Genomic DNA, 72,089 nt, shown 5'->3' on the forward strand with positions numbered 1-72,089 from the left:
TGACACTGCAACAAAACCACAACAGCTTACCTGCCTCTCTCATGGAATAAGAGATCTCTGCATTTGGGTTTTTATTCCCCTCCCCAGGGACGGCTTCAGCCTGTGAAGCAAGCTGAACATGTGGGCCTAAGGAAGAGAGATATCTACTGGGTGAGTCTGATGGTCAGAATATTGCTAGGGCCAAAAAGCAATACTTAAAAAGCCATTTATCCAAACACCGATCAGTAGCTCATAGCTCTCCTCCTTCAGCTTGCATGCCCTGACATAAAGCTAAGTGTTACTGTCATCCTGTAAATGGTATTCACATTGTATCTTTACACACAGTTTACTAGGCTTTACCCTTTGAAAACAAATGCAGTGAAAAGGGTTTATCTTTGTTACTTATTAATACACCACACATGAAGGAGTGATTTATAATTTATGATTATGTCAGAAGCTGACTAATTTAATTAAATATTTGTGTGATGAGCTATAAACTTTCAGATTCAGAAGACCCCACTCCCTTCCTGTTTTACATATACTGCTGTGTTTTAATGTACAGCAATCAAGCTTGAAAGAAATAGTTGCCATGTTGTAAAGAAAACAGGAACTGTTATAACTCACCGTTAATCATATCACCCATTCTTTCCAAAGCACGTGCAATAATTAATCTATAATATATTCTGGTGATTTCTCTAACTCCTCCCTTTTCAACAATGACACAAACCAAATGAAGGAATCTTTTTGTACAGAATTTCATTTTATGTTGGTTGGCAAGATACTTGATAACCCAAACAAGATTTTAAGGATCCTGGGCCTTCTGAAGCAGCAGGTGAACAGGTTGAAGAGGCTAGTATGAAGTCAGAATAGGATATTCACAAGTTCATAGCTCCCATTGCAACCCAAATTTCAACACCACAAATGAATATACATTATAATTTGCTTTTCTTTTGTTCCACTCTTGAATTTTAGTATATTCTGTCACTCAAAAAATCCGAAAAGAGCCTACAAACTTATTCTATTAAATAGAAATGTTTTTAACTCTCTTTAGTCTGCGTTTTGTGCCCTGTAATTAGTAATGAAGAATGATGCCACGTGAACAATTTACAGTTGTGCTTTTGTGATTTTAAAGAGAAACATGGAGTCTGATGGCAAAAAGACTGACTGACCCCTCCAGGCCTGTTCAGTTCTCTAGCTAATGGATACATTTTTGATCTTACTTAACCTAAGCCACCTGCTTTTTTTCTTTCCTTTTCCCATTTTCTCATTTGAAATTATTATATGTCTCATGCCTTCTTCAATGCTGATGCTGCTTTTGACTCCGACATCTTATTAGGAAGTTACGAAGCACCATATATCTGTCTAGTTTTTAACTTCACCTTGCATTTTCTTATAACCGTTTTTCTTTTTTCTTTCTTTTTTGTTTTTGCTTTATGTTTTTTTTTTTTGAAATATGTTACACACTTGAAATTTATAGTTTCTTGTAAGTAAAGTGCATTCTCTATCTTGCACCCCCCTTCTCTTTCTTAAGAGTATGCATTAAAATTCTACTGCCTCTTTTTATGCCTTGCTGTGCAGACACCCTGCCGTTTGCTACCCTTGTCTGAAATGCCTCTGTCCTGTGTTGATACAAAGATGTTTCTAAAACAGCATACAGCATTTCACAAAGGATCATACAAATAGCCCATACATTTGGAAAAAAGCTTCTTATTTTCTATTTGTGATACATCATTTTTGGTATCCAGTATTATAGATGTCTTCCTTGCTGCCTTCTTATGTACTTGATTTACCTTTAGATCATCAGTTATGGTGACACAAATGCCTCTTGCCTCTTTCTTAATTGTTCTTTCCCATATAATTATATGTTCTTTTCCCAGGATTTTCATTCACAGAAGCCTTAATCTGCATCCGTGTGCTGAATTTAACTTGCCATCTCTTATATCTTTCCTCCAGTCTTGACGAGTCTTTCCACATTGCTTCTGTACCCAGAGCCAAATCATGATCAAATAGGACTTCCTACCCACCCACAACCATACCAATATTCCTTTTCTTGGCTAACTCTCCTGAAATACCATAAAATAATGTTCAATTTTCTCAAGACACAGACTATTTTGTTCTTTATATTTACAGTAATTACAAGCATTTGGTTTTAATTTAAGATTCTTATTTCAGATTTTATACCTTAAGTCCTATGCTGCATCATCTACAAATTACTTGCCTGCACATGGAATCTGCATGCTCACCAAGCAACATTGTCTGCAGTGATACTCAGATTCGAGGGACCTGAGTAATTCTAAAATGTTGTACTTAGCCTATGTTTCTAGTAGACACAGTCCTATACACAGTATAATGTTCATAGGCAAATACTGCTTTTGTTTTCTCTTTTTTGAACGATGTTACCCACTTGAGCTTTATAGTTTCTTGCAAGTAAAGTGCATTTTCTGTCTTGCACCTGTCTAACAACCTGTTAGTATACCCTTTGCTTCCTAAGTCTGCCTACACCAGTACTAAACAGGAACATTAATATTCATGATAATAATATACATCTGCAGGCTGCAGAAGGAGTCCTTACTTTTGAAATTGTTAACTCAAGCAGCCAGCCCATCCATTTATCCAGACGGAGTCCTGTAGGCTGTGGGAAGAGCCAGCAGAATGCAACAGCAGCAGCAGTGCAGGTAACATTTCTGGCTTCTGGTGATGCTGGAATATATTTTAAACAGTTTATCACTTTGATTCCCCACTCAGGCTTGTTGCAGCATCAGATGTGGTACCTGCATTAAGTGCAACACAATTACAATAAACTTGCTATCTGACAGATTAAGCTATTGTCAAGTGTAGGTGGAGCAGCTGAACAGACTAACAGGTGGGAAGAGGGTGAAGGGGACAAGATGAGAAGAAGAGAGTAAAATCTGAAGTAAGCAGTCATGACAAATGGTCTAATAAAATGCATCAATAAAATAAATAAATAATGAAAATTTACACAACTAGAAAAAAAATGAAAAAAATGGAAAATGCCCAACCCAGCTACCTCAATGGAAGAAGCCATTGCCAAAATCAGTAAGTAGATAAGCTCCATTACTGGATTTCCTGGAGTGTTGTGACTGGCAAAAGAAAACATAATTAGTTAAGAGAGAAGATTATAATTTAAAGGAAGTGGATGGGCTGGAATTCAAATAGGGTAAACTGTATATTTTTTTTTGAAATTTTTCAGGCCCCCTAGCCAGCACCGGGCCCAGGCAGCTGTCTAGGTCACCTTGTGTTAGATCTGTCCCTGTCACTACCTTCTTGTTCATCAAACTTGTTGTTTAACTTTGTGCTATTAGGTAACAGAAACGTTACCTACCAGACCAAATATAATGTTACTCTTATGGAGGGTATGACCTTGTTCATTCTGCTGTACAGCCAATATTTTTCTAGTCTTACAATATAAGACTCAGCCCACCTTTATTTCTAATTTGCACAATAACTTATTGTATGACTCTGTACAAATTACTTTAAAAATGATAACAAAGTTTCACCCAGATATTCTATTGACCTAATACAATGGTTACATGATCAGACTATTCTGGCACAAAATTCCTACTATCCATATCCGTTTTCTTGGATCTGGTGCCCTGCTGATTTTAACATGGTTTTAAATGCTCCTCCTTCATGGTGAGTCCATGATTTTGTTAGCAATAGAGATCAAATTGTTAGTTTAACAGGTGAAGCCAGTGTCTTGCTTCACTATGTTGAAAGGAAATTACAGCTGCCATCTTCACTCTTTTTGAACCTTTCATGAATCTTTTGTCTTGGTATATTTTTAATGTAGTTAGTGGTAGTATCAATTCTACCCTCATTTCTAGAAGAATTTTTAGGTGAACCCCAGTCAGTACCCACTTATGTCTGAAACCTTTGTGATTGATGAGGGATGAATCATTTTAATCCTGGGCTAATTTAGGTCTAACTATTATGTCATAAATCACACCTTGATTTCTTCATGAATAAATGAATAACTGAATAAAAGTATCAATTTACTAACCCTACTTCTTTTTGGTCTTTTGTGCCTATCTACATCCAGTCTATTTAATTTTAATAGCCATCCCTTTCTCATTCCTTGTTTTACAAGCCTCTTAATGGTGTAATGACATTTTTGATGTAATTGACTATTAAATCAAAAAATGTTTTTCCAGCGTATTTCTCTTTTAATAGGTATTGCTCTCTGCCCTCCTCCTTCCCTGTTTTCTTGTATTTCTTAAATAAATTTTACCAAATGCTGTATTTTTTCATATCTTTGCTTCCACCTTAGTCAAGAACCTTAGTGCTTTTGTGTTTCTGGTTTGTGTGTTTCATTTATTCCTTTATTTTCTAATGTAGTGCTTTAACCTATTCAAGGCTGTAATTGTGATGGATGTGAATGCACAGACAAACACTGGCAAATACTTGCGCGCGCGCGCTTGCACACACACACACACACACACACACACACACACACACACACACACACACACACACACACACACACACACACACACACTTGAACAGTTTAGAGGTCTTCCAATTTGCTTACCAACACTTATGATCCTTGGAAGGCAGCCTGGTAAGAAGCTGAACATGAACATTCAGTACTATTTGGCAGGAATGCTAAGTGCTGCATAATTATTACTTCCTAATTTGCATACTTAATTCTAAGAAATGCTTGTCACTTCCGAAGTGGCAGTTTTGATGTTTCTTAATTATTCCACCACATGGGTTTCAAAGTAGTTTGCTGGAGATTTTCTGAGGTACTGTTTGATCTGTAAAATATAGCATTATAAAGTTAAAATTCTCACTTTTGACTGATTGGATGCCATATTTTGGCTGATAATAAACAGCATAGCTTACCATTCATCATGCAAATGGCTACCCAGTTGCATATCTGACAGCCTGTCTGCCAGTCCCCATTTAAGAACACCCAGTCCAAGTCTATTGTTTCTTGAGCCGGTACTATTATAGTCTTACAGGACATCATCCAGGTTAACATAGTTCTCATATCAGCAGTGCTGTAACACAATGTTCATAAAGATGCTTGCAAGTGACTAAGTTTCAGACATAAGTGGGTCCATGTTGTCATTGCTGTGACTACTTACTGATGAAAGAGAGACCATATGACAAAGCTCTAACTAAGGAGGTACAAACGGAGTAGCTGCCCCAGCTGCCAACTATTAGGGGGCTCAATTGGCAGCTGGTGATCGGATATAAGTGCAGTGCTGGGATTCATATAAGAAACCACAGGTAATATTATGGCTTCCTTAATGAATTACAGTACTACCTTTGTGAGGTCACCCTGTTATTAAATTATAGAAAGGAGATTGCTATTACATTTCAGAGAGGGCAACTCTTATTCTGGTCTTCAATATTGGGTTGAGGGGTAGTGCCAGTCTGTGGAAATGCTCAAGACTCCAAATGACCAAGTTATGACTCTGTGTCACATGACATGTAAATCATTAGCTTCAACACCAGACTCACCAGACTCTTAACAAGATACTACAATATATTACACATTCTTTTTTAAATAAAATTAAGTATGATATATCTGTGATCAGGTCATGCACAGCCACATATTAACCATATTGATAATTACGTATACATGTACTTTAGCTTGTTGTTGGCTTATCTTATATTACAATGTCTAAAATAGTTCAAACTCATTTGCAAATTTTCAGTCTTTAGTGACAATACATACTCATGTAGAACTGTATGAATTTGTCATGAATCTGGAAGTTATTTTACAGGTTTCCTGTCATTCAGCATTTGATTGGACTGTTTAGATTTAGTGCAATATATTCTAAAATCTCTTTCTGAGGCAGTTATATTTGCACTTCCATTTGTTGAATCTTCTATAGGAGTGACTCATTCTTGCAGATGTGTACTTTTATGAGTCACTTGTATATCTTTATACTCTTGAGCTCTGTATTACTATACAGTTTTTCTTGCTGCTTAGCTATATTAGATATATTTGTCTTGAATAGATGCATTTTATTTTTTTCTGTGTACACTTTCATTTTTTTCTCTCTGTGAATTACTACTGCGTCTTACTATTGATTTTCCCATGACTACTGAATTCTGGAATTCAGAATCATTCCACTCTCTGTAGATCTGATAATCTCCATTAGAGGTTATCATAGTAAAAGTTCTGTCTCTGTTGATACTTTTCCAAACTTTATTTAACTCTGCTATAATTCTCTTGCATCGGCAACAATACTGGCAAGAAATTAAGACCCCACAATAGTATATTCCTATTTTCTGAAATTGTGAGATGACAGTCTGCACAGCTACTACTGCCTTGTATCACATTCCTTCTTGTCTAAATAGTTCTCTCTACCCATCAATTTGAATGAGGCTAAAGTGGACTTCTAGTTCTCTATGTAAATTCTAGTTATTGCTTATATCTTCTGAATTTGTGGCTCAAATGCAGACCCGACAAAACATCATAAGGTATGTCTTGTCTTGCAAATATGGAATTTAATTCACTTCCTCTATCAATACTTGTAGAATCTTTCAGTTGACCACATCATAGTATTTGTATAATGACCTTCGATCTTTAATTGCATTCATTATTTTCCACATTTTCTAAATCACCTGCCTTGGTAAGGCAAGTTTAAATATATTAGTTCTTTGGAATTAATGCACCCTCATTCTGCTCCATGGGCCTTCTGGACTTGTATAGTACAAAACACATCTTCTCTAGGACTCTTTATGGTAAGAATGGCATATATTCTAGCAGTCTTATCACTTGTTTTATTTGTATTGACATCTTGATCTACTACTGCATATATAGTTCTTATTTTGCTTTTCAATTTTTCAACATTAACCCTTTTAGAAATAATTTATTTCTTCACCTGAGCAAAAAGTAAGACTGGATTTCAATTTTCTCACTGACTTCTCACCAAAGCTACATTTTTAAGCCAGTGAAAATGTACCTCTAAAATACTTTTGCTTTTCTTTTTTGTCACTTCAGATGGTGTTATTACTAAAAAAATCTTTATTTCTTCAAAAATATCTTCAGTCTTTTCTGGTAAGTATTAAGTACCTATTATAGTTTCATAGTTTCATAGTAGTGTACTAGGCTATCTGCCCGGGGGCATTTACAAGCCTAGCCAACAGTGATGTGGCTTTACGCCACCCCATACTATGTAGTTGCGCCTCTCTAGTAGTGACACATGTGGAACCCCATTATTTAGTAAACTATACCTCTGTCTAGTAGTGACACTGAGGTCACTCCCGGGGTAAACTTGCGATCTCCCATCCATGCATCGAGATTTTTCTTGAACAGTGCCAATGAAGGGCTCTGTCTCACGTGAACTGGGATTTTGTTCCAGAGTATGGGTAACCTCTGTGTTATGAATCTATCCCTCCAGCATGTTCTATTCATATTTGTGCAGAGGTTGAAATCTTTAGCTCGTGTGGCTCTGGTGGATTTGGATTTTTTGAGATGAAGCATGTCCATCAATTCCTGGTTGGACATGGCCCTGTATGTTAGGCACAAATCACCTCTGAGCAGGCGGTATGCTACTGAATAGAGCTGGAGTTTCTTTAATCTAGCTGGATAAGGCACATGTTTTAGACCTATGATCCTCTTGGTGAGGTACTTCTGGGGTCTTTCCAGTTGCTGCATGTGCCGGGTGAGATACATCCCAAATGGAGCATTATATTCGATCATGGGCCTGATGAGGGAGGAATACAGAGGTACAATGACCTCCTTTGATCTGGATGAGAATCCCTTCATGATGAGATGGGCTAGGTAGAAAGTCTTTCTGACCACTTTGGCAACATGGTTGTCAAAGGAGAGGTCACTATCGACTTGAGTCCCCAGGTCTCTGATTACATCTTCTGTATTCAGTGGGTTATTGTCTACGTGATAGTTTGTGGGTACTTTGTTTTTCCCAAAGGGGATGACTATACATTTTTGGCGTTAAGTTTGAGGCCATGATTCCGGCACCAGTTGTCCGTTTCAGTGAGACCTTTCTGTAGGATGTGTGTGTCAGCAGGTGAATCCACTATGGCTCCCAGTTTGCAGTCATCTGCAAACTTTGTCAGCCATAATCCTTCCATGTTTGCTTTCACATCTGAAAAATAAATGCCGAATAGGAGTGGACCCAAGACTGAGCCCTGTGGGACACCACTTGTGACGGGTTTTGAGTCTGACATGGCTCCAGCAATTTTAACCTTATGGGTTCTGTTTTTTAGCCAATTTGCTACCCATCTTGTGACATATGGATTTACATTTAGGCTGCTGAGCTTGTCGATGATGCCAGAGTGTGGTATTGTGTCAAAGGCCTTAGCCAAGTCCAAATAGGCAGTGTGGACAGCCTTGCCCTCATCGATGGCACTAGTGACTGTCTCAAAGATGTTACATATAGTTTGTCACCTGGCCAATATTTAGCTTCATATTTCTGCACATTAAGAAACATTACAATCTCAGGGTTGCCTTGTACAAAGACTTTCTAAATGTGCTTTGCAGTGTTTTTCTACTTTTACTTTACTGCCATACACATATTAATGGAATTTCTCACATCCATACACTGCTGCTAATGAATATTTCTGTTTCAGTATACCTTTTTATACACTTCTATAAATGTTGCTGGCCCATGGGTAACTGAACTATTGTTCTGTATGGTCATAGCCTGCATATTGCTTGTATTGACAACTACATAACATACAAATAGCTTATTTACATGACAGTGTCTCTCAAAGAAGACATCATTCCATTACTAACTTGATGTTCATAGCTTCAGTAACAAGCTAATTTTCTCTGCAAAAACTTTTCAACAGACATAGTTATCTTGGATTATTGGACAAATTAGTTGCAAACTATGAAGAAACTGAATCATTCTCAGAAAATGTAGTATTTATTTCTGCTTGTTTTCTGGTTTTAGTATATATACCACTGCTCTGACTTTTCTTGAATCTGGGCTCAATCCCTCTGAGTTTAGATTATGATCCATACATTTTAGGCATGGCACCTCTATCTAACACGTCTGCTTCTACTTTATTTAGGTGTTTTTACACAAAATATATTTAACATTAAATTAAATAACAATCACAAATAACATTCAAAGCGTGCATACAAACAAATCATAACTTGCCAACCAGATATACCAGATGTACAGTGTCATCCCACCTTGTTGACGATTATTTCAAATGGGTAGGTTTTGAGTGTCCTTCAGAAAACAGCCAACAGCTGGCAACCTCAAAGCCATGAAGTATCAGATTCCACAGATATGAAGCTTGATAAGAAAGTGATTGAAATTCTGAGATCTAAAGGCACACCTGCAGCACTATCAGCAGACCCTGGGCTGAGAACAAACCCCAAGGAGGGCAATAAGGCACAATCAGCTCCTTCAGAGAGGAACTACTCAAGTAGTGAATGAACAGACAAACTAGCACCAAGATTTTCAAACATAATCCAGCAATGAGTAGGAATGAGCAGAAAATCAATGTAAGCAGTACAGAATAGGCATAATATGCTGATAATAAGCCATACCAGTTATTAAAATAGCTGCAGAGTTCTGCACCAAGTGCAAATGATCCATCCTGGTTCTACGAAGTCTAAGGTATAGGGCATTGCACTAGTTCAGCCTAGAAGAACCCATCACATAAATGGCAACTAAGAAGTTAGCCCCCAAGTTTAGTCCTTGAAATGTCTCATAAATAGAATCATGAAGATTTCACAACAGTGAAGTCAACATCTGGTCCAGAAGTGTCACCCTACAGACTACAATTACATACCTAAACTCAAGCTTATTGCCTCCATAAAGGATAAAATCAGTCAAGGGGCAGAGGAATTCCTCAGGGTTGCATGAACTGTCCTTGCTTTAGTTTTGAAAGTAAGCCTCAAAGGATTATGAATTAGTAGAAGTAGACAGCCCAAAGGTCATCTGCTAAGGAATTCATATTCACATCTTCATCGTCTTGTGAGAAGGAGAAGTAGATCTGGGTGTCTAGCATAACTATGGTATGCTAGACCACTCTCCCTTAAAAGATCCCTTAATAGCAACATGTTGGCTGTTTACAGCAAATGAGTCAATATAGAACCTTGTTGTACTCCACACTCAATAGTGTAGCAAGAGGAAGAATTAATCAATAACCAGACTTTCTGAGTATGGCCAAAGAGAGAGAGATAAAATATGAACTACTATACGACTGTAGAGGTGACATCCCATTAAGTATGTAAACGCTTTATCAAAATACTATGAACAATAATATCAACTTCTGCTGGAAGATCAAGAAAGCTAGTACAGAAGAGTACCATTTTCTCTAGGCAAGAGGAGACCTTTAACAAGTCTTGAGTATAAAACCCTGATTAAAATGGGACCATAAGCCCACTGATTGAAAGGTGAGTCCCTCATTGCTTACAGATAACTTTGTCAATGAACTTTCCCAAAAACGAAAGGTTGGTGATTGTGTTATACTTATCAAAGATGTTTGGAACCAAAGATGTTTTTTTTTTTTTTTTTTGAGAGTAGAGATAATAAATGTCCCTTTCTAGGCTGAGGAAAACACCCCATATCTCTATAACAGAGTCAGGGTTGGTAAAATTGCTGGTTCAAGAACATCAAGACTAGCTAATGCCATTTTCAAAGGACAGGAATCCAGACCATATGCTGTGGAATGCAAATCTGAAATTACACTAATGTGCTCATCATAAGTGGGAACATGAAACACCATCAAAGAGAAGGAAAGCAAAGGGGCTAACCACATTGCAATATTCATGGAGTGATATTGTGGAAGAGCAGAGCTAACTGCAACAAGCAAATAAGCAGCAGATTCACATTGTGGAGCAAATAATGCATATTTATTTATTGCATTTTTGTTAACTGGGAGAGAGTGTCTGGACAAAGTTCCTTTTCAGTGGAAACACAGAGAGAAAAACTCTATAGTACACATGTAGCAATGCATTTGAAACAGAATAAAACATCAAGATACAAGTAAGCATAAAACTGAGATACAAATAAGCACAAAATACAATAATAAGTCAGAATGCACTAATACCACATATGATAGATAATGGCAGTCATGAGCTATATTTACAGAGATAAATACTCACTTTATGAGTAACAAAAATAAACAGAAAGTATATGTGCCTACACTAATCAAGTTGTGTTAATTTAAACAGTGTTAAGAGAAGAAATTCATAAAGACTTGATAATTCAGAGCATTAGCAGCTGTGGATAGTAAGAAATATTAATGAGGAAGTATCTTGTGACAGATCAGAGTGAGATAAGGTTTACAGGAGAGCTGAAGCAAAGAGAATAGTGCTTTAGGAAAGAAAGAAAATTTAAACAGATATTGGAGGGTAGCAATATCTGTTTACATTTTCTTTCTTTCCTAAAGCACTATTCTCTTTGCAGCTGTGGTGGTGTTGCTGCGGTAGCGTTGTCGCCTCATAGGAAGACACTGTCCCATTCGATTATCAGCTAGAGCATCTTCTGTGTGGAGGCATACGTGAATGGGGCATGCCTTTGTTGAAGGTTGTGCGTCAGGGCTGGTAACCCGGTACATAAAAATCTACTACCAGTCATTAGCGGACTGGAGTTCTGCTGTGGCGACCCCTAACCGGGAAAAGCCGAGAGACACAATTGGAGGGTAGCAATAAGCAAGGCTTCTTCATGGTTGCAGAGATGCCAACAGAAGAGAGACAGTGCATCTGTAAATTCTGTTTTTTAAGAGATGTGACTTTACATGTTTTGCAAAGAGTTTTGGGTGGCTTATAAGTTTTAGATCTGGGATATTTTGTTCCATGATTTGCAGGCATTATTCAGAATAACAAGTTACCTGATGGGTTGTGTGCTTTTGATGTAATAGTCATGCCTTTATCTTATCTAATTCTTATACAGGCTGGCCTGCACAGTCTTACCACCGCTGGAACACCATAGATGGTCACTTCATTGCTGATGACATCTCTCTCTAGACAGGAATGCTGTCTTCTTGCGATAGGTCTCAGCAGGGCTGTTGCAACCATTTTGGGGGCTCCCAGCTAGTTTCAAGTTGGGAGCCTAACAGAGGGGATGTGAGGTGTCACCATGTTGCTGCCTTGCCCCATCTCTGTAAAAACCCTTACACCCACAAACTCCCTTTTAATAATCAGTGTATACCACATGGCATAAAAATAAAGTTAGTACACACAGTCCATTACAGACAGACTTGTAGTGCCACTAGTTGTATCATATCAAGTTATGCAAATACATACTGGCATTTAGTAGCAATGTTATATTACAGCAGGTCCCTGTACCACAACAAGGTAGTCAGTCCACAGAGGTACACAAAGACACCCACACAAACTCCCACAACAACAGAGACAGTGGCAGCCAACACATAAGAAAGAGATGGTGACTCCTGCAAATAAGAGACAGAGACAGCCTGTACATAACAGAAAGAGAGGCAGAGACAGCCCATGCATAGGGACAGAGACAGCAACATCCCACACAATAGAAAATGGGCAGCAACAGCCTACACAGAGACAGCCCAACAGCAAGACTGCAATATGCAGGCACAGAATGGATGAAACTGACATGCACAACATAGTGCTATAGCAAGACTGACGCATACAGGGCACTGAGGCAGTGATGCCCACATTAGACAGCAACAGATTCAGTGATAGACCCACGAGAGAGAAAGTGACCCCACAATACAAGTACTTCACTACAGCAAGACTGAAATAGCAGATCTCACAAGACGGATACAACACTATAGTGAAACTGAGACATACACAAGTCAGTGCTATGTCAAGGATGACACATATAAGGCACTGAGCCAGACAATACAGGGGGACAGAAGAAACAAATAGAGTGACACACAAAAGTCCAAGACACAGCTGAAGAGACACTGACCAGCAGACTTACAGACACTCAAAACACCCACAGTACAGACAGGTACACTCAGCAACTACAGCAAACAATCCAAAAACAGCCACGGAAATGCAGAACAGCCAGACTTCAGAGGTACATGAGACGCCCATGGGACAGATATGTGGATGACTACAGACACAAGACATACATGAAAAAGCCATGGTGATTACTTTGACATACTGAACACAAACCTAAATAAAAACAGGTGAAGACAAAAGCACACACATGATGCCCCACCGAGTGCAGTTAGCTCCTCAGCTTATGAGATTGTTTCCACTTTTATTGTGCCTGATGAGAAATATTCCCGCCTCATGTGCTTCAAGCTGTCCTTGCCTCCTGATGAATCGTGTTGCTCTTAGCTGTTCCTGCCTCTTAATGAACCGTGCTGTCCCTAGCTGTCTGTGCCTTAGGAAATCCAGCCACTTCTAGCTGTCCCTGCCTCACAACAAATGTTGCTGCTTTTTATCCTCCTTGTCTTACCTGGTGGTCATACCTACTGGAGTAAACAACAAACTGGAGTGACAGGTACACTCAGCAACACATTATTTAAAGCCAGACTAACAGGCAACCTGAAATTTACTGCCCTACAGCTTTTTAAAATAGACTACTGGAAAGGAAAGATTTTTACATACTATATTTTTATCTGGTATCCTGTGAATTTTCTTCTGGATGAAGTTTTCATTTAGGGTACTGTACGATAAACCTTGTCTTACTTCATGCTCAGCTGAAAACACAGTTAAGCCTGAAAGTCTCTCCTTACTCATTAATGACCACAGGTATGTCTTTATGGGGTCTATATTAAAATTGCGAAGAGGCGTTACATTGAAAGCCTCTTCAGCGACACTTAAAGACCGAATGCACTAAACCGCAAATGGTCAAAACAGCGATTTATTTCCCTGGGAAATAAATCGCTAGTAGCAAACAAACACAGACACACACTATTTAAAACATAACTAAGTGGGGGGGCTTCACCCCCCACACTGCCCAACATGGGGGGGCTGTGCCCCCCACATATCCCCTAACTAAATATACCAACTCCGAGATCGCACTACAGTGGGGTAAAGAGCAATGCTATGGCTCAGGCCAAGTGATTTTTTCCCCTGGGAAAAAAATCACTGGCCTTCGCCGTCACCATTTTTAGACTTCAGTCTTTAAGTGTTGCTGAAGAGATGTTTGATATAATTCCTCAATGCAATTTTAATATAGACCCATCTTTATGAGTCTGATTTTAGAAAAGCTGCATTCTACAGTAGCCACTATAACAAGTACAGTCAAACAGATGCACAATGCAACACAAGTATTTATGCAGATAACTTGTAAATGGGTCTGAAGAAGGAAATGTAACACAGTCATTGATGAAGCTTTATTATCAAGTATTCAAGAATGGCTTTTCAGTTCATGCCCAAGGTCACGGTTATCAGTGTCACAGTAGTCACTTGTCCTATAAGTCAATTGCCCTTTTAGAGGCTTGCACTGTTGGATCAAGGTATCTTCAGAAATGTCACTTAAAGGCTTTAATATTTGTTAAAAATCCAAAGGCATTACCAGACTTTGAAAGTTGCTCAAATGAATTGGAAAAAATGACAGCATTGTCATTTCTACCTATAGTTTTTATTTTCAGGTCCTGTACAGTTTCATCTTCTCCTTCACAATCAAATAAATACTTTACTTTCCTCTGCCTCTTTTCCTGAAATGTGGTGTCAGCATCCCGTTCTGCTAGCTGGGAGGCTTCATCCAAGACGCATTGAAGTCCTTTCTCTCTGGAGTTCTTCAGTATGTCCATAGTTGATTGCAGCACTTTCACACATACACAAATATTAGCTGATTGGCTCTCAGCACTTTGCGTGCAAGAACTCCTACCCACCATGCCTACTGCATAGCTATGTGCTCTCTCCACAACTGCAATTAAACTAATTATGATTATTCAACACATACAAATGCAGAATTATTAAATTTCCAGCTTCTACATGTGCAGAGCAATATTAAAAATGGTATCTTGTCAAAGAAAAAATTTCAGTACATAACTTTAAGAACTGACGATATTATTCATCTACTTATCTGGTTTTCCTGCTCCACCACTGGATGGCCACAGCATTAGGAAACAGTATCTGGTTGTTCCACCTACTGCCTCAGTTTGTTCTACATTACTAAAATGCAACATTGCTGATTTTCTGTGCTTTAAAAATTAAAAAAAAAAGAATATCAGAAAGCAATTTCAGGAATCAGAGCAAGTACAGATGTCCATTTACATTGTTGACAGACAGTCAGCTAAAGGAATGGACGGCTGTACTACTGTTTGCTTCCTGTTTTTGGTATTTATTCGTGATGATTATGGGTAGGCAGCAATAACAGGCATAAGCATTTCATATCTTTTATTAACTGAAAATGTTATGTTATTGTGAAGTCTATGTTCTGGCAACATTTTACATGAATAACGCTTAAAATTTTGGTATTATATTATAATGTCATTGTCTGAATTTCAGACATCATGTCCTTCTGGAATGCATGCTAATACATCAGTTACAGGCTTGCTGTTTCCTGAACTGTTTGTAAGTTTCTGTGAGGCCATTTTTGCTTGGGCTAAAGGAAAGTCTCTCTGTTGATCAGTGGCAGTGAATAACATTGAGCAGCTTCCCTGCCCCCGTAGGAGTGGTTACTGACTTGAAACTGTAGTTTTATTGGCCAACAGGGGTCATTTCCAAAACTCCTTCATCTTCCTCTCTTAAAACCTAGTTGCCTCATGGTTTTGGCATCTTTTCAGGCTTGTTGGCTGTTGGTGAAGCACCCACCAAGAGGAGAAAACGCTGAGAGAAGAAGGGAGCCACTTTTGAGATTTTAAGTATTTTTTCTCTGTTTATTTGCTATGTTTTTCTGCTTAGCTGCCTAGTTTGAGCATTTTCTGGCTTGTTAAACTTGATTTCTGCATTAGTAGCTGTATTTAGAGCACAACCAAAAGTTGTTTACTGAATTTCCTGTTTGCACTTAAATCGTTTTTTTCTCAAAACTTGCATATTTTCTGTCCTTGACCTAGCACTCTTGTGTGGGGTCATTTACTGCACTGTTATAACTTGATATTACCTGTGAACCTCTGCTATCTCTGAAAAAACAAAAACAAAAAAATCTTGCTTTTTCCCACTTTTCTGAGATTTAAAAAAGTTCAGTTACAGGCTTGCTGTTTCCTGAACTGTTTGTAAGTTTCTGTGAGGCCATTTTTGCTTGGGCTAAAGGAAAGTCTCTCTGTTGATCAATGGCAGTGAATAACATTGAGCAGCTTCCCTGCCCCCCATAGGAGTGGTTACTGACTTGAAACTGTAGTTTTATTGTCCGTTTTGGGTCTATTCCTGCTTCTTTTCAGCCCCTGCTATAAAGCACGCCTTAACGTGCTTTAGCGCGATTTAGCGCAGAGTTGCCACTAGAGCAGCTTAACAAGGTTAAACTTTTTCTGGCTCCATAAAGTCTGTTCTTCAATTTTTCCCTTAGAACTGCTCTGTTAGGAACCTAAACAGTTTACACCTTCACTAAAAAGTGCAGCACTTGTTCCTAATTGCTTTTTCTTCTCAGAAAGCTCAGCACTTGTCTTAAAAGCATATCCCTTGTCTTATAAGCATTTTCCTTGCAGGTCAAGCACTCCTATATTATACAAATCCCTCACTTGCAAAACCCCCCAGGAGTGCCCACTTCCCTGCTAAGCCCTCTACTTTTCTGTCTCATACCAACTCATAATTCTTTCTAGCATGTCGAAGGGTCAGATGCTGGCGTCCTCTCCTGCCCAGTTGGTGAATCTAGAATTCTGAGGCAATGTTACAATTGCCTCATGTACACGGACAACCCTCTCCTCCTCCCACATAACACTAACACTTGCGAGAGATGCAGCTATTTAGCCAAACTGGAGGCTGAGCTCTCTCAACTCAGGACTGGCAAGACCAGGCAGGAGGAGAAGGCAACTACACACACCACAATACAAGTCTCACATAACTCAACCACACCACTGAATCAAACACATAAACACACTAAGACATACTCGGAGGCTCTGAGTAAAAATTTACCTAAACAGCAAAGGCCTCCAAAGCAGACACCCAAGCAACTGCAAACTGAAGACACCACATAAACAACACATAAAAAACAAAATCAGTGTGCAAAGCAGTCACTGCCCTTAAGGCCAAATACAACACCAAACATACTTGTCATAGGTGACTCCATAGTCAGACACACTGACGTCCCACTCACCAGGCTGAACAAGGAGAAGGTCGGTAAGCTGCCTATTGGGTGCTAGAATCCGCCACATAACACAAGCACTCAGGTCACTCCATGGCAAGTACAAGTATGACACAGTCATTGTCCATGCTGGTGTGAACAACCTGAGACGTACCTCCCTGGACTACATGAAAAGAGACATAGAGGAGCTCTCTGATTATGTAGCCCAGGCAGGTATGACCCTGACCCTGAGCAGTATCCTTCCTTCACCACGAATGATGCCACAATATAGTGACAAGATGATCAGCTTTAACAATTGGCTTAATTTCTGGTGTCATTCAAAGGGGATCCAGTGTCTGTCTGCTTGGGATGACATGCTTGACAAGCCACGCTGCTTCGCAAGGGACGGCTTGCACCTGTCATCCCTGGGATTCCGGATATTGGCTAAGGCTCTTGCCACCCCCATAGTGCCTTTTTTAGGCAAGGCTCAAATTCTAAACCTACCACCCTAGAAAACAAAAACAGGAAGAAACTAAGGGTAATGCTGCTCAATGCCAGAAGTCTAAATCTCAAAATGCACGCACTTGAGGCCCTTCTCAGTATGGAGAACATCAATGTCTGTGATGTGACTGAAACCTGGTTCAAGGCTTCTGAGAGCACCCCGGCACTATCAGGTTTTACCTCATATCATGCATTCCAGCCCCAAAACCCGGACCATACCACAAAAGGAGGGGGTGTATCCATATTCATCAAGGATACCCACACCTCCAGGTTGGTGGCTACGCACGAAGCATCGGAAACCATCCAGGTGCAATTAACCATAGGCAAAACTGCTCTACAATTTGTAGCATGCTACAGGCCACCCTCTCAAACTCAGGAAACCCACACAGCCTTCCTGAAGACACTGGAGGGTATAAATGTATCACCAAACACCATCATATTGGGTGACTTCAACTACCCGAATATAGACTGGGAACATTACTCAAGCCCCAACTTTCTAGCCCAACGGTTCCTGGAGTTCATAAATTCAAATGCCATGGAACAACTAGTCACCGTCCCCACAAGAGGAGAAAATATACTAGATCTCATCATCACTAACATGGGGACAAAATGCTCCACACCGGAAGTATATCCCTCTTTGGTGAGATCAGATCATAAACTAATCTCACTAGAAATCCACATCCCGCCCCTACCCCAAACAAAAAAGACCACAGTGAAGAACTTCTCTAAAGCAAACTTCACACTACTCAAGACAGGTGTGGTATCCTTCAAGGCCCCCGAGCCAATGGAAACCACAACCCAAGTGGCGGAAGCCCTTACAAATGCCTTCTATGAACACCTTCAGGACTGCATGGATCAGGCAATCCCAAATAAAACCAAGACTCTTTCCACCAAGGGCAAACATCCAGTCTGGTGGACCCCAGCCATAAACAAACTTTACAATAAGAGGAGAAAGCTATTACATGATAGAGCAAAATCCCAAAAAGGGAAGGCATCTTTGATCAGTACTAGCAAGAAACTATGATCCCTCATAAAATCATCAAAGGCCAACTTTGAGAAAAAAATTGCCATAGATTCAAAAGGCAATCATAAGGCCTTCTTCAGCTATGTCAGAAACCTGGGTGGAAACTCCCAGATATGCTCAGAATTAGTCCAAAATGATACAAAAATCACTGAGCCCACAGACATTGCCAACATACTGGCAGACAGGTTCAGCGCAAACTTCACCCCCTCTCCCCCCCAAAAGGAGAGATAACTATCCCAACAGAGTGTAGCCTCCCAGACATCTCAAATGCGCAGGTGAAAGCTGCTCTCTCTAAAGCTAAAAACACAGCATCAATGGGACCGGATGGTGTCCCCGGCTGTGTGCTACATGAACTCAATGAAGAACTAAACCCGCACATAAGGCAGCTGTTTAATCTTAGCCTTACCACAGGATATGTGCCCAAGGAGTGGCGTACGGCAACTGTGGTCCCACTCCACAAAGGTGGTGCCTCTACGGACCCTGGTAATTACCGCCCCATAAGCTTAACAAGCCTGGTCTGCAAAGCTATGGAGAGGATCATAATGGAACTCATAAACAAGGACATAAGGGACATGCAGACCTTGGACCCAACTCAGTTTGGCTTTGTCAAGGGCAGATCTTGCCTTTTGAACCTGGTCGACTTTTTCGAAACAGTTACCAAGGCCATTGATGAGGGAAAGGCAGTCCATACAGCCTACCTTGACCTTGCAAAAGCTTTCAACACAATACCCCACTCGGGTATCATAGAGAAACTTACCAGCTTAAATGTAAACCCATATGTCACAAGATGGGTTGCAAACTGGCTAAAGGACAGAACCCACAGGGTTAGAGTTGCTGGAGCCATGTCAGACTCCAAGCCGGTTACAAGTGGTGTCCCACAGGGCTCAGTCCTTGGCCCCTATTGTTCGGCATCTACTTCTCAGAAGTACAGGCAAACATAGGAGGACTATGGCTGACAAAGTTTGCGGATGACTGCAAACTGGGTGCCATAGTGGATAGTACATCGGACACAGACATCCTTCAGAGGGTCTCACGGAAACTGATAGCTGGTGCCAGAGCCATGGCCTGAAGTTAAACGCAAAAAAGTGTATAGTCATACCCTTCGGGAAAAACAAGGTAACCCCAAGCTACCATATAGGTGGCAACCCACTAAGCACAGAAGAGGTTATCAGGGACCTGGGTACCCAGGTTGACAGTGGCCTCTCGCTTGACACTCACATTGCTAAAGTGGTTCGAAAGACCTTCTACATTGCCCATCTGATCATGAAGGGATTCACATCCAGATCAAGTGAGGTTATTGTTCCCCTGTACTCTTCACTTATCAGACCAATGATCGAGTACAATGCCCCATTCAGGATGTATCTCACCCGACACCTTCAGCAATTGGAGAGACCCCAAAAGTTCCTCACCAAAAGGATAAAGGGACTCCAAAACCTGTCATATACTGCCAGACTGAAGAAACTCCAACTCTATTCAGTTGCATACCGTCTGCTCAGAGGTGACCTGTGCCTGACATACAAGGCCATGACCAACCCGGAATTAATGGACATGCTCCACCTCAAAAAATCCAAATCCACCAGAACCACTAGAGCAAGTGACTTAAACCTTAGCACGGATATAAATAGGATGTGCTGGAGGGATAGATTTATCACCCAGAGACTCCCCATGCTGTAGAATAAAATCCCAGTCCATGTGAGGCAGAGCACCTCGCTGGCTCTGTTCAAGAGAAATCTTGACCGGTGGATGGGAGATCGTAGGTTTACCCCAGGAATCATCTCTGTGTCACTGCTGGACAGAGGCACAACAAACTAATGGGCACATTATTTCTAACATAAGGGGTGGCGTAAGCCACATAACTTTGGGCTAGGCTTATAAATGCCTTAGGGCAGATAGTCTAGTATAAACCTATGAACCTATGAACCTAATCACCTACTACTCAGTAACTGTGTTGAGATTTGAGTTTCAGACGTCATATCTTTCAGGAAATCCTTATATTCTAGTAAATTTCTAACAGTATAAATTAGCCTTTTCTGTGTTTGATTTTGATCCTTTTCATCCATTATTTTTTGGCTTTGACCCTGAGTCTTCAGCTAAGGATGTTCTGCCCATCAACAAAATAAACAGCCATACAGGTCTCGAACCCAAGACCATATATACCACAGTCCCAGTAGTAATCCACCAAGCCATCACAGAAGCACAGAAGATGAGGTAGTATCAAACAAGTCCTCATCATAGTATAACCAAACTGAACCTGTAAAAGGCATCATTATACAGTCATATGTACCATAACTGACTACATAACATAAATATGTGAACTGGAGTACAGCAGTTAGCCGAGAAGTGAGGTGTAATTGTAAGAGAGTGTTGAAGTCCCCAATAAAACACAAGGACCCCACAGAGTGTACGTACACATCAATCAGGGATACCAGGCATACATATAAGGTGTAATGAATAATAACACAATGCCAAAAAGGCATTTTAATGAAAGTCTAATGTAAGCAATGCTAAGCATTGCACAGGCCAGCTTAGGAGGTGTGAGCAACCAGCTAACTCAGTGTGCCCAGTGGTATACCCCTTTAAACAATGCCAGCCTTAGGTAAGCAGGTTAGCCCAAAGCTTAGCCTTTTCAAAACCGGCTGATTACGGAAATGTGTGAGAAATCGGCCCTACTTAAACCCAAGAGGTGGGAATACATCTCATAACTGGTTGTAGCTTCCTCTTGCAGGCTGTATGACAGTAAGGGGAGAAGGAGTGCACTTTTGGGCTCAGCACTAGTGCATCCAGGAGTCCAAGGTCATGGCAGGACTCCTAGTTAAAGACCATGCACAGAGACTGCTGCAGGGCCAGTACCAGGGCTCCCAATATAAGGTGGAGGCCTGGGACCGTCTCACCCGTGGCCTCATCAGAGCCACTGGCATACCCCAAACTGGTGAGCAGGTCAGGTACCACTATGTTGACCTGAAGCAGTGAAAAGGGGACCTCTTGGAGGAGTGGCTCCAAGAGGCTAGAGCATCAGGGGATGTGCCAGACATGTAAATCACCCCAATATGTGTGTAATAATTCCTAGCTTAGGTATATCATGGGTAGGTATGGCTAAATATTCCTCTTATGTCCCCCACAGCTGCAATGGAGCGGGCCGCGAACCAGGAGGCCCACATCAGCTGCCTGGGGAGGTCGGAATGCAAGGCAGGTCAGTAATAATCGTGCTCTTACTGTCATAGGAAATAAAAATAAAAGTAGTAGTAAATTAATTGCTAGTATGAAACCTGTATTGCTAAAGGCAAGTACTGCATACACTAGAGAATATGGTAGGAAGAGTCTCATATTGTTTGTATATCAATAAAAGTGTAATATCCTGACAAAACAGATCTAACTGCTGGACTGCATGTGTATATTCTGGTATAATATAGTAATGTAGATTTGCAATCATGTAATAGTACTGTTGTATTAAGCACTGTTACCAACACCATGCACCATAAATTGAATGTGTAGGAATACCTGTATATGACAGGTGTAATCCCCAGACGCCATTTTGTACAACTGAGAAACACATAGACAGTAAACAGGGAAAATGCAAACAAGAGAAAACAAATAGCACATGCAACTGAGATGTAAACTGTTGTTTATTTAGCACACAGTCATGGTTCGAATCCTGCCAGTGGTAGTAGTCTGCATACAGAATCATACCCCACAACTGTACAGATATGTCCAGAATGTCTATTAAAGTGGCCCATATCTATTTCCTATCAACTTGTCCCCCTGGGGAATCAGTGGGATGATGCCAGACGTATAGGCAGCAAACAGGAAATACAACTGATTGACACACATCTATGACAACAAACCTGGCACACTAGCAGCTCCCCAATACCTTATGTGACTAAGAAGCCACGTATGTCCCATTTACAACCCAACTTGTTAAGCTGTGGTCTGAGTGTGTACAGTAACAGAGTGAGATGTATGTGCATAATAGTAATGTGGAACCTGGTACTGTGTGTGGGAACATTCAGGTAGTGCTAATAAACATTCCTCCCCCAAGTCAATCAGATACCAACCCTGTGCCCAGAAATACAAGAATGATATGCAGTTGCTCTGAATAATGAGGTGTTACACATCACTGTCACCCACACTGTCCTACAACATATAACTCTCTAGGAAATCTGTATAAGAGTGTTGTTATACAAGGTTAGAATGCATAAGCACAGGGAATTAATAAGACAGAAAGCAGATTGGAGATGTACAGCAATATCAATATAGCAGGCACAACTGTGATGGACAGTGTTTAAGTTGTAACAGACACAGCCATGATCTGAATCCTAGGAGTGGAATTAGACTGCATACAGATTTATACCCCTCAACTGTACACATGAGGCCAGAATGTCCAGTATATGTGCCCATATCTGCTGTCTGTCCCCCTGGTAAGTCTGTGGGATGATCCCAGATGTGTAGCCAGCAATCAGGGAATACAAGTGATTGTCAACCTTCATGAGAACACACCTGTCACTGTAGCAACCCCCGAAACTGTTAGGAGATTAATATTACAAGTATGTTCTATCTACACTCCCATGTTGTCAAGCTGTGACCAGAGTGTGTACAGTAACAGAGTGAGATGTATGTGCATAATACTAATGTGTAATCTGGAACTTTGTGCGGCAATAATCAGGTAGTGCTAACAAACATTGCTCCCACAGGTACGTTGGATACGAACACTGTGCTGAGAAATATAAACCAATATAACCTGTACTGGTACTGTCCACCCTGATATTGTAGGGGATTGTGAGTGTTGCAGTTTCTCTGAATAATAAAGTATCACTGGTCACTGTCGCCCACACTGTGCTACATAATATAACTGTGTAGGAAAGCATGTATATGTGTGTGTCAGGTCACTAAAGGTGGAAGAGGGCAATATTCTAGATATGTCCAGGCACACCAGCATGTGGTCAATACATGGCCAGAGTCTGTGCAAAAAGAGTTGGATAGCATAGTGCAAAACAGCAACCCGGAATCCGGGTGTATGTGTGCAGACAGTTAGTCAGTGTTAACAAACATTCCCTCCACAGGTATACCAGATAAAAGGTGTATACTGCAGGTAAAACCAGTTCATGTATAATGATGATGACAACCATATGACTGTCCACAATAAGGCTATAGGGTAGTGTAGTAAGACTTGTAAGGTACAGATAACAGCACTGACTAGGAAAGTAATGTGGACTACAGGAATATACTACTTGTTAATTGACATCTTTTTCTCCTCCCCACCTTATCTCCAACAATAATCAGCATACCTACTCCAACTGGTATGTACTAACTCTGATAATGTCCAATTGTTTGATAAATATTTTAATGGTTCCCATGCATGTGTCATATTGATTTATTCCAACATTGTTGCCATGGTGCCATCAACGTACCTGCATGCTGTTCTTATTACCACTGTGGTCCCATATATGCATGTGTTTTGTTTGCTATGCAACTGTTCCGTATCTGGTGTCTGGGTTAATGGGAATATCTATGTGTGCTATTATACCTAACCCTGGAATGTGTTGACTATTACTAACCCATATATGATGACGAAATCTAAACACTATAGCATGCTTGGGAAGGCCGGTCCCAGCAGACCCACCTGTCCCACCTCAGCTGGCCATGGCACCGGGCACCAGCATGTCTGGGGCCCAATCCCAGACCTCCCTGTCCATTGATCCTGCACCACCTTCGAGTGGAACCACCTCAGGGGATGGGGCTTGCCCCTCCTGGGAGTGGAGGCAGACAGGCACCTGTCACCCATTGCCAGGTCAGGGTCATGGTGCATAGAACGATCAACAAGCAGTTTGGTGATCTTCTACGCCAGCTTGAGGACCGTGTGTCACAATTAGAGAGTCAGCCTGGCTCTGCGGCTCTGCCCCCAGCACAGCGACCTTCAGGGCTGTGAAGTTCCAGTGGTGACTGCCCATGGATGGGGACCTCAGTCCCACTGTTACCCACTAGGAGGCTTGTGGGCTTCTGATATCCCAACACCACTCCCCAACAAGGTGTTTACCCCACACACATGTCATATATCACCCCTGTATGCATCTTGTGTGTCTTGTCTGTTAACCTACCCAACCTACCTCCCCAAATACACCTACTACCCCTCCCCAACATCCCACTCTCACCTGAAAAAAAAAGGGCAATCTGTTCCCACAAAAAAATCTCGCCCCATACATAGCTGTCCATTTCACACATGTGTGCACTGGACACATGTAATCTGGTCTAATTGGCATCACAACTTATTATTGTTGTCTTCACCCCTCTCCCAGGGGTTTGAGTGTCCATATCTACCTCCCAATTTAGTGTATATGCACAGCTGTTGCTGTAGACGAAATGGGCAGCTATGGACCTTCCCTACACCCTTCCTGCACATCCCTAGCTATTTTCCCTACTGCCTTTCCCTCTTTGTGCCCTTTTTTCTCCACTTTCCTATAAACCCTTTTTTCTATTCTTTTAAAGAAATTAGCATGGGGGTAAGCGGGAGTAAGCACTTTTTGCCAGCAGTAAGCGGGTCTAAGCCTGTTTGTGCCGGGGTAAGCCCTGCCTACACAGATTAAGCAATTTAGAAGCTAACTGAGTATAAGAAACTGTAACCAGACGTTAGCAGTGCTTACCTCCACGCAAACATGTGCAAACTCACTTACAACTGCTTTAAAGTGCCTTAATCATTCTGTATCCAACGGCCCGTGTCCTGCCCAGCAACAAAATAAACAACCTCTGCAAGGCTCAAACCCAGGACCCTGGGTACCATAGACAAAGTGATTTACCACTAAGCCATGCCAGATATACATAAATCTCATGTTTTCAGAAACATATCATCCAGCCCAGTCATGCAACAGTACAGAGAATGTCTATCAACATTTAGATGTATGTGTGTGTGTTTAAATATATTAATATCTAAATAGATACAACATATCAATATATGTGTAGATATATATATATATATATATATATATGTAGAAATGTATACATATATATATATATATATATATATATATGTAGAAATGTATACATATATATATATATATATATATATATATATATATACATATATATGAACATATATACATGCAAATGCCTACATCGACACATATATATGTCTACTCCTATATGTCTACATATACACAGCAAGTTACATATATGTACACAGATATATAGCTATGTAGGTATATACGGACATAGTTATATATATGTAAGCAGATATATATATATATATCTATATAGGTATATATGGCCATACATCTGTAGATAGCAATGATAGATTAACAAAAACATATATGTCCACATGCACCGTTAATGGGGTTGAGAGGCCCCAAACAATATATTCAACAACCCCAGGATACATATACACAGACACATATATGCAGATACATGTATATATATATATATATATATATATATATATATATATATATATATATACATATGTATATATCTATATATATATATATATATATATATATATATATATATATATATATATATATATATATACATGTGACTACACATACACACGCAGAAATATGTACAGTAAGATACATATGTAGAAGGTGCACACAATATGGAACAGCCACTATGCCTACAGTTAACACCCTAACAACTGGACACTGGATGAGCTACCCATACAAATGACATTCGGTGCCTGCAACATATACCCACAGAGAGGCCATAGGATAAAACACCACACACAGGTTTGCAGAAATGGAATACCTTTATTTGTATACTATTACACATGTATATGCCATGTAATATAGCTGTCCAGATACTGACATCCATATCAACAGAGTAATGCAACTGTGAAACAGTTTTACTAATATAGTAGTCTGGAAAGGTCCATAACTGTTGCTGTCCATGCCAAGCCTTCCAAATTGTACAATAGTGAAGACAGACTGGGCCACAGGATGCCACACAATCAACACTAAGTGATGTAGGTGTATAGTCCAGCAGCCCCTATCTGCACTCTGTACACAATCACTAGGTGGTAAAGACTTCAGTTGACCAAATGGGATGTAACTGTTACATAACAAGGCATAACTGACGCTATCACAGGCACACTGGCAAACAGAAGAGTCTGTATGGCAGGAGGCAGTAGGCCTGCAGTAACACACTTTATGTAAGTAATGTCAAGATAGGTGAAATGTATGGTACTGTACATCCAGATACTTTAAGGCAGCTCAACCCTGATACCCCCACATTTTGAAACAGCCTAGGTTATGTATGATACATTTCCCCTCTAGACTCAATAATACAGGGCCATATACAGCTGTTACATACACTGGCCTCTGGAGTGCATATGGGCACATATGAATTGTGTAGGTGAAGCCCACACATATATGGCCCCAGCCCCACCGTATGTGCGGGGGATACAACAGCAGTGGACTGCTGGCAAGAATGGCAGCGTGGTATACGTATATGTGCATATGTATCACTATCTGTATATGTGTAGACATAATGCTCTGTATATGTATATATCTGGGTGTGTATGTGCATATCTATGTACATATACACACCCATCTATATATGTCGATATGTACATGTGTAATTATTTATATAGATATCTGGATAATCATATGTACATATATATATATATATATTCACCATATGTCCTGAACATGGGGTGTAGCCCTACCTCAGCCACATATAGTCCCGGCATTGTAGTGTAAGGGGATGTCAGGTATGTATAGCGGGTATATTAGTAGACTATTGCTACTGTAAAAGGGATTGTCTTCACAGACATGGTGTGTGTGGGAGGTCACATCTGCTTTTCACATGTGCACCACTGGCTACTGACAGACATCTTAAGGACATCATAGTACAGTACCGCTGCAAGCACGTAATGCTCCTGTGGACTACAGCAGAGATATTGGCTAATAGATGTGGACATTCTGACACACTCTGTACAGTCCAGAGGTATACACAGAACCCCTTAGTGCAGAATATGTGGACCAAGCCTGACAATATGGATGTTAACAGCCATGTAGATGGCTATAACGCATAATGACTGGTATACATTCACCCCCATAGGTTATGCATTCACACACCCCTGTCTGCCCTGACACATAATAACTTCTGGTACAGAGGTGCCATGGCCACATACTACCCAATAGATATTGACATAAATCTGTACAGCATCCCACCACTCTGTCTGACATACATGACTGTTAAGGGAGGCCCGGCAGCAGTACATCTGGTAAGTATCTGGACATGACATCTCACTGGGTAAGTACACTAAGCTGCTAGGCATCTCCTATGGGGGAATGCACATGTACCTGCATATATAGCAGGCTCTACAGGCATGTCACAGCACAAGGTAAGCTACACCTGTGTGAAAGTGCATAACCACAACCAATGTGAACACAGCCAGAGCTACATATGGTAAGCTAGCATAATATTACAGTATATGGACTATCTGTCCAGCACCATCCTCATATGTGCCACTCACACACTAACCCTTACATATACTAGGCTGCTACACAGTGTGGCCTGATGCCTGTCTGTGGTATGGGACATGTGTGTGTATGGCCCTACAAGCATGTAAGCCAATATGGTAACATACAGTGGAGCAGCATGTAACATCAGATAGAACAGGACCTAGAACGATGACATCTGCCACAGTCTGTACACAGGTCAAGGTACATATTAACAATACACACACTGTTGACATTCACCATAAGTACACAAACCTCAGTAGTGTACAAACAACCACAGAATGTCCAGGTTATATCATCAAATATAACCCCTACTGTACATAACATATGTAGCAGTCTGATATCTCACTGGCTTATCAGATATGATGACACTAATTATGATGTACAGCATATATGCACCTCTTAATGCATGACATATGTACAAAGGGTGACAGAGTTATGGCTGGAAGCACATTCACAGGGCCACTATTGAAATATTGTTGTGATAACATCATGCATGTACTGTTGTAACAGGGTTTGTCGCAACATATGTCCTATGAGGGATATGAAGTCAGTAACTGTCACGGCTTTCACTGTCTACAGACTGCAATCCTCACACTACCTTCTGCAGTTCACAGATGCATGCTCTGTGGGTAACACATGAAACCAAAGGCAACACACACTGCCCAGACTGCAGATGATCCTACAGATGGGGAGTCCTGATAAACATAGAACTGACATGGCAGGTATTAATACATGTAGGACAGCCATATCCAAACACACCCTGTTAAACCAACATTACTCCAAATGCAGTATAGCAGCACTTACAGTCTGTAGTCAGGTCAGGCACATCCACCTCCTATGTGTTGTCCTGTTTCCACAGTGTATGTTGCCAGAGGTAAATTCCCAATCCATCTGAGATGCTGTTTGCCAAATAACAGATCGAGTTCCTGTTCACAGTGAATGAAAAGGCCCAACACCAACATGATGTTCCTAGATATTGGAGTGTGTTTCCATGCAATTGGCTATGGGAATGTTACCACAGCTGTTCCACATGCAATCAGCTAGGGGAGTGCTGCAATTCATGCAGATGCCATCAGCTGATCATGAGTATTACCTAAAATACACATGCTGCTGCCTAAGCAAAGCAGGTATAGGTCTCCACATCCACCAGTGAGGGAGTGAGAGAGGCAGACAGAGGCAAAGTCAGGGAGGGGTGGGAAAGTAAAACTTACATGTTTGTGTCACACACCTACCAGCCCAGAGTATTGAACCCCTGATGATTAGGTAGTGCTATCACAGTGCTATGCAGTTATTAGATGCACCACATAGGTTACCTGTTGCAGAGCCCACAGAACATATATGTGATGGTGAGTGACAACTGCAACAGGGATATGGTAGCTATACGGTAGGTAAAGTACATATGCCTATCTGGTGCCAGCATCAACATAGCCACACTCTCACAGGGATGCACACACATTGACACACTTGGCAGGGCCAGGATTGCAACTCATTACTAGTGAGATTGCCACAACACATTACTGCCCAGGTATCACATGCACCACACGGGTCATACAGAGGTTATATGGGCAAAGGGTATGGGGAGGTGTTTGACATCAGACAGCATGCTTCAGTATACCAATGGGAGTTGTAGTGTGTGTGGATGTGATCATACGCATCATACAACACACACACAAACACACAGGGTGCCAGTACTGACATGCATGGGTGCATTTCTGAACGGGTGTGTGGTGGTCGACTGTGCCAGCTGGCTATACAAGGCTAGGTGATGGGTTTACCTTGGCATCAGGCCACATGACAATGGTCTGCATTGTGGCTCAGGACTGTAGTTTCTTCATTTGACCACACGGGTGGGTATTGTATCCCCCATCCAGTCACCTGAGTGACTATTGTGTGTGGCCAATGCTGCACATCACTTGCCATGTATGTGTTCCTTAGTCCATGATATGGACGGTGTCTGGAATGAGCACATCTCCCACCTGCATGTACAGTGACATGTGGAACTGTACCTCGGGTGTCTGGCCCATGTTGTGCATGCAGATTATCATCAGATGTGCCAGTTTTGGCCACCTGTGGTGGGAATTGGTAATGGACAGCAGGATTACCCTGCACCTACATTGATGGCATGCTAATGGCATTCCCTGGTGTGAGTGGCATCTGTCCATACAGGGCATGTTTTCAGGCATGGTATGTCCTTTGTGGGTCACATGTGATGGCACCACAGGTGTTGCATGTGTCCAGTGGGGAACATGGGGAAGGTGCACTGTCTGCATGTATGTGCTTATTGGACAGATGGGCAGTGTGCCATGCCCTCTGTAGCCCACTGCAATCACTGCATAGTTACTATCAGTGGCCAGAATGCAGTGTACTACCCACATATTGACTGTTGCCTAGCCATGTGTGTATGAGACATGGGTTGAGAGTGTGCTCTGGGTAATACTGGGGTTGCTAACTTTGATTGCCTGGCCTTGATGTCACATGTATGGGTATGGATTTGCACCCCAGGCTCTTGGCTATTTCACATCTGTTATCCCTGTATGGTGGACATTGTGATATATAGTAGGGCCACCATATAAGAAATTTGCAAAACCCATTCCACATTGGGCCCAAGTGTCACACACTCACCCCCATCTCCACACAGGATACAAGTTACAAACACAAACACAGACCTGTCATTTCTGGGAGTAGAACCCCTATCCAACTAGTTTATTACATTACAGCACTACGCAGTTATAGTATGCGCCACCAAGGTTACTGCAGTATTCCTTCCCCAAAGGTATATATCACATTGGATGACATCAGCAGGATTGCCAAAGTAGGACATTAAAATTTTAGTGAGTGTGGCTAGGCTAAAATGCATTGCTCCCTACACAGACAGCGACACACACACAAAACATCCACAGCTGACATGTGTGGGTATAGAAACCCTAACAGAGGTCTATATTACACTACAGCATGGAGCTGTTATAGGATGCACCACTGGGATTATTAGAGAGCTCCTTCCCCAAAGGTGTATTTCACAATGAATGACATCAGCTACATTGCCAAAGTAGGGCATTTGAAATGTACTGAGTGTGACTAGCCTAAAATGCATTGCTCCCTGCACAGACATTGAAACACACACAAAACATCCAGAACTGCCATGGGTGGGAATAGAACCCTATGAGAGTTCTATATCACACTACAGCAGTACGCAGTTACGGCACACGCTACAGTGATTCCTGGGTTGCAGCCTTCACAGGGGTGTATTTCTAGGTGGATGACATCAGCAGCCTTGCCAAAGTTGAGCATTTGAATTGTGAGGAGTGCGACTACCCTAAAAAACATTGCTCTCTACCACAGACAGAGTCAGACAGACACATACACTTGTCAGGTCTAGTATTAGAACACGTACCTAATTAACTATCATACTATAGCAGTACACAGTTACAGGATGTGCTATGGAGATTACTGGGCTACAACCTTCACAGAGGTGTATTTCTAGGTGGATAACATCAGCAGCCTTGCCAAAGTTGAGCATTTGAATTGTGGGGAGTGTGACTACCCTAAAAAGCATTGCGCTCTACACAGACAGAGTCAGACAGACACACACACACTTGCCAGGTCTGGGATTAAAACACATACCTTACTAACTTATCACACTACAGCAGTACGCAGTTACAGGACACGCTATGGAGATTACTGGGCTACAATTTTCGCAGAGGTGTATTTCTAGGTGGATGACATCAGCAGCCTTGCCAAAGTTGAGCATTTAAATTGTGGGTAGTGTGACTACCCTAAAAAGCATCGCTCTCTACACAGACAGAGTCAGACAGACACACTTGTCAGGTCTGGGATTAGAACACCTACCTAACTTATTATACTATAGCAGTACACAGTTACAGGACACACTACGGAGATTACTGGGCTATAACCTTCACAGAGGTGTATTTCTAGGTGGATGACATCAGCAGCCTTACCAAAGTAGTGCATTTCAATTGTAGGGAGTGTGACTACCCTAAAAAGCATTGTACTCTACAAACAGACACACACAAACACTTGTCAACTCTGAGATTAGAACTCTTACCGAACTAGTTTATCACACTATAGCTGTACGCAGTTATGGGACAGGCCATGGAGATTACTGGGCTACAATTCTCCCAAAGGTGTATTTCACAGTGGATGACCTCAGCAGGCTTGTCATTATAGGGCTATGGGGAGGGCAGTGTCTGTGCATGGGCCATAACCCATTCATCTAGAGGTTGACACACCACATGCGGGCACACACTGGGTCATATTTCATGAGGTACATGTATACAGATGCTAGATGACACCTTCCTTGTACAGTCATGTTGCACAGCTAGCACATGTACCACATAGTCTGTACTGCTGACAGATACCGGTGGATAGTATCTACAGTGAGTGACATCTGAACCTCATGTGGTTGTGGCCCTTTGGCTGTGTGCTAGGTGGTATAAGCCTGGATGGCTCCTTGTCACAGTCACCCTCTTCCACGCATCTGTGTATGTCAACCTTTGGCTTATTATAGTGTGCTGTCCTTAGATATATGTCTGTATTCCTGTCCACTGTGTGTGCAAAGCATGTGTGGTGCATAGTGAGGAGTGTCTGTACTAACATCTGCAACTGCCAGTTCTGTCTGGTCCACTGGTGTTTGCAGACAGGGCCTTCATGGGTTTAAGTGTGTGAGCATGCCCAGTATGCCCATCTGTATTTAATGTGTGGATCAAGTCCAGGTAGTCTGCATTGCAGTGCTGAACTATGTGTTGTACACCTACAGGTAGCATACCGTTTCTGCAGGGTGTCTGTCAATCACATGGCAGTGACTGTTACTACATTTCTACATGGAATGGGGTGGGGCACACCTGACTATTTCTACATTTCTACACAGGCTTTGGGGAGGCACACCTGACTGTTACTACATTTCTAGGTAGGATGGGGTGGGGCACACCTGACTATTTCTACATTTCTACACAGGCTTTGGGGGGGCACACCTGACTGTTACTGCATTTCTATGTAGGATGGGCTGGAGCACACCTGACTATTTCTACATTTCTACACAGGCTTTGAGGGGCACACCTGCCTGTTACTACATTTCTACTTATGATGGGGTGGGGCACACCTGACTATTTCTACATTTCTACACAGGCTTTGTGGGGGCATACCTGATGGTTACTACATTTCTACATAGGATGGGGGAGCACACCTGACTATTTCTACATGTCTACACAGGATTGGGGTGGGGGCACACCTGCCTTTTACTACATGTCTACGTAGGATGGGGGGCACACCTGACACCTGTACACATTTGCTATGACTGTACTGGTATGTTAGGTACTCCATTTCCTTCTGTAGTCCTATCTATCATGCTGCCTAGAGGCATACCAGTGTACTATAGAGCTTAGCTTTTATTTACCTACATATTAGTTTCAGTCTTCGTATCCTTCAGAACTGACATCCCACTGCCTGACCTGCTGTCGTCTGTCTGTGTAGGCCTGCGGGGGGGTGTTACCTATAGGCATAATTCAGTGGCCATAGCACAGCCTTTGTTTGTGTTTGTCTACACCTGTCCTGCTGGCTGTGACTGTTGTTGGGTATGTGAACCCCCCTGACTGGCATGTGTGAGTCACTTATCTTGTGGGTGTCTCAGTACTGAGGGTGGTTCTGCAGGGCTGCCTATGTCGGATGCACATAGTACATTTCCTACACATGTGAGCACAGGTAGTGTAATGTTTGGCATCCCTTTTACTGTATGTGAGAGTCGGAGAGAGTTGTCATTCCCTGGGTCCCTCCTGTGTCACTGTATGTGCTATGCATTGCCTCTTTGCCAAGGCCACGGCATATTGGGCATGCTTGCTTCTGCCTACTGGGGCAGGCTCAGGTTGTTCCTCCTCCAAGTCACTCTGTGCCTGTGCAGGCCTTGGCAGTGGTGGGGGGCTGTGTGACCCTGCCCCATGCTGTTCCTGCTGCAGCTGTTTCCACAGGATCATATTGTGTAGTAGGGTGTATACGAGGACAATTTGGGTACATGTAGCTGGTGAGTACTGCAAGGCTCCACCGGATGTGTCCAAGCACCGGAACCGTGACTTGAGCATCCCAAACACATGCTCTACTATAATTCTGGTCTATGCGTGTGCCTCATTATGGAGTTCTTGTTCGGGTGTGTATGCATTTCTGATGGGTGTCATCAGCCATGGCTCCAGTGCATATCCAGTATCCCCACCAGGTGACCATCAGGGATGTTCCCATTGGAAAATCTCTGGTGCAACTGTATCAGATACCAGATGTGGGAATCATGATAGCTTCCAGGGCAGCCAGCACACACATTCATTATTATGCCCTGGGCATCGCACGTGACCTGGCAGTTGATGGAGGGGAAGCTCTTTCGGTTGATGTAGACCCTACCCCGCTCACCCAGTTGTGCTTTGATGCATACATGCATGCAGTCTATAGCAACCACTACCTCAGGGTATTCTGCTATTTGGTGGAACAGTTACATATTACTGACCAATGCCTCATGGCTGTTGGGGGAAATATACGTGTTCACCGGCATGACATCCAGGAACTGGTGGAGTACCCTGGATGCTGATGCTTGTGAGATCCCCATCATATCCCCAGTTGGCCTTTGAAAGGTACCTGTAGCTAGTATTCTTAGGCCTACACATACCTTGGTATCCACTGGGATGGGTTCCCCTCTGTTAGTTCTGTGTGTGTGGCGTGGCCAGCACAGCTCAACAATTTGCTGTAGGAGGTCCCTGTCCACCCTATAGCCCCCCACTATCTCTAGCTCATGTAGCCCCTAGTAGGTTACCCTGGGTCTGTACACTCTTCTCCATCTCCTCACTGTGGGTTGGTCGACAGCATTCACATACTCACCACCCTCAGGCTCTTCCACAAGTTGTTGTATGGTAGCTATTGCAGCCCCTATTATTTTGCTGCTGTGAGTGTTAAACGTTCCCCGCTTGTTCACACCGGTGATGTAGAGTGTGGGAAAAACCAGAGCGGAAGGTGTTTGCATAGTTTATAGTAGTGTTCTGGGCTGTGATGGTTGGCTACCTGTGTAATTGGCTGATTCTGATACATTTCACCTGCCAGCTATGCTAGTTCTCCTTGATTCGCTTCCTACTGCTGTTTTCCCTTCCTATTGCCTTCCTGTTTAAGCCCGGGGGCGTGCTGCACAAACAGAGTGCTCATATGTGCACAGTGCTGCTATTACCTGATTTAACTTTTGTTTTCTGCTTTTAAAACCTGGTGTGCAGCGTGCACACCTGCTTAGGCATTGAAAGAGTGCTAGGCAGGTTTAGACACACCCCCCTAGCTTATCTGTGCTAAGCTAGGTGCAAACCCGAGCCACAGGGCTCCAATCCGCTTACAGTATGCCTGACATACACCCCCATGATGTCACCTAACTCCTAGGCTTGCACCAAGCTATTCCTACTCTTACACTGTTGGGACTTGACTCACATGCTGGGGAAAACTGGGATTCACTATCCTTCCCCTCATTTGCATAGGAGTGCCTGCTAATGCATAGTTACATGTCTCACACTGAGCCTCCCACCTTAGCAACCACTACTCACTGGCCATGTTATCTTCTGCCTACCATTGACTTGCATGGCAGAATACTGATTTTTAGTTAGAATGCGTAATTTAGATTAATTTTGTTATTTTCCCCTGATCCTGTTTGTGCGCCGCTGACCTACGCATAAACAGCCGAGATCGGCTAAAAAAAATAAAAGTTGCTTTTTGTATTTTTTTTTTTTAGTGTTTGCAATGCCAATGGCCTTATACTTGGCCATTGGCATGCTTACTACATGATATGCAGCCTTTATTTGGAGCTGTCACAGCTCCATTTAGGATTTTGCAGAAATGTACTCGGTTGCTAACGGAGTACATTTCTGCAGATAGCACTGATCCTGCACGGATTGTCGCACACTTCCTGGATTGCAAAATCACCTCATTTGCATAGATTTCTCCTACAAATGGGGTGATTTGCATACAAGGGTTTAGTCCATGCAGGACTAGTGCAGGAGCGCTCATGCACACCCCTGCAGGCTGTTCCTGGATCGCACGGCAGACATATTGCCTGCTGGAGCTCCTGCACTGATCTTGCATGTCATGCAAGCTTTAGAGAATCTGGGGGTATATTAATAACATGACCCTCAGTGTGTCTGTATGGTACTTTTTGGTATCAAATGAAAGTATACACAATGCTGAAAAAAATTACACTGAAAGTTGGTGTCCAGCTAGCACTCCAGTGCAGATATTTAAATTAATTTGCCCATTAAATATACAGATATACATACTATTCATAACTATGTAAATATCTCAAAATGGAGTACTTTGCCGAAAAATGAAGAGCACATCTACATGAACAAAACTCATACTGATAGTTGTGTTCTATTGACTATGGTTATGAAGATATTAACCCTTGCTTGCTTAATTAAGTATTTTATTTTACATGGCACCCAAACTCCATGTGCAAAATAGGAAAACTGGGTTGAGGATGGATGGATTATCTAACTACTTTGTCAATATAAAATTACCATTAGGTTTAGCTGATTTATTAATATCACCATTGTAAAGAGGAGTGTGTGCTGATTAACTTTCATATTTTAATTTTTTTTCTAACTTTTATAGTTTTGGGATATATACATTTGTTTACATGTAGGTTGGAAAAATGCATTCTAAGAATTATAGCTCAGATGAAAACTGTCCAGACAAGAACTCTGCGGGTCTCAGGAAGTGTGAAATTCCACTCAGACTAATTATGAAAGAGATGACTTTGAAATTGCAGCAATGACTTGCGAGACCTCTTGAGTTTAAACACCAAAAAATGGAGGAACATATGAAGATGCCTAAAAGATTTTAAATATTGCTATTACAGCAGTCTAGAACAAGTAACTAAAGTCTGAAGGAATCAGTGGATAAGCCATAGGTTTTAAGGGGGAGTACACCAAACTATGAGACAATAAGCAAAAAATATGCAAATGAGAAGACATTCCTGAAAACTAGACAGAATTCAGGAATGCAGTGACAGAATGACAGGCACTGCATAACCTGTGCAATATGGCAACATGTTTTGAGGAACATAGCAAAAGAGGTAAATGGAATACATTCATTTGAGAGACCTAACTTTACTCAATCGGGTATAACACTGAGTTGAAATGCCAAATTTCTCAGTGGCGAATGGTCGGAATGTCATACAAAACACCGAATGCGACATTTCTGACTGTTCTACCACCTAAACAAGTGCTACCATGGGTCAAAAGGGGGGGGGGTATTTTGCATTTCGCTACAATTGCATTCGAAATTATGAGAATTTGCCGCACTGCTTTCGAACATTTTCCGATTGGACATCCACCGGCCGATCAAATGAATGTACACCAAGGTAAACATCTTGGCATTCAGGCAAAAGCAGAAGCACTTCAGAGGTATGCCTTCATGTAATGCACAGCACCAGTTCATAACACGTCTCTTATACTCTTAGCACAAGAATTCTGGATAAAGCCAACAATAATGGCAAGACAAAGGAATAACATCAAAGAATTATTTTAAGTATTGCTCTTATAAACTTACAATGTTGCCAGAAATACAGGTTTTGCATTACCATACATTGTGAAGGATATGAAGTCTGAAACTCAGAAGTCTGGTATTAATGAACTTCAATCTTCAATGTTTTGCCATAAAAGTACACTTTTGAGGAACAGATGAAAAAAATCTTGACATTCTGCTACATTCTGACACACCTCTTAGCACAAGAATTCTAGATAAAGCCAAAATTATTGGTAAAACAAAGGGACATATTATAAACTTATAAAAAATGCTACAACAGGTTCTGCAGTAGCATGCATTTTTGTGAAGGATATGAAGTCTGAAACTCAATATTTGCTAGAAAACATAATTTATGAGGGACAGACCAGAAGTATCCAGCAAATGTCTGGACGTATGGCATTCTCATAACCACCCCACCCCCCAAAACTCTTAGCACAAGAACTCTGGACAAATTGTAAAGCCAGAGAATGTGCTGTGTATTATGTAAAGGATATGAAGTTGGTATTTTAGTAGCGTCCCTCCCACCCCCACCACAACCCCTGAGAAAAACACCCAGCAACTTCCCTTTTTAGCAGTTAGTGGCAAACCATTACTAATCTTCTACTGATTCTTTATGGTTGTAGGCTGACCAATTCTTAGTTCCACTGACAGACAGACTGATTTAGCCCTTTGAATTTGACCTGCAGAGGACAGTTTTTCAGGTCTTTTAAAAATTGCCCTTACAATGAACTCATTTTCATGTCCGATTGGTCCTGGAAGGCTTCCTTACCAATTTCTTATCCTCATGCTGCCGGTAATCCAAGGATCAGCCTGGTCTTAATTCCCAAAAAATGAATGCCAAAGAACTGAAGAATCCAATTCTGCAAAACAATCCCCCTGTTTGTTAAACAAGAAGAAAGAATGCTTGCTACACATGTACCTTTTTAAAGGCAGCTGATATAGGAAGTACTTTGCAAAGACTAATCAGGTCCTTGCTTCCTTATTTCCTAAAACTTAAAAAATAATAAAAAAACCTTACTGCCCTAGCTGTTGTAACCATACCTGTCAAATGTACAGATTTTTGCAGAATGTCCATATTTCTGTCAATGTTTTTGGTCTGTTTCTCATAAAATTGTGGTTTTCTAGCAAATCATTGGAAAATCATTGACGGTTGAAGTCAGAAAATAATGACAGGCATTTGAATTTCAGACCCTTCAGAAAATTCATGCTAATGCAACACCTGCTATTCTATCAACTTATGTTTGTAAGAGCAATATTTAAACAGTGTCCCTATCTTGGGGCCTTTGCCCCCCCCCCCCCAGTATTTATGGCTTTGTCCAGATTTCTTGCTCTAAGCAGTTGAGAGATATGGTTGTAATCAGTCAGGTCCTTCCTTCTCTGAAGTGGACCTGATGGAGTGCAGCTTGTAGCTGACATCATTAGTTCAGAACAGGGGGAAAGAAATGAAATATTTTGGCTTGAATGACCTTGTACAGCAATAGCTGGTTTGACTATTGGAGCAAGGCAGAGGAGAAATCTGCCTGCGACTTAGCTGCATGTTGTCAGTGGAGGCCCTTGTGAGTGGGGAGATATTTGTGTATCCCCCATGGCTATGGGTTCAATGGGTGCCTAATGCTGGCTATGAGTTTCGGCTTGGCAAGTGGTATAATCTTCACCCAGGTTAGGTTTTTTACTCTACAGGTCCACACATCACCACTGACACTCCAGCCTACTCCCTTTTCATCACACTAGATGGAGATTGTGGTCAAATGAGAGTTCACGACTTATGGTACAGACAGGATGAGAACAACCTGAGGTACAGACTCTAACACCCGTGACAGAAATCAGTCACCATGCCATACAGAGAATCAGCATCATCCTCTGAAAGAAACTGAACTTCCAAACAAATATGATCAGCAGATCAAGGCCAAAATGAACCATGAAGTGGTCAGATCAGGGGACTGGCTCCACTACCATGTCTTTTATCATCCCTTTCATTAAGAATCTCAAGTCCAAAGTATGGCCTAATTTATATGTCTCAGTGGTAATAACTCGAGCAAACCAGAAACCTCTCATTCTACAAGCAAATTCTTTATCAAGATTTAATGACTCATTTTTGACCCAGATATTAAGGTTACCTAATACAACTAAATGCTGGCGAATAACAATTGAGTCAACAAGGAAATCGGTGAAGTTTTGAAGGAATTGCTTCACAAAACATGGCTAGCGCAGATGAGAAAAAACCTATATTTCCTTCTGCAATCAGTAGATGCTCAGAGCAGTTGGTCTCCTTAGTGATAACCTGTGCCAGTCCTAGTCCAAGAGCACTGCAAACAAGAATCCCAGCCTTACTCCTATCCATTTTTGGGTACTATATCACTGAGAAACTAGGGTGAATGTTTGTACCCAAATGTAAGTCAGTTTTCAAATTGCCATGTCTCAGTGCTAAAAGCATTGTCAATGTCCTGTAAAAGATCCAAGATGATACCTGTTTTATTATGGATAGATCTTGCAAAGGCATACAGTGCCTTATGGGACCCAGAGTCTACTAAGAGGGAAGACTGACTAGAAATAGTGTAGGATTAGGTGTTGAGGGAGTGTTTTCTGTAGACAGCAAGGGACGACAACAGTATCAGCAGCAATCTCATTACAATCAGAAACCAGAGCAAAGGCATAATAGTGTTCATGATCTCAGCCTATGTGCCACAACAGGACTGTGATGGCAAGTAAAAAAGGATGTTCGGGCAACTCTTGCAGGACCTCTTCTAAAAAGCAAAACAAAATAGCTTGATTTTAATAATGGGATACCACAGTGATCATATCGTAATAGAACAGGGTACTAGGATTGCTTGTGCCATGTTGTTGGGGAAACAGGAATAATGAAGGAAGGGCCTGTCTATAATTCTGTCTGTGAAATGACTTAATGGTGGCAAACACATGGTTCACCAAGAGAGGCAGTCACAGGATCACATACAAAAGTGGTCAGCATGCAACTCATGTAGACTTCCTAGTAAGGGAAATGCATCGGATGCAAATCATGCAATGTAAAGTCATTTCTCATAATATGGTCAGCACTTAGCTTAAAACCATCGTGGCCAGAATCAGCTAAAAGCAGTAGCCAAGAAAGGCTCTAAGGGTAATAGAGAAAAAAAGGTTGATCTGTGAGTTGATTGTAGAGAAAGCGGAGATGAAACATTATGGTTCTACCATCTCATGAAGAAGAGGGCATAGGGGAAGCTGAAGACAAATGAAGAATGGCAGTGTCTCAAAACAGCAGGCATGAAGTTGTGATAGAAGAGATATGTGGTCAAACCAGATATGAAAATAAAGTACATAAGGGAAGCTACTGGTGAAATACACAAGTCCAGGAAGTTATCAAAATGGATTACAGATAGAAGTGGAAGATAGAAAATATGGCCTGCAAAGAAGCTAAAAGAGCAGTTACCATGGCAAAGAAGAAAGCAGAAGATTTATTCTTCCTGCTTCTGGAAAGTGGCTCAGCAGATAGAAAAAGGAATCTATGTCCAGTTGCAAGGCAAAAACAGATGTATAAATAAGATAGTCAGCAGACTCCATTCATAAGAGATGTCAGGCACAATTTGTTAACTGGTCTAGATAACATCAGGGATAGATTTGAAGGTGTACTTCAAGAAGTTTCTAAATGAAGAAAACTCAACTGAAAATTTACTATGCATGCAACAGCCTACAATGAAAGAAGAAGAACCCACTCCAGATAAATTATGAATTGTACTAAGGAAAATGAAGTAACAAAAGGGCAGTCTCAGATGAAGTCATGGCAGATATGATAAAGACATTTGGTGCATTAGGAATGAAATGCCCCCCTGAGGACGCACACTGCAGTATTGAGAAAGAGTTGTATCCCAGATGACCACAGAATAAGAATTCTAGTGGCAGTATATGACAACAAAGGGGATGTTCATAATTCTGGGCAATATAGATGTATCAAACTATTGTCATTCTGTAAGTCATTCTCTGTAAATATGGCACATTTATGTGACTGTGTGCTCTTTTCCACAAAACTCTGCAAAGCTTGGCATCCTTGACTCCAATCAAGAAGTGCTTCCACTGTATCCCATGCTATCTAGGCAAAGATAAGTTATTTTATTTGATATTCTGTACTTGCACTTCATTATTTAGCTGATTGCTAGTGTTTTACTGTATTTAAATAGCATTTAAAGTACTTTTGGTGTCACAATTGCCTGTCTTCTCTAATTGTTGCTTTCCAAACTGTTTGGATGTAAAATGGCTTGCTGTAGGGTAAGCTACCCAGGGAGTAAATTATTCTGTTGTTGCATTGCACTTGAGGATACCTGTGTTTTTACATTAAGAGGACCAGATCATCCATCTTGTGGCAGTAGGTGTTTGCCTGGTCTTTCTGAGTTGAGAAGCACTCCAGAAGAGCTCAAAGTGTAGTCGTTTACTGGACAGTGCACTCAGGCTTTAGCTTTCAATTTCCTTTCTCTTGCTATAAATTAGGCGTGTTTGCATGGAGCTGCTCACTGCACAGTGACAGTTGGCAGTGCCCTTTACAGGTACAAACTCTCGGACAGTAAAGTTTACTTATATAGCTAGTATTAGAACTGTAGCCTGTAACTTAGTGAGACATTACACAGAGTTAAACTTAGAGCAGCTAGCTTGTACATCTAACAGCACTAATACCAAATCTTAGCACTATCTAACTCTAGTTCCTAAATTTAGAGACCACCTTAGGAAACCTCTATATAACCAAGTCCTCAAACCATAATAACCTACTCTAATACAGGTCCGGACAACATCTATATGCAATTTCCAAATGTCTCTGTAGCCAACTTGGTAGATATATGCATCTTCACAAAAACACATCCAAGAAAAGCAGAAAAGAAACACCAAAACGAAGAAGGCGAAGGCCGAGGTACCAGAATCTAGTGAAGTGAAGTAAAGAAGTAAAGATTTATCCAGTTGGCTGCATTCTTCGTTTTGGTGTTTCTTTTCAGATATATGCATCCTAAGACAATGTGACAATTATCTCATGTTAACAGACAGACTTTTAATCCTTAAATAAACTAACACAGTATGCAAGAGATGTACATGCACCATTTCCTTGGAGGCAAAAATCTGTCTTACAAACAAGGTTGTCAAGAGCTCACAAATGACATCCACCATACATAGTTTCCACCACACCCATAGATCATCTTATGCCGTGGCACTAAAAAGCAATCTTCCCAAACCTCAAAGACCTCCTGTGCTTGGAAATGACACCACCTATCCTCAGCAATCTCTAAAATACACAAAAAGCAACACCAAATGTGTGTCTACTCCCAATGGAACACATAGAATGATGCCCATAAGGCAAGCAAACACTTTACCCAGGACTCTTGTCATAGGGGACTCCATTTTTGACACACAGATGTCTCACTCACCAGACTAGACAATGAAGAGATAACAATTTGTTGCTTATCTGGAAGCAGGATCAGCAATGTTAAGCAGTCACTCAAGTCACTGCACCACGGGTACCAGTATGATTCTGTCATAGTTCATGTCGGTGTAAATCTCCTGAGACATACCTGACTGGACTATATGATGAGAGACATCATGGATGTCTCCCTGAATATGTGTCTCAGACAGGTATGTTCCTTGCACTGAGCAGCATTATATTTTCACCAAGGACAACGCCACAGTATAAACAAAAATGACTGACTTTAACAATTGGCTTCTGGTGTCATTTCAGGGAGATTCAGTATCTGTCAGCATGGGAGGACGTGGTTAATAGACCTCATTGCTTTGCCAAGGATGGTCTGCACCTGTCTGTCTTGGGCTTCCAGATATTGACTAAAACTTTATCTACCCCCTTAAAGCTTTTTTAAGGCAATGTCAAACTGACAAAGCTATTAACTTAGGAAATAAAACCCAAAGAAACCTAAAGGTTCACAATGTTAGGAGCTAAGAAACTCTTCAAACTACATGTTCTCCTCAGTCTGGTGAATGTAGACATCTGTGCCATTACTAAGACATAGTTTAAAGTTACAGAAATAACTCCAGCAGTGCAAGGCTTCAGTGCATTCCACATATTTAGACAATAAGCTGCACAGACAGGGACTAAAGGTGGAGGTGTCTCTATCTACATTAGCAGCAAACATACCTCTAGTTTGGTTAAACAGGATGATGCCCTGGAGTCCAGCTGCATGCAACTTACCATAGATAAAGTCCCCTACCAATTCCAGCAAGCTATAGGTCACCATCTATGCCCCAAGAATCCCACAACTTGTACCTAGACTTGCTGGAGGCACTCACCATCCAGCCAAATACCATATTCATGGAAGACTTCAACTACCCGTCTATAGATTGGTAAACATGCACTGCCACCAGCTTATAGGCACAGCATTTCATGGACTTTATAAATACAAATACCTTTGACCAGATAGTGAATACTCCAAACAGAGGTTCAAAGATATTGGATGTAGTGGTGACACTTGCTGAGGCCATAAACAGAGCCTCATTGGGCCCAGACAATATCCTGGGTTGCCTCCTAAATAGATTCTAACACAGACAAATAACTGATGCTAAAGTAATTGATTAAAAGTTAATGCCAAGTAGTGCATTATAGTGCCTTTTGGGGAAACTCACTCAGGCTAATTACTCCATCAGTAAGACCCCCCCCCAATAGATGACCCGGTAATCTGGGATCTGGGAACATTTGTAGACAGTAATCTGGACCTTGACCAACATGTGGCCAAGGTAGTAAGAAAATCATAATATACTTCCCAACTTATAAGTAAGGAAGGACATGGCATCTATGTCCAAGGAAGTCATAGTGCCACTTTATTTGACCTTTCATACCCATCATTAACTATAATGCCCCCTTCACCATGTACCTGACCAGACATATGCAACAGATGGGATGGCCACAAAGGTTTTTTTTCAAGGAGAATCAAAGGTATAAACACATTGTCCTATATGGATTTTATTAAAGCCCTGTCTCTGTACTTTGTCTCCTACAGGTTACTGAGAGGCAATCTATGCCTGGTATAAAAGGCATCCATGGATCCAGCTGTGATGGACCTTTTGCACATCTGCAAAGCAAGCAGCATCAGAACCACAAGATTCAAGGATTTAAATTTTGCTTGTGATATAAATAGGATAAGTTGATAAGACAGATATGTGTCATAGAGGATCCCCATGCTCTAGAACAGGCTGCCCATCCACGTGGCAAGAGGCCAGTTACTAGTGGTGTAACCTTAACCACTGGATGGGAAATTGAAAATTCTCCCCACGTGTGTCCCTCATGTCTCCGATAGATAGAGGCTGACATTAAATATTCCCTAACTAACATACCCCCATACACCCCCATAAAACTCTAGCAACCTCTTAACTAACAAACCTTTCCAAATAGATCGGTTTGGGATATGTGGCTAGGCTTATAAGTGACCTGCTGGTCATTAACCTAATATATACATATGAACCTAAAAGACTGGAAAGGGTGAGTGATAAATAAATACACAAACTAATGGAATGTAAGATGAGATATGAGCAGTTCACATTCAGATCAGTGTAAGGTACAACTGGCCTGATATTTGCAGTAAGACAGATAATAGAGAAGAAGTCGGAGATGAGGAAAGAGTGCAACTCGGTATTCTTAGGTTTGGAGAAAACATATGACAATGTCCCAAGAAAGATAATTTGGAAAGTCCTACTAGGGCTTAAAGTCTCAGAAGTACAGGAAGAATTAGTGCTGGCTATGTACAAGAACCCATTTTCACAAGAATGAACAGTGTTCAGACTCATAAATGGGCTCCCAGTAAGAGTGGGAGTGCATCATGGTACAGCCCTGAGCACATTCCTGTTCATACTGGTGATGAAATACATCAAAAAACAAGTCAGAGAGGACAGGTCAACAAAGCTGTAGTACGCAAATGATGTTGCATTAAAAACAGAGTCTGAACAAGGACTTCACCAAATTATAGGAGACTGGAATGCAAAACTGAAGGCACATGAGATGAAACTGATTACAAACAATAGATTGGTCATGGCAGGAAATGAAGGAATTCAGAAATAATTGAAATTTTGGCTATAAGGGTAAACAGTGAGATAGGTTAACAGCTTCAATTATCTGGGAGATGTTGTTGAAAATAAGAAAAGTCTGACCGAAGCAGCCAAGAATAAAATTAGAGGTACTGCAGCCAACTGGCACAAAGTTTCAAGGGTAGTATGTTACAGAAAATTTCCCAAGAAATGTAAAAATTAAAGTGACAAAAACAGTGGTGTGACCAGTGTTTCTCTGTGGCACAAAAACCTGGGCAGTAAGGACAGACCAGCTAAGGAAGATTGAGGCTATGGAAATGAGCTGCCTGAAATGAATAACAGGATGCATAATAGATGACAATGAAGAAATGAGGGTGTCAAAGTGGAAGCCAATGTAGCACAATTTGCAGAGAAGGTCAAACAGAACAATTATGGTAGCTCAATCACATGTGTAGGAAAGCAGAAGATGAATTGTTAAAGTAAATTTGGGAGAGACAGGAAGGAAGAAAGTGATAAGGATGTCCAGTCAAGAGACTGATACACTTCATGACTGTCAAAAAATGTAGGAAAATAGGTATAAATTGAGAGAGGTGGGAACTGTTGGTATGATACCCTGACACCATGTAAAAGTTGAAAAAAGAGGTTTATGCTGCTGACAATGATGAATTGCTTATTAAATGCACATAATTTGAAGCCGTCTTCAGCTATCTTTATCTGTCAAAATCCCTTGTTACCACCTAATACTAAAAAATGTTTTGCAATCGTCGAGGCCAACTTCTTCACTTTAAACAAAATACATTTTCTTTTCATTTCTTTCTTTATTCCAGTTGGGTAAATCAACACAAATGTGACTCCTATCATGGTTCACAAAAGTAGCTAAAAGAATCTGTAAATAATGGAGATATAATAATAATCAGGGAGCTAGTCAAGTCTCTGAAAGCAGACTTTGAGGTAAAAATATCATCTAAAGCTAAGGATAACATAATAATAAGGCATTTTTCAATTATGTCCATAATTTTAACAGCAACACCCAACAATGTGCTGAATTAGTTGTAGATGCCATTACCTATATACTCAGTCAGAAGATACAGCAAATCTGCTGACCAACAAATTCATCTCAAATTTAACCTCCTCATCACCCCCAGTTCTCCACCAAGAATTGCACTCCACCACTCCACTGTCAATTATCACCAAATCAGGTTGCCACTGCACTGTCTAAAGCTAAAAACATGGGTTCAATGGGGCCTGATGATATACTAGCTTGCCTCTTAAATATCTTAAATCAGGACTTATCAGGCCCTTTAGGATCTCTATTTAACCACTGTGTCTAGGCTGGCTTTGTCCCGATAGAGGGGAGGACAGCAATAGTCATCCCACTGCATAAATAGGGACTATCTAATGGCCCAGGAAATTAAAGATCCATAAGTTTGATTAGTCTTATATGTAAGGCCATGGAAAGAATAATCATGGCCCTGATAAATAATGACATAATAAACCTCCAGTCACTGGACCCAACCCAATTCACCTTTGTCAAGGGCAGGTCATGCCTACTGAATCTGGTGGAGTTTATAAATAAACTCACAAAACTGGACATAAATCCATATGTTACTAGATGGATAGCCAATTGGCTCATGGCGATGACACATGTGGCTAAATAAATTAATTCATATCCAGCAAGAGGCCAGTTACTAGTGGTGTGCAACAGGGCTCAGTGCTGTGACAACTCCTGTTCAGAATATACTTCTCTGAAGTCAAGGCTAATGTGAAAGGCCTCTAAATTACAAAGTTTGCCAATGACTGCAAGCTGGGGCAATCACTGATTCACCCAGTGATGTAGATATCCTTCAGTAGGGTCTAAATCAGACAAATGATTGGTGCCAGAACCATGGCCTAAAACTAAATGTGAAAAAATGCATTATCATACCTTTTAAGAAGTCAAATACCCCTGCAAATTACAACATCAATATCACACCTCTAAGAGTAGACTGAGAGGTGAGAGATCTATATAAACAGATCGTAACCTGAACTTTGACTGTCATGTGTCCAAACTGGTGAGGAAGTCCTTCTATATGGCAGATCTTATTAGTAAATGCTGGCATCCAGATCCAAGGAAATTATAATCCCAATGTACTCATCCCTTATTAGACCAATAATCGAGTACAATGCGCCATTTGGCGTGTACCTGACTAGGCACTTACAGCAGATGGAGCAACCTCAGAAGTTCCTCACAAAGAAAATATAGGGCATAAACAACATGTCCTTTGTGGAGATACTAAAAGCCTTATCCCTTTACTCTGTCTCCTACCGACTATTATGCCTGACCTACAAGGCATTCACAAATCAAGCCCTGATAGAGCTGCTACACATCCATAAGTCAAACAACATGAGGGTCACCCAATATGGGGATCTAAACTTAGTCAGTGACTCAAACAAACATGCTGGAGAGACACATATGTGTCCCAGACACTGCCACTTCTTTCAAACTGAGTTCCTATTCACATTAAGCAGAGCCCTTCCCTGGCCCTCTTCAAATGTAATTTGAGTCAGTGGATGGAGAAATCGTAATGTTACATGTGGGGTAATGCCTGTGTCCCTTATGAAATATACTGAAGGCATAGGCACAAACCCATGTCATCCTCTGGCACCTAAGGGCCATATATTGGGTACAATTGGGTAATATTGGCTAGGTTTATAAGGGCCCTTAAGCCATCAGCCTAGTAATCTCATATGAACCTATGGATGTGATCCTAATTGCTGAGGGCAAATTTATTAAACTTCTGACTCTTAAAGCCTACTCCCCTCTCAAAGTTGTATATCCCAGAGTTTTGTGCTATTCTACCAACCCTCCATTGTAGGGGAATTTGCTGCCCCTTATTAATATAAATATCCTCTGGGGTTATACCATTTCTTGAGACTTGGTGAGTAAGAGTTTCACTGAGTTTGTTATTGACAATTAGGGCTCTATTTTAAATAATACATTTAATTTGGCCTACCTGTTTCTTAGCAACACCTAAGCTTTCCATTCACTTCAAATCTTTCTCAGTTTGATTATTGTGAACTAATCATACTGTCCTAGGAGCTGCTATCACTGCTATATCATATGGACCTATGTGAAGATGATATTGGGCAGGATTCACGAAGCCTCCGTGTAAGAGTTACAAGGCTTACACGGAGGCTGCAGTTAAATGGTGTGACGTCAGCATGCCATGCATATGCATGAGGGCATGCTGAATCACACCTAAGGTTAACACGGTCCATGTAAGACAGTAGGGGGCGTGTCCGTAGGGTGAGTCCTGCAAACGGACACGCCCCCAGAAGAGTAAAAGTCCTGAAAGTAAACCCCCACGACAGAGTCCATGTAAATGTGAATAAACACAACACAACACATGCCCCCACAGACTATGAACATAAAATGTATAAATGAACATCTTATATATTTTTTATAAGTTGTAAAGATGATTGCCCGTGAGTGCGCTCGTTTGCGTGGGTGTGCCCGGCGCTTAGCCACAGTTAGCAGTCAGTGGAAAAACATATAAGAACTAAATATGCAAAGTAAACCAAGAAGCAATAGTGTAGTGGTAGAGACGTTGGCTGAAGAGGAGGCAGTCATGGTTCGAGCCCCGACAACATCAATTTTTATTTTTAGTGAAATAAGCACGTAACAATTCCCTGACATATATGTACATATATAAAATTATATTTTATGTAAAATGTAATGAAATGGGCCATGTTGTTTGAAGAAATGTGAGATAATAAAAAATAAAAAAAATGTCAGATGTGCCTATAGCTGAGCTACAGTCTAACAAGTTGCGTATATCTGCCTGTAGGTGAGCAGTGTTTTAACAGGTTTAAAATGAGGGCCCTTATGTGAGCAGTGGTTTAACAGGTGTAAAATGAGTGCCTGTAGGTGAGCAGTGGTTAAACAGGTGTAAAATGAGTGCCCGGGGTTGAGCAGCATTTTAACATGCTGAAACTGTGTGCCTGTAGCTGACCTGAGTGTAATATGCGTGCTGACAGTGAAACGACGCGTAAACCAGCGTGACCCGTTTGCGCAAAGCTGCGCACCGTGCCAACAAGCTAACTGGCGGACAACGTTGAGCAAGCTGTATCAAAACTGCCTTTACACAGACACACCTCCTAGCCTGTGTAGACAGTCATAAAATATAAAAAGCAATGGCCAGGCTCGAACTCAGGATACCATGCACCATACTCAAAGTACTGAACCATTAAGCCATGACAGTTGCTCTTAGAAATGCAGTAATATATATATATATATATATATATATATATATATATATATATATATATATATATATATATATATATATATATATATATATATATATATATATATATATATATATATATATATATATATATATATATATATATATATATATATATATAGGAATGAATAGAAAGAGGCGCATGACAAAGCAGGTTTTGTGAAGCTGATACAATTCCAAAATGGCCAATCACAGATAAGTGTGGGAAAAACGGCATATATAAGCCCCATAGGCAGGAATACACAGCATAACCGATTGTGGAACCGACTTGCAGCCAGGATGGCAGGTGTAGGAGAGGGTAGTTGCTTCCGAGCACAGAGGTGGGGCATTGAGGAGTCCAAATATATGGTTTGGCTCCTCGTCCATGATCATGAGGCCCAACTCATGCAGGGCCAGGTCCTGTGGGGAGCATATAGGGCTGAGGCGTGGGACCGGTTGGCACATTATCTCACCAGTGCCACAGGAATACCAAGGACTGGTGAACAGGTTCGTCACCACCATGTGGACCTGAAGAGACGGAAGCAGGACCAACTGAACTGTTGGATCCAGGAGGCCCGGCAAATGCCCAACGCTCCACTACTGAGTAAGTTACATGTAATTATTTATGTAAGAAAGTAACCTAGCTAATATTATGGAGATGTGTATTCCAATATTACTTCATTTATATTGCAGCTGCAGATGTCCGTTCTGCGAACCATTGAGCCTATGCCGATAGGCTGGTGCGGTTGCGCCACCAGACAAGTCAGTAATTCTATCCCTGTAACTGTAAAAAAATATAAGTATGACAGCTTGCAAAAGAGTGCAGTGTAGTCACTTATTAATAAAATGTGCAAGTAACAGTGTAAGAGAGTTTGCAAGTATTGCTTGATTACAAAAGTGTGATGCAGCCTGTAATCCAAAAATAAAAATGAAACAAGTCTGAAATAAAGATGTCCCACCTGTAATATAATAGTACATAACCTGCAGCAGGCTGAAAAGTACAGCTACACAAGCTGAGTAAAACACATGTGTGAAATATATCCCTGTTTAAATTCTGAAACATGACACAAGTGAGACTGTTGGAAAGGATTGTTATAACTAAAAGTAAAACATGTCAATAAAGCCTAGAATTAAGTACCATCCTGAACTGTAAAAATAAAACAAGTGAGAGAGTGTGAGAAAGAGGTATGAATCCACCAATAAAGTAGTAATAACTCCTGAATAAAGTATACTGCAGTCAGTACAGAATGAAATGAATGTGACAGGCAGAAGCAAACAGCAACATGTGTTGAAAAAAGTACTGAAGCTGGAATGTGTGTCCCAAAATCTGGATATGTTGCTCTCAGTTTGCAATATGCAGATAGTATGGTTGTATGAAATACCAAACATCCACAGTTGTCTATAGCCATATAAAGCAAATGTAGCAGGATGATGTGGCTGAACAGAGCCAGATATGAATGTGTATGAATAAATATGAAATGTATATTGATGTAGCCATAACATTCCTATCACCAACCTGAATAAGTTATCACATAGGAAACTGTAGTCAGACCTGTAGTGTGTATATATCTGCAGCTAGTAGAAATGTACAGCATATATATAGGTATTTAAAGTTGTTAATGAAATATTTCTTCACCCTACCCTATAACCACAAATAATCCATTCCATGTGAAATGGGTATGTGCATTCACAATTAACACCCCTGGACATTTGTCCTGTTGGTTCATACATATTTGCATGCATGTTGATGCATGTGCCCTGTTCATACATCCAAACCTGATGGCCTGTTGCCATCAATCAACCCTGCATGTTGTTGGATTGTGTATTGTTGTTCAAATTATGCATGTGTTATGCTTGCTGTTCAAAGGCTTGAATTTATGGGTGTTTGGTTAATGGGAATACTAATGCATGCTGTTACAACTAATTGTGAATGGTATTGTACGTTACTAACCCAAACTGTCATAAAATAATGCAAAACATAGGACGACAGGGAAGGCGGGTTCCAGCGGACCCACCTCTCCCACCTCAGCTGGCGAGTGCACCTGGCAGTAGTGCCCAGGCCGGACCCTGCTCCGGTGGCCCTGTGCCACCTGCGGGTGGAAGCACTGCAGGGGATGGGGCTCGTCCCCCCTCTGCAAGCGTGGCTGGAGGAGAACATCCACTCACCCTCCATAGTGTCCGGACTGTGGTGCGTAGGGAGATCCGGCATGCTGTGCTTGGGCCCCTACGCCAGATTGAGGCACGGGTGGCACAAATCACGGGCATGCCTGCTGCCCGGCCTACACAGCCCCCAGCACAGCCCCGTCCTGGGCAGTGAAGGCACAGTGGCAACTGCCCATGGGTGGGGATCTCAGTTCCACTGTTGCCATCTGTGGACTCATGGGCTCGAGATATCCAAACATCCGTCCCCGTCAATTGTGTAACCCCCCCACGTGTCATACACCACCCCTGTATGTGTCTTGTTTGTCTTGTCTGTTAACCTCCCCTACCTACCTCCCCAGCTATACAGACTTCCTGTACCTGACATACCACTCTCACCTGAAAAAAAAAGGGCACTCTGTACCCACAAAAAATTACGTCCCATACATAGCTGCCCATTTTGCACACATGTCTGCTGGACATGTAAACTGGCAATTACAATTGGCTGTACAACAAATATTATTGTTGTCCTCACACCGCTCTCAGGGGTGGAAGGTTTCAAATTTCACACCAAATTACAAACATATGCACAGCTGTTGCTGACGAAGAAATGGGCAGCTATGGGCCTTTCCCACATCCCTCCTGCAAAACCCGAGCTTGTTTTCCTACTGTCCTACCCTCTTTGTGCCCCCTTTTTCACCACTTTCCTATCTCCCCATTTTCTTTTCTTTAAAAGAAAATAGCGCGGGTGTGCGCGAGAGTAAGCACTTTTAAGCAGTAGTAAGCGGGAGTGCGTGAAGCTAAGCGGCAGTGCACATGCGTGACCTCCACGCAAACCAGTGCTAACCCGCTTACAACTGCTTAAAAGTGCCTTAGTCACTCTGAATGACAAGGCCTGTAGTTTTCTCAGCAGCAAAATAAAATACCTCCGTCAGTCTCGAACCCAGGAAACACTAGTCTGCATGACTTACCACTAAGCCATGACTGCTATACAAGAACATTGTGCTGAGAGAAATATATCATGAAATAGTGGGAATTAATGTAAAGGGAATATAGCAAGTCTAGTACACAAAGCATGTCATGTATATTTACTGTCAAATCTAGTGGATTTGTAAAATAGTACTGTGTGCTGAGAAACAGTCATGCTAGTTGGTAGCTACTAGGTAATAATGTCACAGTAGCATTTGGCAAGCCACACACATACTCAGAGCAGGATAAACACTGCCATAGTTGAATAGTTAAGAGATCAGACATAGCAACTGTGACTGAGTTACAGGGATGTCCCTGATGTGAAAACAAATGTCAACTGTGCCCCACTGACACCCTGTGAAATGTACTAACAGTAGGCAGAAAGGTGTAACTACACATGCAATGGTAACTATGACTGACTGAAGGTATGCACCACCTGCACGTCACAAATGGTGTACTAATACATATGCTTAAAATAACCCACAGTCACAACTGCAGAATATCAGAATATGTCATTGGAGTAACCCACTGCTATGTACCATTCCATGAGGCTGATAAAAGATGCTCAGGAGAGTATCTGAGGCCTGCTCAGCAGCATGATCAAATATCCTTGTAAGTGTCAAGGCCCACACCATGGCCAGACCACACTGCATGCAGTAACACCCTACCACAACAAACACATATGGAATTGCTGCCCAAACAGATTTAGCAAACATTACAAGCTGTGAATGTAAATGGAAAATAGGAAAGCCATAGCAACACATTACAGGAAAGATACCTAGCAGGCATACAACGAGTGAATGTAAAGGCCAAATATTGAAGCCATAGCAACAGATTGCAAGAGCCACTGCTATATACCAGTTACACCACAATCCGCACAGGAAAGCATACACACCCATATACACAGTATTACTAGTCGTAGGTGTCAGTTTACATACACACGGAGAAGAGGACACTGGAGGAAAGAATACTTAGCTTACAGAACAACATGCATTGCAGTGTCTACAACACAGCCTGAAATATGAGAGACATACCAACCCTTACACTCACAGAACAGTGTCCACAGCAAACCAGCATGGTCCCCACCCTGATAATACGCCTACCTAACAGACCTTTTTATAGCACAGTCCTGTAATCACAGTGAGAACTGCAATCACTGCACAACAGGCTGCATGCAATTAGTAAATGCTGGCTAATAATTGGTGCAGAGGCCATCACATGGACATGTGCAGATACCTACACAAGCATCCAGTACTCCCAGTCCACACATGCAATACTTTCATTGCACCCGCTGGAGGTAGAGAGAGAGAGAGAGAGAGAGAAAAAGAAAGAAAGAAAGAAAGAAAGAAAGAAAGAAAGAAAGAAAGAAAGAAAGAAAGAAAGAAAGAAAGAAACCCTGTAACAACAAAACAAAAGGCTGACAGCAGGCCAAGTAACTGCAAGCGTACGCAAACAGCTGCAACAAACACAGGTAATGTAAAGTACTACTATAATACTCTACATACTGTGAACCCTCCAGATGTGTTATTGGTCTGTATCTATGTATATGAAGATGTGCATAGGGCCGGGGACATACTGCAACTGTCACTGAAGGCCCCACATACATATGTATGTGACGGTAGCTATGTGCACATAGCAATGTAGGTTGTAGTGCAATGTACAAGTATGTTGTACAGTAATGGATGTTCAGCAATACATTACTGTGTGTATACATATGTGGAACTAAAAAGGAGTATATATATATATATATATATATATATATATATATATATATATATATATATATCACATGTGCATACGTATGTATATTGAGATATGTATGTATATATAAATATATATATATATATATATATATATATATATATAATATGCATATGTGTATACATAGAGAGGGATGTAGAAATGCATAGACATATATAGTTTCACAGTGGCATAGTTTAGTACTAGGCTATCTGCAGACAGTGTATAGAATAGATTTATAAACTTGTGCCTCTGTATAGTAGTGACACAGTGAAGACCCCCCCCCTACATAATAGCATTAGTTTACTGTGCCTCTGTCTAGTAGTGACACAGAGATGACCCCTGCTATAAACCTATGATCTCCCATCCACTCGTCAAGAATGCACATGAAGAGTGTCAGTGAGGGTCTCTGCCTAACATGAACAGGGATCCTGTTCCACAGTATGGGAAGCCTCTTACTGATGGATCTGTCCCTACAGTATGTCCTATTCATATGTGTGCTGAGGTTTAAATCTGTAGCTGTTCTGGTTCTGATGGATTTGGATTGTATGAGGTGGAACATGTCCATCAATACCTGATTGGACATGGCCTACTACATCAGGCACAGATCATCCCTACGTAGGCAGTATGCTATGGAATAGAGCATGAGTTACGTTAGTCTGGCAGCATATGACAGTTGTTGGAGACCCTTGATCCTCCTGGTAATGTACTTATGGGGTCCCCCTAGCTGTTGCAAGTGCCAGGTGAGGTACATACCAAATGGGGCATAGTACACAGTCATGGGCCTGATAAGGGAGGAGTATAGGGGTACAATGACCCATTTTAATCTGGATGTGAATCCCTTCATGATAAGGTGGGCAAGGTAGGAAGTCTATCCAACCACTTTGGCAACGTGGGTGTCAAATGAGAGATCAGCATCGATCTGTGTCACCAGGTCTCCGATTACTTTGTCTGTACTCAGTGGGTTACTGTCTATGTGATAATATGTGGATACCTTGTCCGTCCAAAAGGGTATGAGTATACATTACGTGACATGCAGTTTAAGGCCATGACTCCGGCACCAGTTGTCGGTGTCCGTGAGGCCTATCAGTAGGATGTATGTGTCAGCTGGTGTATCGACTATGGCGCCTAGTATGCAGTCATCTTTGAACATTGTCAGCCACTACCCTCCCATGTCTGCTTCCACATCTGAGAATTATATGCCGAACATGAGCGGTCCCAGGACAGAGCCCTGTGGGACACCACTTGTGACTGGCTCTGAGTCTGACATGGCACCAGTGAGTTTGACTGTAGTGTTTCTATCCGTTAGCCGGTTTGCAACCCATCTTGTGACATATGGATATACATTTCAGCTGTTGATCATGTCTATGATGCCAGAGTGCGGTATTGTGTCGAAAGCCGTAGGCAAGTCCAGGTAGGCTGTATGGGCTGCTGTGCCCTCATCAATGGCTCTAGTGACTGATTTGAAAAGGTCAACCAGGTTCATAAGGCAGGATCTGCCCTCTACAAAGCCAAACCAGGTGGGATCAAGTGTCTAAGTCCCCAATGTCTCTGTGTATGAGTACCATAATGATCCTTTCCATAGCGTTGCAGACCAGGCTGGTTAAGCTTATGGGGCGGTAGTTACCAGGGTCTGTAGAGGTGCCTCCTGTGTGGAGTGGGACTACTGTTGCTATATGCCAGTGTCCAGGTACATATGCTGTAGTAAGGCTACGACTGAATAGCATTTAATGTGCATGTGTAGCTCCTCTTGCAGTTCACGTAGCATGCAACCTGCAATACTGTCAGGTCCCATTGATGCTGTGTTTACAGCTTTGCTGAGGGTGGTTCCCAGCTGGACATCTGAGATGACAGGGAGGTTAATTTCAGCTGGGATAAGTAATTCCTCATGTGTGGCTGAGGGAGGGAGAAATCTGCACTGAACCTGTCTGCCAGAATGTTGGCATTATCTGTGTGTTCAGCATAGCGTTTGTCTCTGTGAACTAACTGTGAACATAACTGAGGGTTCCCACCCAGGTGTGTAACATAGCAGAAGAAGGCCTTATGCTTATCTGTAGTGTCCACAGAGATGTCCCTCTCATTGTTGGCCTTGCATGTTTGTACGAAAAAATGTATCTTTCTACTACTGCTGATCAGAGATGCCGTAGCTCTATGGAATTATGCTCTGCCGTGCAGTAGCTACCTTCTGTTGTTATACAATTTGTTCAATGCTGGGGTCCACCAGACAGGACGCCTGCCCTTGGTGGAGAGGGTCATGGTTTTATTTGTGATTGCATGATCCATGCATTCTTGGAGATGTCCGTGGAAAGCATATGTGAAGGTGTCTGCATCGTGGGAAGTGGTTTACACTGGCCTAGTGGGCATTAAGGATACCAACTCAGTTATAAGAAGTGTAAAGTCGGCATGTGAGAGGTTTCCCACTGTAGTCTTTTGTGTTGTGGGGGAGATGGGATATGTATATCCAGGGGGATTAGTCTGTGGTCATATGTGACTAGTGAGGAGTATACTTCCGGTGTGTAGCACATTGTCCACATGTTTGTGACGATCAGGTCTAGTATATTATCTCCTGTTGTGGGAGAGGTGACCAGCTGTTCCATTGCATTTGACTTAGTGAATTCCGGGAACCTTTGGGCTAGGGTGTTTGGGGTAGAATAATGCACCCAGTGTATGTTAGGGTAGTTGAAGTCTCCCAATATGATGGTGTGTGGTGGGATATTCATATCCTCCAATGTCTTCAGGAAGGCTGACTGTGGTTCCTGAGATTGGGAGGGTGGTCTGTAACATGCTACCAGTTGTATAGCAGGTTTGCCTATGGTTATCTGCACCTGGATGGTCTGTGATGCTTCATGTGTTGCCACTAACCTGGAGGTGTGTGTGTCCTTCATGAATATGGACACACCCCCCTCCCTTTTTGTTTTGTCCCGAGTCCTGGGGCCAAAAAGCATGATACAGGGTATAGCCTGGTACCGCTGGTGTGCTCTCAGGAGCCTTGAACCAGGTTCTCACTTACTGCACAGACATCGAGATTGGTAGAATATGTACGTACAGATATATGTAATACACACATACATATATAGATATCTGTAGAGACATATACATATACAGATAGATCTGACTGACAACAGATATGTCTGTATATGACTATCTCTCTCTCTCTGTCCCACCCCCTCACACTCTCACTCTCCCTGTGTCTCTCTCTCTCACTCTCCTCTCCCCTTTTCCCCACATCTATATGTACATATCTACATCTATACATACATATTTTATATACATATATACAAACATATATATATATATATATATATATATATATATATATATATATATATATATATATATATATATACAGATATAAATATATCAATATATCAATATATATATACATATATATATATATATATATATATATATATATATATATATATATATATATATATATATATATATATATAGATTGTGTGAGGCACATGTGTGCAGATGTCTTGCAACAGGTGCCTGGTGTCAAAGGCATGGAGTGAACACCAGTGTGGATACTGGAGTACCATACCACATTCAAAAACACTGACACCAGTAACCACCACATATGTACATGCCTGCCCACCACTGCATGTATCAGGGGGGAACAGGGGCAACAAGTGTACAATAGGCTCCACATTGATATACACAGTGGCACACTAGTCCTGTAATACCTGTACATGGAATGTGTCAGCGGACATGGTGTGTCAGCTATGGACATGTAGGTCACTGTACCCCTCCACACCCCACAATGTCCTACACAGTATGTACCTCCCATGACAGCTACAGATATGGAGAAGGACACAGACATATGCAAGTAACTATGTCAATGCACTCAAACACCACAGAGCGCACACAGACTACCTACATAGAGGTTACCACTGCTGGATATACATAGTTCGGTCACACCTATGACAGTTGTCTAACAACCATGGTAACATCTCCAACATCCACAACACAAATTACCTATGTCTGTCGTCCTTGTCACTGCAGTATAGAGCACATGTTGGCGGTACAGGACCCTACCCACAGATACGACATACCCTGTAGTAGACCACACAGAATTAAGAAGCAAGGCTCCCCATGAGTAGATGTCAGACATACCCCTGCTGAATGTTATGCAGATAGGTAATATGCCATATGAGTCACCCCATGTAACTGTTTGTAAGGAGCAGGTACGATCATAACACATGTGTCACAAGGGACAGGGTAGCATAACAGTATGCTGCTGTAGGCCCAGGGCCAAAAGCACACTACCTACCTAAGACACAATGCACACCCATGAACACATTGCAAACGGAATATGTGAGGTGCAATGAGTGTGCTAGTGACTGGGTGCATGTTGTGTACTGGTGTGATTGCTCACCATGACTGTCTGTCTGTCATGGTAGTGTGTGTCCTTGGTGTGAGGCCAGAGACAGGTGTGTGAGGTATTGCAATCAACACATACTACATTGCCATATGTTGTGCTGTGTTACCCTGTATGTCACTGTGATGTAGGTAGGGTTATGGCAAGTAAGAGTAGTGTGCATTACCAGTGAAATATGTAACGTGCATTGTGTGCAGTGCATGGGCTGATAATGTTCCCCATACAGTACCTTGATACAAACCCCCAGTGTGAGGTTGTGTATTGTACCTGAAACAGTGTGTTGACTGTTGCAGTATACTAGTCTGTCGTATGGAGTGTGCCAGGTACTGTTGCACAGTTGTCAGATGAGCACTGATATCTGGTCATTTACATGTGTATCCCCCAATAGACAGACAGATGCTATATATGGTGCTTAAGTTATATCACTACAGTCGAGTATTATGTGTATTATTTGTGCCATAGTTTGCTGACAGATATTGCTGACATATTTTCCTTCTCCTTTTCAGGGCTATGGTTCACCAGTGGAACCCTGTCTACTCCGCTGCAGAGGAGGAGGAGATACACCAGAGCCTGGTGCGGGATTTCGCTGTACACTTTTCCCGCACCAGCCAGAACCAGCAGGAGAGGGCTGCACTGTGGCAAGACCTGGTCCATCGGGTAAATGACATAGGCACACATAACCGGACATATGAGCAGGTACGCCATCACTGCAGTGATTTAATTAGAAATGTCCGTCAGCGTGCGTCGGATATCCACAGGCAGCAGCTTGCCACAGGTGGTGGGGTGGCTAGACATCCCCCCCTCACCAGACTGGAGGGACTACTCCTAAGTGTTGTGGCTCCAGCACAACAGCAACAGCAGCAGCATACATGTGTAATGATGGAGGCTGGAGCCACACAGCAGCAGGACACGGAGCGTGCAGATAACATGCCATGTGTATAGTTGACCATTCTGTACACTGTTAGGTTATGCATGTGTGAGGTGTGTCCTCGTTTTGTAGCTGTAATCTTGGTAATTATTGTGCAATAGTGATATCCTCAATATCTGCAGTACACCTGTGGAAGCTAACTGTTGCACTATTGAACTGTATCATGCCCACAGTATCAATGGCACAGTTGTGCCCACTGACAATAAATGTCTCTTTTCTGCAGGTCCCTCTGGTGTAACAGCAAGGCAGCCTATCCATGCTGATGAGTGTGTAATACCATTACCTTCAATACTCTTGATACTAATAGTAATAATAGGCTGAAGCAGTAGTGCTATGTGTTTGATTGCAGGTGTGTTTGTGTCTGTGGGTTGATATCTCATATACTGAGGTGTGTGCATGTGTGCATGTGTGCATGTGCGCATGTGCCCATGTGCCCATGTGTGCATGTGTGCATGTGTGCATGTGCCCATGTGTGCATGTGTGCATATGTGCATCAGTGGTGACATTGTGTACACATTGTAAACTGTGTTTCCTGTCTTACTCCCACAGGTTCTGGTGCTGCTCTGGTGTCGTGCAGCAGGGAACTTGAATCAGCTGCTGTGGATAGTGATAATGATGATACCTGTGTAATGGCACAGGTAGGTGTGCCAGGGTCCATCATTGGTCAGCCAATTGACACTACACAGCTGTCGACCCCATCAATGCGCACAGTCATCCTGCCAATACATCCTTTGTCACCAATGTCCCTAGGCGATGGACAGGATACAGTGGGCATTGACCAGGGTAATGTGGTACCGGTGGCACATGCATCCTCACACAGCAGCCATGGCCAGGGTCCTGACACGGTACCACACAGGCAGACGTCCATGGGTTCTCGTGGGAGCATCCGTGGGCATACCGCCCCTGTCAGACGTGCCCACAGAGGTCTTTCAACCTCAGCTATGTTTCAGGCTGTAATGCAGACACAGTCACGTATGGAACGGTACACCAGACAGGGTCTGAGGGAGCTGAGAGCATGTCGCACAGCCATGAGTGACAGTATGCGTGATGTTGCGGCTGCCATCCGCAACTTCACCGAGGTCATTGACAGACATTGGGGGGACACATTAGATCTGTTCCACAACTACATGTCCATGAGCCAGGGCAATGTTGGACGGTTGAGGCGTCGACGTGGCCGTATGCCAGCAACAGCAGCAGCTGGCAGCCATTGTGGATGACAACAGGCCCATGGCCGCTCACATAGTGCCAGCAGTAGCCCCAGCAATGCTGGGTCTGTCCTGTCATCAGACCGCCCCAGCAGACCACGTGCACGTGGCGCTGGACAGTCCCAACAGTGACCTGTCTCCAGTCACCAACCACCTGCTTCTGATGACAGTACCCAGTCTGGCTTAGTACCTGATACGGTCCGTAGCACCCCTGCCAGGCACAGGTACCATGTCTGTGGCCACATACAGTGATCTGTATGACCTGGCAGGTACAGTATGTGGCTGTCTACAAACACCTGTATATGGCAGCCATGAGGTGGGACTGTGTGCATTCATACACACATGCAAAGTGATAACACCTAGGGCTACCGCATACACGCACACACTGCATCAACATTGCCCCATCTTGTACTGCTGTCCCTCACCAACACACATACACAGACATGTCAATTGGTTGTATCAGTGGCAGACTCAGGCATACCAGGTACACACCCTGTGCATATGATGAAACTGTGCCACCTCCTGCAATCTGTAAATTCAGTGCAGGAACAGGTTAACATGGTGCTGATGCACAGGGTGAGTACATAGACGTATTGTAATAGTATGATGTTGACAACAGTACAGTGTAATGATAGCATTGTGGGTATATACCAGCATGCCTGATGCAGTTACAGTATGAATGTCAGTGTATTGTTTTGTACACCCATAGTAATTACCACAGTGTTCTGTCTGCACATCTTTGCATACTGGTGGTGAGGCTGTGAAGGGATGGCCACCTACATAGGTAGCACAAGGGATACAACAATGTACATATTGATACTCAATGATGGCCATGTCAACTGCGAGTTGCATGCTGTCCACACACGACTCTGCAATGCAGATGTTTCAGGATGTTGATATCTGTGCAGTACTACACAACAGGTTCAAGGCTCACAAGAGCACACTAGCACTACAAGGTCACACCTCATACCATGCATGACAACACCAAAACACAGAACTAACTATAACAGGAGGGAGAGTGTCCATACATGTCAAGGATACTGTGGTGCCAGGACAGGTAGCATACATCATACTAAGTCTGGAACTGCTGAGTGAGGGCTCAGTGTCTGTTATTTGACATGTGTATTATTACAGGTATGAGCACTTGGGTATCAGGCCAGTTATTCAACATTACGAAGGTACGTGGTCTATACACTTGTGTGGGGTGCGGCTGGACCCAGGCTGTCTGACCTGTGAATGTCTGGGTACTGGCTTATAGTGCCTGCATATATGCACTGTTACCTACTGGAAGTCGTACACCTTGTTTGTTGTAGCATAGTCTACATACAGGCCTGCTGACTGTAGCTTTGTTTGTATGCATGTTTGCCTGTTATGTTCCTGAAACACTGATTCCACCTGCAGTGCAGATATACAGTGCTTCTGTGGATCCCTAGTGACATCTGTATTGCTTACTGTACTGATGTCCATGTGTCACTTGACAGAACATCACTGTTTGTCCTGTTTGCATGTAGCTTGCCTGTAACACATTGCATATGACTTACACATTTTCTCAAGACAGCATTCATATATGCCAGCACTAACAAATCAGAAGCACTACACCCTCACATAGTCACCTTGAGTACCTTGTTCCCCATTGGCCCTATGTGTCGTTACTTAGTATGGGAGTCACAATGCCATGGTAGCATGTGCAAAGGTCACCTGTCGATGTACTCTCAGGTCCAGTTGATGAATCTGTGAGTCATGTGGCAATGTTACAGCTGCCTCATGTACACAGACAACCCTCTCCCCTTCCCATACAAGTACAACACATGTGAGAGATGCAACTACATAGCCAAACTGGGGGCTAAGCTCTGTTAACACAGCACTGGCATTCCCTGTCAGGTGGAGTGGGATACTACAGTGAATACAGTACCAGTCTCCCATAGACCTGCCACGACCGCAATCCAAACACAGAAACACACAGGTACATTATTGGGCTCTCAGAATAGCATCCTGCCTGAGCAGCTGACACCTGCAAAGCAGACACACATGCAAACATTAAGCCAGAGCAGAACACATGCAACACATAGCTCACAAAGCCTGTGTGCCAAACAGTCACAGGCCATACGGCTTGACAACACACCTGCTACAGTTGTATGAGGTACCTCTATCATCACGTACACTGAGGTCCTGCTCCCAGGCTGAACAAGGTGACGGTCACGCTGAGCTGCCCGTCGGGCACTATGATCCACCACATAACACAAGCATACCGGTCACTCCAAGGCATGTAGAATTATGACTCAGTCATTGTCTGTGCCAGTGTGTATGACCTCTGACGCACCTCCCTGGACTACATGTTAGGGGACATAGAGTGGCTCTCTGAGCTTGTGGCACAGGCTGGTATGACCCTGACCTTGAGTAGCATATCACCCTCACCAAGAATGCTGCCAAAATATGTAGACAGGATCATCAGTTTCTGCAATTAATGTATCTTTCAGTGACATTCAAAGGGGATCCAATTCCTGTCAGTGTGGGATTACATGCTGGACAAGCCACATTGCTTTGCTTGGGACAGCTTGCACCTGTCACCCATGGGCCATTGTATATTTCCAGAGGCTGTTGCTACACACATAGTGCCTTTGTATGCAAGGCTGACATTACATAGCCACCTACACAGGTATCACATGGGATAGGACACTAATAGCAATGCTACTCAACAGCAGCAGTGTAAACCTCAAGATGCATGCAGTGGAAACTGTCCTTAGCATGGGGTACAGCAATATCTGTGCAGTAACAGACTCCTGGTACAAGGCTCCCAGGTGCACACCATCAGTGCCAGGTCATTCCTGATACCATGCTTGTCATCCCCTACACATGCACCAAACCAGAACAGGGGGATGCATCCAAAGGCACCTCAGATACACACACCCCCAGGTTGGTGGCACTGCACAAAGCATCACAGCCTCTCCATGTGCAACACACAGTGGGTTAGACTGTCTTCAGGTTCATAGCCTGGCACACACCATACTCCCATACCCAGGAAACCCACTTGGCCTTCCTGACAACACTGGGAATATGACGGTCTCTACACACACCATTATATGGTTGTACTGCGACTACCCAAACATACAGTGTGTGCATTATTCTAGCTGCAAAACCCTATCTGAAGGGTTCTTATCATTCATTCCCGGCATTGCTATGGAACAACTTGTTACCACTCCCACAATTGGTGACAACGTGCTGCACCTGTTCATCACCAACATGTGGACTATATGCTCCAGACCAATCATGTATCCCTCGCTGGTGGGATGACACCATCTACAACCCACACTGTATAGTCACATACCACATGCAGCCCCTGCACAGAACACCACAGTCATACAGTTGTCTGATGAATATTCCATGTATTCACATGAGGCAGGCTTTGGACATGGGAACTCTTGCAATTCACAGGTACATATGTGTAGGTGGCACACACATACATCATGTGTGCATTGACATTACTGATATAATGTATGTAGTGCAATATTGGGAACAACAGCCCACACACATGGACAAACTGTGTGACAAAAATACACGTGGCATTTGTAGGCTACAAACCCCCTACCTAACTATATTAGATCATTTGTGAGGGTCGCAGTAGCAGAGTGTGCTATTTGCATTACTGGGAGGATTGCTTTCACCTGCTGTACTTATAGGGTGCTGGCATCATCAGTGTTTAGGCAGTGGGATATGCAGCATGTGTTGTGTAGTAATAGTTGCCAAAAGGGACATTTCTCATACACATGGAATTGCACACACTACTCCCCCACACACATTGGGCACTTACAAGATTCAAATCCCTAACCTAACTATGTTATGACACTTGTGAGAGATGCATCAGCAGAGCACGCTATTTGCATTACTGGGGGGATTGCTTTCTCCTGCTGTACTTATAGGGTGCTGACATCATCAGTGTTTAGACAGTGGAATATGCCGCATGTGTTGTGTAGTAATAGTTGGCAAAAGGGACATTTTTTATGCACATAGAATTGCACACAATACTCCCCCACACGCATTCACACTGGGCACTTGCAGGATTCAAACCTCTACCTAACTATGTTATGACACTTGCGGGAGACACATTAGCAGAGTGTGCTATTTGCATTACTGGGGGGGGGGGGTTTGCTTTCTCCTGCTGTACTTATAGGGTGCTGACATCATCAGTGTTTAGACAGTGGAATATGCAGCATGTGTTGTGTAGTAATAGTTGCCAAAAGGGACATTTCTCATACACATGGAATTGCACACACTACTCCCCCACACACACTCACACACTGGGCACTTGCAGGATTCAAGCCCCTACTTAACTATGTTATGATACTTGTGAAAGATGCATAAGCAGAGTGCGCTATTTGCATTACTGGGGGAATTGCTTTCTCCTGCTGTACTTATAGGGTGCTGACATCACGACTCCCCCACACACTAAGCATTTGCAGGATTCAAACCCCTACCTAACTATGTTATGACACTTGTTAGAAACGCAGTAGCGGAACGCGCTATTCACATTACTGGGTATAATTTTTGCTCTTGACATATGTATAGTGTGCTGACATCATTATGGATGAAGAGGTATGTGCATCTGTGACTATCCATCAGTACAGGGGAGAGCATATATATGCATTAACTTTGCCCAGGCACAGTGGCCGACTGTACTGTGGAGGCAGATGCCAAATACACTGTGGATAACCTTCTGTATTCCCTAGGGACAACAGTCAGGTATTGCACTCTACGGCCATATGTTTACCTGCCAGATGCAACTATCTGTTGCTCATATACTGTTTGTGGGTCTTTATTGCCATAGCCTTCCCTATCTCTATAAACAACGTGTGTACTGTGGGAGATGTTTGCATATGAGTGGGATCCAGTACTTTACTTATGTCTCTGTTGTAACTTCACTGTGTGCACTGGGCAGATGTCTGTATTGTGGGAGGTTCCTGTGTTAACACATAGAAATGCCAGATATGTGTGTGCAACTGCTGAACTGTGACATGGCCTAAGTGTGTGAGCATGCCCAGTTAGCAGTTTGTATGGCTTCTTGACTGCCACGTCTCATTTATCTAAGTGTGCGAGCATGCCCAGTGTGACCTTTCCTTATGTTGGGATCTGTGGACCACCACATTTCTGTTTGTGTGTGGACGCCATCTATTTATCACATGTACAGTTGAGTGTTGGACATCAGGTTGTGTTCTTACTGCCCAACTGCTTTGTGTCTGAACCTAACAGGCGTTATGCTGTGCCTGCAGGGTCGCCATGGGATAGTTTGCATACAGTTGTCATCATCCTTTCCTGCTGACCAAACAGTTGTATTGTCGTATAGTGTACTGGTGCAGAACTTTCACTGTGGTGGACAGTATAATCGGTTTCAGTCCTATCACTGCTTGTAATATTTATAGTGAGCACACCAGACTGGTTGAGTGCCAGTTGTGCAGATATGACCATGCTGCATTTTGTTCAGATATGGACAGCATAGTACATGATTGTCCGACATTGTTAATGTATTCCACAACTTGTGTGGACAGTGACAAACAATGGCCATGTGCCCTAGTCCATTTGCAATGCTAGTCAGAGAGTGTTTGTCCTTCAACACACATTTACTGGTGTTTGCCATGACATATGTCACGGTTAGTGTGCTGTGCCTCTGTCTACCTGTGACATACAGGTGATATCCAGGGTACACCTACCATCTCCCATCCAGTCATCATGATTCCTCTGGATGACAGTCACTGAGGGACTCCCTGGATATCCTGTAGTGGGAGTTTAGTCGTGGGTGGAGTGAGCTTCTGGATTATGGACCAATCGGTACAGCATGTCCTGTTTATGTCTGTGCTGGGGTTCAGGCCTGTCAGCTGCATAGGCCACCAGCATTCAGTGTTTACATGGTGCCAAATGTCCATTGATACCAAGTTGGTCATGGCTCTATACATCAGGCACAGTTCACCTCCAGCCAGGCAGTATGGCACTGTGTGGAGCTGCAGTTTCTTTACTCAGGCGACACATGGCATCTGTTACAGCTCTGCGATCCTCCTGGTGGGGTATTTGTGTGGTCTTTCCAGTTGCTGCAGGTGTCTGCTACGGTACATCCCTGAAGGGCCATTGTACACAATTGTGAGGCTGCTGATGGATGACTGGAGAGGCACATTGACCTACCCTAACCAAGCTGTGCTTACCTCCATGATTAGGTGGGTATATGGTATGTTTCTGTAACCACTACAGACACATGGTTGTCACATGCAGGATAGCTATCACCTTGTTTCCCCAGGTCTCTTATTGCTCCTGATGTACTTACTGGGTTAACACCTATGTGGTACTTTCTGGCCATGTACTGTGTTTCCACAGGGGTTGACTATACACTATTCTGCATTTAGCTTGTTGACATGGCTGTGGCACCACTTGTGTTTCTATGTGTGCCTTTTGTAGGTTGCTTGTGTCAGCTGGAGGGTCCGATATGGTGGCCAGTTTGTAGCCCTCTGCAAACCTGTTCAGACAGAGTCCGTCCATGTTGGCCTGTACCTATGTGACATATATAGCATACAAGAGAGGTCCCAGGACCATGCCTTGTGGAATGCCAGTTGTACCTGGTTTGCAGTCTGCCATGGCTACAGCATGTCTGCCAGGTCAGTTCTGTCCTTGAGCTGGTTTGCAACCCATCTACTTGCATAGAGGTTTATAGTTAGGTTGGTGAGCTTATCTGTACCACCAACTAGGGTATTGTATGGAAGGGTTTATCAAGGTCCAGATAGGCTGTGTGATCAACATTCCCCACATCAATGGGCTTGGTGCACGTTTCACATGAGTCAGACATGTGTAAGGGGCAGGATCTGCCCTATAACAGCCACACTGGGTAGGGTCCAATGTCTGTAGGTACCTAATCTCGTTATTCATGGGATCCATGATCATCCTCTCCATTACTTTGCCAACCTAGATAGTTGGGGTTGAAGGGTGATAGTTTGCAGTATCCATTCAGGCACCCCCTTTGTGGTGTGGGACCACTGTTGCTGTACACTGATCTTTGGGTACATATCCTGTGTTAGGACTGATAGTGCGCAGTAATGCTATTTGCTGTTCCATTCTTCTTACAGTACTTGTTGGACACAACTCAGGACGCCATCTGGTACCATTGATGCTGTGTGCTGTGCTTTGTGGATGCTGGCTGTTACCTCAGCATCTGCAATGTCAGGGGGCCAGCGCTCTCCTGGGATAGATATTTGGCAGTTAGGTGCTGGTGGGGAGGTTGGAAGGAATCTGATCGGTAGGCTGTTGGCAATGTGTGTGGGTTTGGTGCATTGTTTGTGATATTAGAGTGCTGTAGAGCATATCTGTGGATTATCACCATGGTTTCCACCATCAGGTAGGACAGCTGTGTGATAATCCTTTATGTCCTGCACAATTTGTATCATCACAGGTTCATAGGTTCATACTAGGCTATCTGCCCTGGCCTTGTTTGAGCATGGACAGACTGTGTGCGGGTCTCAACACCCCTTGCAATGTGCATATTATGCCCACGTATGGTTTACTTTCCTAGATGTGACACAGGGATGGCCCCCAGTGTACACCTACTATCTTCCATGCACTTCACCGGATTTCTTTTGTAGAGTTTGTGTGTGGAGCTCAGCCTATCATGGACTGGGAGTCTGTTCCAGAGTGTCAGGAGCCTCTGGGTTATGGATCTGTCCCTCCAGCACATCCTATTAATCTATGTGTGGAGGTTCAGATATCTCACTGTGGTGTGCCTGCTGGATTTGGGGTTTCTGCAGTGGAGCATGTCCATTCATTCTGGATTGGACATGGCCTTGTACATCAGGCATACATCACCTCTGACTGTGCAGTATGCTTCTGAATTGGGCTGTGGTTTCTTCAGCCAGGCTGCAGATGTCCAATGTCTGGACCCTTTATCCTGTTGGTGGGGTACATTTGGGGTCTTTCTGACTGCTGCATGTATAAGGTAAGGTACATCCGAACTGGGGCATTGTTGTCATGTATGGGCCTGATAAGGGAAGAGTATGGGGGCACAGTGACCTCTGTAGCTCTACATGTGCATCCTTTCATATTAAGGTGGGCAATATAGCAGGTCTTCCTGGCCACCTTGGCAATGTGAGTGTCACATGACAGGTTACCGTCCACTTGTGTCCCTAGGTCTATGATTACTTCTTCCATACATAATGGATTGCCACCTATGTCATACTTTGTGTGTGCCTTGTTTGGTATTTGTTGAGACATTCATACTCTGAAGTGTCTTCAGGAAGGCTGGCTGGGGTACTTGGGTTTGTGTGTGTGGTCTGTAGCAGGCTTCAAACAGGTACACAGTTTGAGACAGTGTTACTTGCCCGGGGATAGTCCATGCTGCTTCTTGCTGTGGTACCAACCTGGGGGTGTGGTTATTCTTGATAATTACTGGTAGCCACACTCCTATTCTTGTGTGTTCAATGTTTTGGAGCTGTAGAGGATGGTATGAGGCATAACCTGGTAGTATTAGGGTGCTCTTCTGGGCCTTGCCCAGGTTTCTGTTACAGAACACATATTACCATTCTCCATGCTGTGGTGGGTTTGATCTGCATGCACCTTGCAGGTTAGACTTCTGCCATTGGGTAGCATTACGTCCAGGTTATTATCCCTTGTGCTACCTGTGGTGGTGGGTTTGTGTTTCCAGACTTACCTATTCCAGGCACAGTGGGGGTGGCAACAGCCTTTGCCAGTATCTACAAGGCCAGGTGTGCTGGGTGCGTGCCATCCCTAGCAGGTGGGGCATCATGTCTTGCTCGGCATGTCAGCCCAGGCTGTCAGCCATGTGTTCCCCCTTGCTAACAGCAATACCTCAGCCAATTATTGTACTTGATCTTGTTGTCTTCATAGTGTGGCATCATGCTTGGTGAGGGCGAGATGTTAGGTTGGGTCTTCATGTTTGTATATACTAGATGGTGTTACATTGCTTAACACATGGCAATCATGCCTCAGGTGGTGCTGCAGGGCTGCCTCTGTTGGATGCACATACTACACTCCCTGTACATGTTTGATAGCAGGTTGTGTCATGTTAGGCTTCCCTGTTACTATATGAGTGAGTCAGAGAGGGGTATCATTCCCAGGGTTCCTACTGAGCCAGTGTATGTGCTATGCGTTGCCTCTTTGCCAAGGCCAGGGCATACTGGGCACACCTCCTTCTGCCTACTGGGGCAGGCTCAGGTTGTTCCTCCTCCGAGTCACGCTCTGCCTGTGATGGCCTTGGCAATGGTGGGGGGCTGTTTGTCCCGGCCCTATGCTGGTCCTGCTGTAGCTGTTTTTGCAGGATCATATTATGTAGCATAGCACATACCATGACAATTTAGGTACATGTAGTTGGTGAGTACTGCAAGGCTCCACCAGATGTGTCCAGGCACCGGAACCATGACTTGAGCAGCCCAAACACACGCTCTATTACATTACGTGTTTGTGTGTGTGCCTCATTATGGCGTTCCTGTTCAGGTGTGTGTGCGTTTCTGATGGGTGTCATCAGCCATGGCTCCAGTGCATAACCTGCATCCCCCACTAGGTGACCATGTGGGATGTCCCCATTGGCAAATGTCTGGTACAGCTGCATCAAATGCCAGATATGGGAATCATGGTAGCTCCCAGGGCAGCCAGCACACACATTCATTATTATGCCCTGGGCATCACACATGACCTGGCAGTTGATGGAGGGGAAGCCCTTGCGGTTAATGTAGGCCCTAGCCCGCTCACTGGCTGGTGCTTTGATGCGATGTGTGTGCAGTCTATTGTACCCACTACCTCAGGGTATTCCGCTATTTGCTGGAAGAGACGATATTGCTGGCCAATACCTCACGGGCATTGGGGAAATATACATGCTCACCGACATGTGCTGACATGGCATCCAGGAACTGGTGCAGTACCCTGGAGACTGATGCCTGTGATATCACCATCATATTACCATTTGGTGTCTGGAAGTTACCTGTTGCTAGTATTCTTAGGCCAACACATACCTTGGTGTCCACTGGGATGGGTTCCCCTCTGTTGGTTCTGTGTGTGAGGCATGGCGTGCACAGCTCAACAATTTTCTGCAGGAGTTCCCTGTCCACTCTATAGCGCTCCACTATCTCCAGCTCATGTAACCCCTGGTAGGTGACCCTGGGCCTGTACACTTTTCTCCGTCTCCTCACTGTGGGTTGTCTGGCAGCATTTCCATTGTCACCACCCTCAGCAAGTCTCCTATGCCTCCTTATGACAGCTATGGCAGCCCCTAGCATGTTTGGTCTGAGTGCAGCTTTTTCAGTTTTCACTTCTACTAGCATACTCCTGTCTTGCAGTGTCTCTTGAGAGAAGCATACTGCAATGCTGTTTGCAGTGTTTTAAGTGCTGGGATGGGCTTGTATTCTGCCTGTGTAATTGCCTGCTTCTAATTGTTTTCACCTGCTACCTCTACAAGTATTCCCTGCTAGTTTCCTACTATTTCTTCTGCTTCCTTTTTCCTCTTTGTTTCCTCAGGGGGGAGCAGCATGCATACCAGCGAAAACACACTTACAGTGGCTACCACGCACGCACACATGCTTACACGGACTAGAATCTGCTTATTCGGGTTAAAACACACGCACACCAGCGCAAACAGGTTTACAGATCTTTAAACAGGCTCCTACATGCTTACTCTGCCTTACACGTGCGCACTCTGTCTTACTCGTGCCTCCCAGCATGCACACGCGCGCATGTACGCACAGCAAGAAACTTTGGTGTTGGCCACAGTGTACACCTTCCATTTCTTGACTTCCCATGCTTATCTGTTGACACTCCTCTTTTTATGCTGTGTGATTGACATCTTTCACATACCTCTTTGCTCCAATGAGCTTGATTTCTTCCTGACATTCCCCCCTGTGATGTCACCTATCTCCTACT

This window comes from Protopterus annectens, chromosome 7.part0 (assembly GCF_019279795.1).
Source record: "Protopterus annectens isolate FY-2018-M chromosome 7.part0, PAN1.0, whole genome shotgun sequence".
Classification (NCBI taxonomy): domain Eukaryota; kingdom Metazoa; phylum Chordata; order Ceratodontiformes; family Protopteridae; genus Protopterus; species Protopterus annectens.